This window comes from Pinus tabuliformis, chromosome 8 (genome assembly GCF_031772625.1).
Source record: "Pinus tabuliformis cultivar Carrire ecotype Pingquan chromosome 8, CPIR1, whole genome shotgun sequence".
Classification (NCBI taxonomy): Eukaryota; Viridiplantae; Streptophyta; class Pinopsida; order Pinales; family Pinaceae; genus Pinus; species Pinus tabuliformis.
Genome location: NC_142294.1, coordinates 1,027,035,339 through 1,027,107,427, shown reverse-complemented (window position 1 = coordinate 1,027,107,427; position 72,089 = coordinate 1,027,035,339).

Here is a 72,089-nt window from a genome sequence, read left to right as displayed (position 1 = left end):
ACAATCTCCTATATCTCTTGAAGAAAATCCTGCAATATAACAAATACATGTTGAGAGTATAACTTCTAATACTAGCAGCGAAGAAAATATCCTAGAGATTCATAAAGCTCCTTATTCTTTAGGTTCTCCTTTTGTTGTAAATCCAAAGAAAACCTCAGCTCCTATCCATCATACTCCTTTAGTCCTATCAATCACTCCTCAACCCTCTTTCATTCAGACTTCTAGTAACCATATAGCCACCACAACTATGGTAGGACCACAAGCACCCACCAAAATGGAAAGAACCATAGCTGCTAGGTATGGACCTCTAATACTGCCCACTCCTTTGAATGCCATGCCTACTGAAGAATATTAGAAGTATATGCCTAAGTTCACTAGCACTAAAGGTGTTACAGCTAAAGAACATCTTGAATCATTCTATAGCTATGTTGATAACCTGGACATTAGTGAAGATGATGTTTGGATGAGAATCTTTGTTCAAAGCCTAGATGGAGAGACTAGAAAATGGTTCAGAGAATTGAGCCCAAGATCTATAGTTGATATTGAAGCTTTAGATGACGCATTCCTGAAGCATTGGGGGGATAATAAGGATCTCCTCTACTACCGCACTGAGTTTGGGAACTTATAGAAGGAAAATGGTGAGTCGTTGTCAGATTTTAATAAGAGATTTAACCACATGTACAACAAGATACCTACTGAAGTAAAACCCACCACTACCTTTGCTAGACTCATCTATGCTAGTGCCTTTGATTCTGAATTCTGTTTAATGTTGAGGGAGAGGCAATGTGCTACTTTGGCTGATATGTAGGATGCAACCTTGGAAGTAGAATCGAACATCATGGCTGCAGAAAACCTCAAAGGTAATGTTGATAGAAGGAGACAAAGGTATGAGTCTTCATCATCCTTTGATCCTAAGATAGATAAAATGACAAAAATGATCGAGTCATTAGCCTCTAAAGTTTCCAAATTAAAGGTTGAGCAACATTCTAGGAACGGAAGGGTTAATAATACCTTTGCTCCTCCAAATCCAAATCTATATAGAAGACCTGATGAGCACTTGCATATTTTGCAAAGAAGCAAAGAGGCCAATGAAGACCAAAGGTTGAAGGTCCCTTTTCGGAATGTAGTCATGAAAGAAGAGCAGCTTGAGGAGGATGATGAGATCCATGCTATGGAAGAAAAAGTAAGCGCCACCTTTTTAACCAAAGATTCCTATGAGAAATCATTATTCAATGACTAGATCAGCAAAGAGTGGGATGGTGAAATTTTTCTAAAAACTGAAAATCAACACCAATATAACCTGAGGTCTATGATGAATAATGTCAAAGAAACTCCTATTCATAAAGTTGCTTTCCCTGCAGAACAACAAGCTAATAAGCAGAAGAAATCAACAATTGATCCTATCATTCTCAAAGCTCCAACCATAGAGGTAAGAGGCCTTGACAAGTCCCCTTCTTCTTTCAGTTTTCAATCAGAAATATAGAAGCCAAGAATACCTATGCCCCTGATTGAACCAGTGAAGAATTAGTCCTTCAAGAAATCTATCCTTGAGGCTCTTGAGCCTAAAACCATCCAAGCTTCCAATGACTATGTAAATCTACAAGATGACCAACCAGCTATTATTCTCAGCCCAATGATCGAAAACTGTGAAGACAGCTCCCCATCATTCTATGTTTCTTTGTCTATTTATGATGAAATCCTTCACAATTTCCCTTTGGACACTGGAGCTAGCCATGATCAAATTCCCAAGGTTGTCATGGATAAGCTCGGTCTTAACATTACCAAGCCTTATTAATTGGACTCTACGTAGCTTAAAAAATTAGTTTTCCAGATCATAGAGAAAGAAGGCCCACAGATTTGGGACATGTTCTTTGATGGGGCTTGCTCTAAGGGAGATATAGGAACAGGTGAAGTCCTTATGTCCCCCACACAAGAATGCATTGATTCATCTTTCATATTAACTTTTTAGGTCACAAATGACACAGTAAAGTGCGAAGCAGACCTTATCATTCAACAGGTGTACAAAACCTCCCAATCAAAACATCCAAGGCTGAAATCATACAGAGAGGAGGCGAAATATAGACCATCTTTTCCTGATAGTGTCAAGTGTTCCAAACTTTTGAAGTAGAGGATCAAATCAATAGGCTTTTACAAGTCTTTGATGAATTGGCTGATATACATATTGACCAAGAGAAAGAAACCTTTCATGGAAAGGTAAAAAGGGTCAATTTTCAGTTTCGTGACTGTTTTCTCAAAAGGGATGCATCAAAGGAAGGATATGTTTTTGATGGTCCATTCAATGGGTTGTTCTTCAAACTTTATTTCAGTTAAGGCTTTCAAGCCTTGTCATTGCAAATATGTTTTTCCAGTTTTTATTTTCATTACAAAATAGGCTCCATGCCCAATGGAACACTAGAAGGAAGATTTAATTTTGTTTTACAAGAAAGGCATTGATTTGAGGTCCTTGAAACCTCATAGGGAGGATTTCATCTCAGAAGGAGCCAATGTTAGCTTCGCTGACAAAAGGCCCAAAATTGGATCCATATATGTCCTAAAGGTCTTCAAATTTGCTTAGAAGCATGCCAATGGATCCATTAATGCACTTGAAATTTTCAATTTTGGCTCAAAGATCATCTAATGATCAAAATCAGCGCAAGAAGAAAGCCCTTGGAAGGGCAGAAATGCACTATCGAGAGGATCGAAACACTCTAAAACCATGAAGAAGCATTACCACAAGCTTAAACTGGGCATTGCACAGTTGCCGTTAGATCTGGCCAATCAACGACCCAGATCTAAGTGACAAATTGAAAATTGGTAGTCTCAAGCACTGGCAATCAGAGTTAGACACTGCCGATCAGTGATCGCCGATGATCGTTATCGATGGGTCGCATCGGCAGAAGTATTGGTGGAGTATTAGTGGAGGTTATATGGAGGGTGTGACTGCGATCAATTATTAAATGTGGACTGTCGATCACGCATGTGGATCGATGGCCCATGTTATATTGCTGGATCACTATCGGCAGAAACCATGGGGCAGGTGTTATGGGAAAATTTAGTGTCTTTTCGAATGGCTAACCCCTAGACCTAGTAGCAAGTCTAGAACAATAGTTAAATTAATTCCATTGCTTTTCCTATAGCTAACAGATAAAAGAAAGAGGAGCAAAAGTACCAACCTGTATCTCTCGCTCGATCCCTCTTCCCTTTGACCACTTTTGCCACTCCCTTCCGTACTTAACTCGCTTGAAAGGTACCTGCACACAAGTTGAGATAGAAAACCATCAAAGCATACATATCGATCTGTTAACTAAACATATTATAGAATCGAAAGTACAATATAAATCACATAACACATGAATGGTAAAAAGCATAGAACTCTTTATTCATAGAAGGCAAGATTACAACCCATGTAGACGCATGTCTGATTCAGTGTCATCCTTCCAGCTTCAACCCCTTCTCTCCTCATGAATCAACAATTTGACATGATAACATTCCTCTCTCTACTAATCTCATTCCAACAACATCTCCTTAGCTTATGAAGTTTCAACCTTAGCCCAGCCAATGAGAGCTTGGTCCTTTTATAGCTGAATAGAGGAGGTTAGGCCATTAATGGCCCTCATGAATGCTTTGCCATATTTGGGAAGTGGTTCCATGGAGGAAGGGATAATGGATTAAGGTTCATTCATCTCCTTCCTCATCCAAAAGCGAGCCCAATCCTTCTAGAAACCTCTAGAAGCATCCATTGGATGAGGAATCCAATGGATTCATTTAAAAAATTCAATTGATCTCGCTCATCGTAAGTGATACAAAGGCCAGGTGTTATGCATAAGACAGAGACAGTGTAGTGCCTGCCATTCATTGCAACCAGATAGAAGGCCACCTGCGATGATCTTCTTAGGGACATTGTTTGGATGAATGGTGTCATGAAACTCTTGGGAGGTAAGCATGATGTAGGTTAACTTCATTAGGGAATGAAAACAACTGAATTAGGGGTTGATGGACCCTAATATCATTGATCTGGAAGTTGGGGTTGATGTGCCCAAATTTTCCTGTAACAGTTGTCCTCTAAAGCAGGAAGTCGAAAATAACCATGTCAAGTGATATTCTTTACCACTTGGAGAGAAGGTTTCGAACTGGAAGGTGACCTGCATCAGTTACAATACAAATATCATTATACTTTGATTTTTCTCACAATTTTGCTGAGGGAAGGCATACCCATGCTTAGCTTTATAAACTTTCAGTACATGTACAAATATAGTCGTCTCCAGATGTAGACCCATGAATGGATGACCATGAATGTAAGGCCATTGTACATTTGATATAGTACTCCTGAATATATCGTAGCTCGGATGGATGAAACTAGATCCGGAGTCTTCAATATCATCCAATCTTCACTCAATGTACAAGTCTAACCATGTGAATAGATGATCTAAGGTCGAACATGGAGAGACATCGTCTGATTACCAGCCAATGATGTAAGCTATTAATAGACGCAAGAGGAATCATCGATGTCAACCTATCACCGTAAGCGAGAAACCTACCATTGATGTATGCGAGCCTCAAGGTACTGAAAGGATGTTTCTAAGTCAACTTCTTGAATGATGTGCTGATGTCGACAAGAAGTGACTCATTGCAGGAGGGCCTTGATGTATCCCACATCAATGACACGAAACGAGGTAAATGATTTTGGAGATTAAACATCGACTGACGACAAAAGGTTCAGGAATGGCGGGCATGAAAATGAAGCTTTACTGTATTGTAAAGGATGAACTTTTGAACTAAATGACGTCTCTTGAACATATCGGTGACACTGAAGTGAATTGGTAACATTGACCCAAAACAAAGTGATGGATGGTATGATAGATCAACGGTGTGATAACCATCAAGCTAAATGACCCAACCCACATAGTCATGGTGATGAGGTGAAAGTGTCATGTTCAAGAGCAACCTACTACCATAAAGTGTTCCCAGCTTTTTCCCATTTTCCCGAGTCATTTCTGACCAGTACCTCTTTATTTTTATCAAGCTTGAGGAGGATAACATATGCTTGTTGTATAGTTCCACCCTTTGGGTGAATCTGTCGCTATTTGTTGTTTTAATGAGTCTAGCAAAGGTGAAACTCGATCTTGTCTAGATGGACAAGTTTGTCGCTATTTAATATTTTTAACGAGTTTGACGACAAAGATAACTCGGTCCTTTTCACATTTAGAGAGTCTAAAAAGGGACCAAAAGGAAACTTCACAAGTTCTTTTTCGTAAATTTATCTCTCAAGCCCAAAAAAGCATAAAACAATACAAGAGAGAACCTATTGATCATGTTTGACCAATGAGTACCTTTTTCGTAATTAATCTATCTCAGCTCGAAGAAAGGGGTAAAACCATACTGAGTAGATATCAATTCTAATCCATTAACGAGCTAGAAATGACAAGTGCTCGGCAATCTTTTCATGTTTAGAGAGTCTGAAAAGAGCTTAAAGAGGACTCCATTTTAAGGAACGAGTGGTGTCTAGGATAGAAACTAGTTCCGGTGATGTTGGAACTTCTCAAAACATGTTGATTTATTAGAAGAGGCTGGCTAATAAGACCACTCATTGCAGCTATCCCTCAAAAAGGGATAAATAACCAAGTGAAAGTGTATGATCAGCCAATGGGATGGTGGCGATGGGATGAAAACAACCAAGGCTCATCTGATGAAAGAAGCTAATAGAATCACAATCACAAGGGTTAAAAATTGAAAATGGGTTCTTTTTTAGACAAGCTTGAACCATCGGGAACTATGCTTAGATCCGGTTTCATGTTTACACAAGCTTGAAACGAACAAACTATGCTTGGATTCAGTTTCATTTTTACACAAGCTTAAAACAAAAAAATATGCTTGAATTGGGTTACATGCCCCCAACACAATTAAAAGGAAAGTCTCTTGTAACCAGATGGAAGACATTGCGGTGAAGCAGGATGGTTATCCAACACCTTTTCGGCTTCGTCTAGATAGAAAAGGGTGAATGGGTTGATTCCCTTCACATAACCTACAGGGAAACTTAACTTTAGCACTAGGTGCATGCCCCCCAAGCTTCATTACATTCACCTAAGTAGACTACTCGTGGCTATCAGGTGCATGGAATGAAGGTTCGCTTACAAGATCAAGTGAAAGACTCGACTTGGAACTTTTCTCCATGGGACCTTGTTTCATTTTTTAATGAGCTTGACACAAGACAAGGAACTATGCTCATACCCTTTTCTTTCATTTTTTAACGAGGTTGACACAAGAGAAGGAACTATCCCCATATCCTTAGTTTCATTTTTTTAATGAGGTTGACACAAGACCAGGAACCATCTGCATACTCCTTGTTTCATTTTTTAACGAGGTTGACACAAGACCAGGAATTATCCTCATACTCCTTGTTTCATTTTTTAATGAGGTTGACACAAGACCAGGAATTATCCTCGTGGACCTGTTTCATTTTTTAATGAGGTTGACACCGTAAAATAACTATCCTCGAACTCTTGTTTCATTTTTTAATGAGGTTGACACAAGACAATGAACTATCCTCGGAGACCCTTGTTTCATTTTTTAACGAGGTTGACACAAGACAAAGAACTATCCTCAGACCCTTGGGTTCATTTTTTAACAAGGTTGACACAAGACAAAGAACTTTCCTCGAAAGTTGTCTCATTTTTTAATGAGGTTGACATAGTAAAAGAACTATCCTCAGAGTCCTTGTTTCATTTTTTAACAAGGTCGACATAGTAAAAGACCTATCCTCGAACCCTTGTTTCATTTTTTAATGAGGTTGACACAAGACAATGAACTATCCTCGGACCCTTGTTTCATTTTTTAACGAGGTTTACACAAGACAACAAAGTATCCTCGGAGACCTATTTCATTTTTTAACGAGGTTGACAATATTAACGCTCAGATTTTCCTAGAAGTTGTCAGAAGGAGGAATGGGATCCTAGGTAACCACAAACCAAATTTTAAGTACAGAATCTAGTCAATCTATACTCAGAGAGGGCTCTCACTTTATGATTTAGCTTTGTTTAGTAAGGTATTAGGTTAGGTATGAAAGCTTGGGGTTTTGATTTTGATTGGTGGTGGAATTCAAGAACAGATGGGTAAGACAAAGTACTTCAAGCCATTGGGCTATGGAGTCAACTAAGGATGGCTTAATTGGATTGGTTGATTCAGCAAAGGAAGGCTTCAAAGGGAAAGATAGTAAAGCAAGAGGGAAATGGTAACTTGAAAAGGTGGAATGGTCTCAAAATGGATGAAGGGCAGTTAAGAATCCTTCAACAAGTTTCGAGGGGAGGGAAAGTGGGTGATCACTAATAAAAAGATGTTAGGAATTCTTTACTAAATGATCACAATGAAAAAAACTAAGAAACAAGAAGCAACTAAGAATTTCTTGTCTATAATAGTTTTGAAGAAAACATTAATAAAGATAAACCTTTTAAAACAGATTGCACTAAAGCACTTTCTAAGATATCATTATTTCATTTATCATTCAGATTTCATGGAAACAAATATGATTATTAATGAATAGAGGAAAAACAATACTAAACAAGAGATATAAAATACTTATTGACCATTGTTTTGCATGAGAATCCTTGTGAAAGTCTTTTGCTTTATTCAATGCTTCCAGCTAGCCATACAAGAGTTGTTCCAATAACACTTCTTTTTCAAAATAACTTAGTTTACAGAAATGTCAAAGAATCCACCCTCAGTACTCCAAATGAGGAAGTACTTATACAAAAATTTACAGCAAAATATCTGTTAACTGAGAGAGATATATTCTAGGAAAGATAAATTCATTTTACATCAAAGTAGAGACAAATGGTCTCGAGAATAGAAACTGAAAGTGAGTTGATGCCTTGTTGTCCCTGTTCTTATGAATGAGTTGGAGGCAGGCCCTATGATTGAGCATCTTGTTGTCTAGCTTGTAATTCTATGTTGGCTACCTACTTTTGACTTTCGACTGATACTCTTTCACCTATTCTGATACACTTTACCTATTTTATCTTCCTTCACCTTCTTTTACCAGAATTGACCACAGTAAATACTTGGTTTTACCAAGGTAAATTACAAAATTTCTGTCATATCAGCCCACCAATCATCCCTTAGTATTCAGGTCCCTTGGAGCTTCCTGAAGATTTCATCAACCTCTGTATATTTTACAAAATTAGGCTGAACCGAGAACAAGTGTTTTAGTTCACGCTCCACATAGAAAAGGTTCTCCAAGCTGTCATAGAGAACTCTGCATGTAGGTAGTGCCTCGGGTGCAAATGCACTAGCAGAGGACCTGGCTTGGTTGTTTGAATACTGGTATAGTTTTTCAACATAATATTCATGCCTCATCAGCTTGTCATTAATTACTAAAGGACTGGGAAGGCCTTTGCTCTGTAAAATGCCAAATTTTTCCATAAATTCATTTATATCATCCTGCATGTTTTGGCATTTTCTTTCTAGATTCTGCATTAAAAATCTTTTGTTCAAGACCTTCTTTATTTCCAGGATGGTTGCAATTCTCTCTTGAATATTCAACTGCTCTAATTTCCATCTAGACCTGCTGTTCAAAAATTTTATTAGCCTGACAGCTTCCTCAGGCTTGCCTCCTAGCTCAACCTTGGTTTTGGCAATTTCTTCAAGAGCCAATTTCACCAGGTCAATTTGTTCAAAAATAATTTGTATGGATGACCAAACATCATTTATTGACTAAGTGATGTTGGTCCATAGAATCTTTCTTATATCCGTTAAAGGTTTTTCAAATGTTAGGTCCTTCTCCAATGTTTTGACTTGTTGAGCCAAACCTTTATTCTTCCTTACTTCTTCAGCAAAAATAATTTTTGAAATATCGTATTTCTGCTCCAAGGTGACAAATTTCTCTTTTACCTTTTGGAGTTCAAAAACTTGGAGTTTCATCTCCTCCATTGACTTGATTAACTCTTCTGTACTCAAACTTGAAGTTCCTGCTTATGTTGTTCATGTGCTTGTACCTGTAATTGTCTCTGCTGTGACCAAGGGGACATTCGATGCCAAAGTTTTTGCTATTGTTGAAGGGACTGCAGTGGAGACCATTGGTATCACATTTTGAGGTTGAGAGGTCGACTCTCCGTGCCTGATTTTCAATGATTTTTCCAATTCTTGAGCAGTCTCCAACTGTTCATTAAGCTTGACGGCTAGGTCCATAAGCTCTTCTTCAAATTTCTTTTGAATCACTTCAGCAGTTTGTGGATGTCTTGATCATGGCAATTTTAAGTACTTTCTTAAGGCAGCTATGTCTTCATCTTTCTTTTTGATCAAGGCCTCTGAAACCTTTACATCCTTTGGGTTATGCCCCAGTCCAATAACCAATTATTCCAATGATTTGATCCTATTGTCCTTAGCCTATGAAGAGGCTCTTTCCAGCTGTAGTTGAGCAGTTGTGTTATTTAATGCGTTTTCTAGTCTTTAGGCCATCATAGCTTTAGTTTTCAATGTCGAATACACCATCTCCCCTGTTTTCTTATGTAATTCAATCTGGTCTAGGGGGTGGATGTCATTTGCCATGACCTCAAAATCAATCTTGAGGTAATTTACTATTGATTGAGGCTGCTGTACTCTAGGCTTAAGGAAGCTCATCTGTATTTTTCCCTCCTTGATGTCGTAGGCTGACATCAACCTAGTCTGACTGGTGGGAGCCATCTTCATGTATTGATTGTAGACTTGGGCCCTTAATGGTTCATTTCTGGCTTTTATTTCTTTGAATTTATGTTTAATGTCTAGGTTCTGATTTCCAGAAGGCCTAAAGGATGATACTTTAGCACTTTTTTGTCTCTCCAGCTCCTGTCTCTGTGAGCTAGAAGGTGTCCCACCTACTGGGAAAGTGTGCTGACTGTCTGCACCTTCTTTTCTCTGACCGTCTGTTGTTTCTTCAAAAAATTCCTCGTCTGAATGGGGATTTAGCCTGTGCCTCTTAGCACCAGGCTAATCTGATGGTCCACTGGCAGGGTTAGCTACTTCCCTGTCTCTCTTTTTGTTCTTTTACTCATTTAGAGGAGTCTGTAAAATTGGGGGCTCTCCTATGTTGACTTGAGTTGGGGGGGCCTATGTTTGAACTTGTTCCTGAGGAGTTTCAGACAATTTTGACATGGTTGATTGCTCAGTTGCTTGAGTACTGGTCTCTTTTCCTTGTCCCTGTGATGTCTCTGTAAGTGGTGTACTAGTCTCCTGTGAATGCTTCTAAAAGGTATCAACTGTTGAGGCACTAGTTCCTAATGCTGACTTGTGACAAGTCTCAAATTGCACTTGTCCAAAAGAATCCAGGTCAAGGGTCTTTTCTAGATCTTTCATTACATTCTCTACATTCACCTGATCACTATCCATTTCTACAAGGGTCCCTTCTCTCCATTCATCCATGTTAGCATATTTTTCAATCTCTTCTGTGATGGAAATAGGGTGAAAATCTATTTTTCATTCTTCCATCACAAATGAAATTGTGGGAATCATATGGAGTCCAACTAAAACTTTTGTTTAATTTTAGGTGGTCTTCTAGAACTTGTTCTTCAACTCTCCATGCTTCCCTACTATTGCAGATAAATGGGCCTAGATGATCTTTGATTCTGAGTTGTACTTTCTTCTTGGCCTTAGTAAAATGTATCAAATCTGAGTGTATTATTTGCCTATAATATTCCAAAGCAAAAAGTCTCATTGGAACATATTTAAGTAGCTTGAATGGGGGAAGCTCACAGCCATACACCTTGATTTCTATGTGATTTTGGTATAAATACCAGTCACCTACTCTGTACTTCTTTGATAATTGAAGGATACTTTTAATTTCCTCACTAATCCTAGGAGGAGAATTTCTAGTTAGCAAGGTGGTTGCTGGGTGGACAAACAGGTCAATGAACTCATTATATGTATAAGGGAAAGCAAAATATTCATGGAAGACATAAGTCCAAAATATGACTGACCTTGGGCTCCCCTTTGTATCAAGTTTCTTGACAGAAAATGGGAACTTGTCAGACTGTTGGGAGAGGATGAGGTGGTATATGAATGTGAAATATTTGAAGACCACCTCAGTCTCCAGTCTCATGAACTAGTCATGGATTTTGTCAGCTATAAATGAGGCATAATCATACTTGACAACAGGGGGCTGACCAGGGGTAAAAATGGATATGAATACCAGGGTCAACTCATCTACATACTCACTGGAGTTGAATCCCATGAGTCCAGCTATCATCTCAACTATAAGGTTGCCTATGTCTGTGAAGAAAACTAACATATAAGGGGGGGATCTTTGGGTTGATGGTTTTTATCCACAAAAGTTTGACACATGAAAGTGAGTTCAGCTTGGGATAATTTAGTTGATTTCTCAAGTAAATCTCCAAGAGAAATGGGGCTTAGGGCTTGACTGGGATGAAATTGCAGCATCTCATTGATTGAGTCTGCAATTAATGTGAAGAGGATTGTTTGATTGGGAGACATCACTTCTCTGAGGTTGGGGTTATAATTTGCATGGCACAGATGGATTATTTCTAGGAAAACGTGTACAAAGGGGAGAAAGTACATTGGGAGATTGGATTCCCACAGTCCTATGGCATCATTGCCATTCAAGTGATTATCTCGGCATTGGCAGAAAACTTTCAGATGATCTTTATCAGTGACTAGGTCCTTTATTTGAAAATCCCTATCTGCCAGAGGCAGATAGTCTAAATCACAGTGAGGGGTGGTAATGGGTGCAACATTTAGGGCTATCGGAGTTTCCATACTGGTTCTTGTGGATTCAGAAAGGAAACTAAGATTTATTAGGTGAAAACGATGAAATGGTAGGTCTGGGAACTTGAATTCCGAGTATGGTAACTAAATTATGCCGAATTTTGGATTTTTTTAATCAATTTGCAGGGAAAAACAAATATTTGCAGGGTTTTCTTGATAGGAAATTGGTAAATACTTGCTTTTGGGGATGGAAAACGGAATGCAGGTACTGGGTGTGATTAGATGGCTCTGGGCGATGTTGGTTGCAAAGGTTGAAGCTAGTTGACAGCTGGAAGTACAAGCTAGTTGACTTCATCGTTTAAGTTTGCATGGATGTACAAGTTCACAGAATAAACGATGAAAACGATTTATTTTGTTTTATATACAAAGTCAAGAATTGGCAAGTTTCGGGATTTGGATGAGTGACATTAGCGAGTAAACGACATGATCTTTTTTCGTTTAGTGGGAGGTGGTAAGCAGTTTATATCGCACCTCTTATGGAGGGGAGGCAATATTTGGGCTTGACCCAATGATTCCATAGAATGATTGACACGTGGTGGAGGCACTGTACATAAAAATGCTTTGTGATTCCGTGCTATCGTGCGGTCGTAAAAGGGGTCATGCGATATGCACGACATCCATTGGATCTAGGAGGTGTGATCAGACGACTATCGGGGATGCGAAGTGACGGGGGTGTAATGAAGGTGGGCCTGATATAATTAAGGATTATTTCATCGTATAGGGGGTGACAGGATTGGTCGTGATGGCTATTAATTAACCGTGAGGGTTAATTAATCCCTTTTTAATGTGTCAGGGGGTCAGGGCTATTAATTAGTTATTGATTAACCAATTAATCTCTATTTAAAACGTATTATAGTTATATTTTAACCAAAGGGGCAGGATATATAATATTTCGGTGTTTTCATATAGCTATAGTAATACAGGAATGGGTAGATTTTCATAGGGGATTTATATATTAATAAGTTAATGGTTAATATGACATTGAAATGGAAAAGCGCCAAGTATAAAACATTTGGTGTGTGTATTTAAACTTAGGCTAAAGTGAAAAAAGGGTTTTTATGGAAAATATTGTGATTTTCCTAAGTAAAATCCTATTTTACTTAGGAAAACTTATCAAGGGAATGAATGATTATGAATGGGTGTGATGATCAATGAATAAGCTTAAGTACTTAGGCATTATAAATTATTGGGCCGAGGGTCCGGTCCCTCCAGAAGTCAGAGAAATGCTCCGAGCCCCTCTAATTTGATAAATACCTTGGTACTTAGGGGAAATAAGTGAATTTTTAGGGGAAATGAGTAGGGAAGTTAATTATTTTAACTTTGCTTGCTTGATTTGTCTTCTATGTGATGTATGCCTTTGCCTTGTGATGAAAGTAAAAATATTTGCACATTTAGACATGTTATTTACCACATATCATTCTGCAACCACCATCTACTTACACTACCTACTTTAACCTAGCATTTTTACTTCTTTATTTGGGTGCACTTAGACTAGCAAAACCTTATAAAACTCTTTTTCCTTTACATGGTAATGCCTATTTAAATCTACACTTATTACATCCAAGGGATCAGATTAAACTGTTGGGCTCCTTTTTTCACTATACCTATCTACTCATCTGCCAAGATTACATTGTTTGGTCAGACCTTTATTCTCTATCTCTAAAACATGAAATTGAAACATGAACTAGCCAAGTTTAAACTGTTTGGCTATTCATCAATTGTTGCATAAGTGACAAGTTGCACACAATTTTTATTCTGCATAAAGTAAGTAGTAGTGGCATTTAGACTTGCACACTTTCCTGGTCTTTCTTTTTGTTGGGGTTCATTTTCTTTCATTTTTTTGACTATATTTTATTCTTTTTCACCCTTTGATTTTTCTTTTAGGGTATACCCTCTTTACATTTTTTAAATTTTTTTATTTTCTTTATAAATATGGAAAACCTTTGCAAAAAGTAAAGGTAGGAACATATTACATAGTTCATCAAGTCAATCATGATATATGACACCTATTGGTATAGGGGCATAATAGTGGCTCCACTTGGGGATGGCTTTCCCTAGTGGAAATTCAAGAACAGTAGATCAAAGGCCTTTGAATGAATTTGACTGTACTCTGCAATCTTCTTTGCTTGCTGCTTTATTGTATGTATGACAGTAAAGCTTCTGAAGCTTAAGGCCTACTCTTCAGGCTTCAACTTCAAAAAATTACTGTCCAGTAACAGTACCAAGGATATAGTATGTACATGTTAAAATATTATTGCATTAGTAAGTAGGATCAAAGTAATGCTTTAACATACGACCGTTGACTAGTCCTTCTTCAACTTCTGTACCATCTACGTTTTTGAGAAAATATGCATTGTTTCCTGTGAAAGCATAGATGATGTATGGTCCTTTCCATAGGAAGTCAAAATTCCCATGCTTCCCCTTGTCCTCTCTTCTGGAATCCCATCTTAACACTTTCTCCAAGGTAGAAATCATCTACCTTGGTTCTTTTGTAAAAGATCTTCTTAAGCTTCTCCTGTAACACTTGGGATCTTTGGTACACCTCCTCTATGGACTGCTGTAGATTGATGGTTTGATTTATCCTCCTTTGAATATCATTAGGTTCCACTTGAGCTTCTTGGAGTATTTTCATAATAGGAACTCCTAGTGATGAGGGAAAAACAACCTCCATGCCATATACTAACTCATAAGGACTGGTTCCAATGGATTTTTTGGTTGTAAGCCTGTCTGCCCACAATGCATTTATCAGTTTCCTATGCCAAGTTTTCTTGTTTTCTTCCAACAGTTATTTGATGATATTAATGAGACTCTTGTTGGAAGATTTATCCTGTCCATTCCGTTGAGGGTAATAGGCTGTGGAATGGCCCAGTGTGATATGATACTTGTTATAGAAATTGATCATTTTCTTTGATTTGAAAGTTGCAACATTATCAGTAATGATCTTTGTAGGGCAACCAAACCTAGACAATATATTGGTCTCTCAGTAACCTATGATTACTATGTCATTGGCCTGTCTGGAGGGGATGGCCCCTATCCATTTCATAAAAGAGTTAGTGACAAGTGAGTATCCATTTGTGTTGTCTTGAAGAGGGTGGATGGATTTCTCTAATGAAGTCAAGACCCCATTGTTGAAAAGGTTTCTCGGTGGAAATGGGTTTTAGGGGTAAAGGTAATAGTTTTCTTTTGCCTTCCAAAATTTGGCATTTATGGAAATAAGTTACAAATTTCTTCACATCTGCAAACAAGGTTGGCCAATAGAATCCAACCCTTAGGATATTATTTGTAGTTAACTTCCAATAGATATGTCCACCACAGTCTCTTGCATGAAATTCTTGGAGAGCCTTGTCAGCTTCATTTTTTAACAAACAATTCAATAAAATTCCTTCATGATTTTAAAAAAAAGAGTATTATCTAAAATACAAAACTTTGAAGCTTTCATTTTTAAAAACATATTCTTTGTTCTCGATAACCCTGGAGGAGACTGCAGGTTTTGTAAAACATAAATTATATCAGCATACCAAGGTGAGTCTGAAAAGGCTTGGCTGATTTGTCGAGTCACCATCTCCTGCTCATCATCTAGTTCATTTATATCTAGGGCTTGACAATTAGTTTCTGCCATGAGTTTGGCCAATCCCTGTCCTTTTATCAGTTTTGTAGTTTTTATATCTATATCATATTCTAAGATGGTAGCAATCCATTTAACTCTTTTTCCCTCAATTCCATCCTGAGTCAGGATGTCTTTGACAACTGCATTAGGCACATAGGCTATCACATGAGAGTATAATATATAGACTCTGAGGTCCTTAATGGCTTTTACCAGTGCAAAAGCTTGTTTTTCCATTATTTTGTATTTTAGTGATGCATCTCTGAGTGCTTTACTAAAAAAGGCTATAGGTTTCTCACATCCCTGATCATCCTTTTTTAATAAAACTGCTACTATGGTGTGTTCTTATGCAAAAGAAAAAATGATAAAGTCCCTATCAAATTGAGGAATGGTGAGGACCGGTGTTCTGGTTAAGGCCAATTTGATTTCTTCAAATGATTACTTGGCCTCTACTGTCCATTTTATACTTGAATCCTTTTTAAGCATGCTATTTAGTAATCTAATGAGTTCTGCTAAGTTGGAAATGAAACTTCTTAAAAAATGTATCTTTCGTAGGAAAGAATGAAGTTCTTTGATACTTCTTGGATGAGGTATCTGTAGAATAGCTTCTATTCTGGAAGGGTCAATTCGAATGCCATCCTTGGATATGATGTGACCTAAGAGATTACCCTCCTCTAGACCGAACAAGGACTTCTTTGGATTCAAAGAAATAGCATATTTCCTGCATTTTAAGAAAACCTGTCTGAGATGGTCCAAGTGTTGTTGATCTGATTTAGAAAAAACAGTTACATCATCTAGATATATAACAATAAAATCATGAATATCTTTGGCAAAAGTAATGTCCATTGCCCTTTGGAAGGTTTCTCCTGCGTTTTTAAGTCCAAATGGCATTTTGATATACATAAAAGTGCCCCATGCTGTTGTAAAAGAAATTTTCTCCTGGTTATCAGGACGAACCATAATCTGGTTATATCCTAAAAACTCATCTAAAAGTGAAATTCTAGAAGAACCAACTACCCTTTCCAAAATATGATCCATCTTGGGTAAAGGGTAGTTATCTTTAAGAGAAACCTTATTCACATTTCTCAGATCAACACATAAACTTATTTCCCCAGTTTTCTTCCTAGTAGGTACCAAGTTAGACACCCACTCTGAAAACCTGATAGGGGCAATAATCCCTACTTCATACAAACGTTTAATTTTTTTTCAATCAGTGGTAATAGTACAGGGTTGATTCTAGTATGTTGTATTATGGAGCTATCATATGATTCCAAATCCTCATAACTCCAGGCAAAGACATCCTGGAATTCTCTCATAAGTTCAACATATTTTAATTTCTGATAAGGAGGTAAGGACTTTGATAGTTTTACCATCTTTGAATTGTCCTCTGTTCGTAAATTATATTCTTCAATATCTGCTTTTAGTGGTTCCATTTTAGGTTTCTTTGGAATGTCATTGGAATCAGATAAATCTTCTAGAGGAGTTAATCCTTTAGGCAGATGATTGTGTTTTAAGTTAATAACCTCTGTTTCTTCTTCAATTATCACATCAAGGTCCATTTGTTTAAGGTCTTGAACTTCTTTTTGTGCGAATTTTGTGGGATGAAACATCTTTACTGAACTTTCTTCCGAAATGTTTGTTTCTACCTCATCTATCTGATTTGAATTAACAAATGTATTGACATCTATGTGATTGTTAGAAAACTCTTCATCTAAAGTTAAAAAGTTATTAATCTGCTCATCACTATCGAAAACCTGCCAGCTCTTTAGATTATCAGGTATGGCTAGTCTGTGCCTAATTTCAGTAGTAAAATGATGGTTAGGTTCGAAAGGTAATTTGCAGGTGCTAACAAACATTGCTAGACTATGGGCTTGCATGTTGTGTTTTCTAGGAATAGTTGCAAGCTGAGTTTCCAAAAAAGTATTAAGAATCTCTATAACTGTTCCTCTATAATGCCCTAGTCTAGGATCCCTAGTTGAATATTTCCCTTTGATTTGTTTAATGATTAATTCAAAATCTCCTATGACAGATACTCTAATTGCCCCTAATATTTTAACAAATTTGAGGCCCAGCAAGAGAGCTTCATACTCTGCCATATTATTGGTGCACTTAAAATTTAATCTGTAGGCATGGCCTTCAGCATGATCATTTTCTAAATTGTACACCCAAACTCTAGCTCCTGCCCCTAATTTATTAACTAAGCCATCAAATTCTAAATGCCAAAGAATCTCATGCTTATAATTGGTGTCTGGGGTATGAGGAATTTGTTTAACAGTGGCATCTGGTTTTTTATTCTCCTCTAGTTTTTCTTTAGTATCTGATATTTCTTGGAGCTGAACATTTGATGTTTCTTCTTTAATTTCTTTTGGTTCTGCTGCTAAAACTTCTAAATTATTAGAAGGATTGGTTTCAGGATTGTAAAGGATAAACAAGTCCATATCAGAGTGTACTGAGCAGATGGGGAAATTTTGTGGTTTTTCCTGACTACTTACTACATATTTCATCAATGTTTCTCTATATAATTTCTTTGGTTGGCCGAAAATCAAGATAGTAGCATATGACATATCTAATTGAAGAGATCCCTGAAGCTTAGCACCCCAAGATCTGGACAATAACATGCCATATTTTGGTGGTATATCTGCTACCACTATATCCATTAAAATTGTTTTTGCAGGGTATTGAACCAATGAGACACATAAGTCTTTTATCAATCCTAAACATCTTACCTGGCTAGAATCAAAAGAAAGGAAATCTTTGTATGGTCTAGTGATATCTAGGTCCAGTTTTTCCATTACAGACTTTGCCATAAGGTTATGAAATGCCCCAAAATCAAAATGGCATTGTGAAGAATCTTATCATGTATGTTTAAACTCACATAGAAGGGATGAATTCCTCCTAATGGTTTTCCATTCACTTCAGGGCCAAAGATTAATTTTGACTGGTCATCAAAAACATTAACTAAATCTTCAGTTCCAGTAATTTTGAGTGATCTATTGATTTGACTTCCGTAGGCGTCATGTTTAGCTAATTCGGATAATGGAACAACGATTTTTAGCTTACCTACTTCAGTTTCTAGATTAGACGGTTTTTCAGTTTGGGATTTTGGATTTCAAATAGTAGTATTTTCTCTGTTTTCTGGATTTTTCTCCTTTTCAGGAGTGGAATTGTAATTAGCAGGTTCTCCTGAATCAACTTCTGGAGGTTCTTCCACGTTTCCTTTGGAAGGAAAAGAAGTGGAGGGTTGTTTACTGTTTGGTTGATTATCAGAGACATCTTCAATTATTGGGTTAAAAGGATTAGGGTCTGATCTAGAAAGAATATGTGCAGGTGTAATGGTTGTCTTACCTTTTATAGGATGTTTTGGAGCCTTTTGCTTGTTTTCTTCAGGAACATCAATTCTCCTACTCCTTAGGTTGTATTGCTTATGCACCTCAGAGATGGTTGTGTCATATCATTCCCTAAAGTTGAATGATTCACCTGACTGATTTTGAAATTGTTTAAGGATGTGGGCCTCTTGATCATCTTCTGTCGAGAAAACTTCTCTTTCATTAGTAAGTCACATTAGATTTATTTGAGTGTCCTATTCAAGTTCTTCAGAGTTTGAGCCTTCTGCATAATTCTCCTGGAAAGGGGGTCTAATGTTTTGGTCTGGACCAATCTTCCCAGTGTTCTGGTTTTGATTTTTTCTAAAATTAGGATTTCTCCCTGTGTTGGTTGGCTGACCATCCCAAGGAGCTTTCCTTTCAATTGTTTCCACTCTATCTCCTAACCTATCAAACCCTTTAATTATGGCATCTAGTTTCTATTCAAAGGGTGAGGATTCTTCCCTTAATGGTATTCTTCTTTCACTCCTAACCTTGGCTCTTTTAGACATCAGGTTGGCTTCAAAACTAAACAGCTATGCTTTGCATATCTTCTAAAGTACGAGGAGCTCGTTCTCTTAGCTAGAATGCCATGTCAGAATCAAATCCATCAGGCGATTTGATTAAGGCTAAATCAAGTGGGGGTCTAAGGTTTTGAGGGATGGCATTATAGACATTGTTGAATCTAGTGCAGTGGTCCTGCATAGTTTCTTGTATTCCTCTTTTTAGGTTTTCATACTTAGATAGAATCTAAAGGGGATCTTTATTTTTCTCCCATTAGTTTAGGAATTGTCTATAGAGAGTTTCTAGGCTGTCTATACTATTTGTTGCTAGAGCTCTAAATCAGGTTCTGACTTCCCCAGTTAAACTCCGAACAAATATTCTCATTCGCACATCATCAACATCTATTTCATAAATTTCAAAATAATCAGTCATCCTTTTAGTGTGTTGTTGGGCTATATAGGTACCAATACCATCTAATTGAGTGATCTTACTTTGGTAATCCTAGGGCATAACACCCAGGTTTGATGGTAGTACCAGGGGGTAAATATGTTTGCCATGGCTGTAGGTAACGGTGAAACAACAACTGGGTTTGGGATAAAAATGGGTGTTTGAGTTGTGGATGGAGGACTGGAGGTGATGGGTTGATTTGGAGTGGTTTAAGGTTGAGATATATGAGGAAATGGTGATGAGATTGCAGAGGCAGTAGTGATTACAGAGGGATTAAGTGTTCCTTCAGTGGTAAGATTAGATTGTGGGCAGTTCTGCAAATACCTATCAATTGACAAATTGGCAGATTGGAGCTCTAATTCTTTGAGGAACTCTAGGTCTAGGATTAGGTCAATTAACTCAGAATCAAATGAAGTCCTAAACAAAGAGGTCTCAAATTATTCGTCAAAGGGTTGGTCTTCAAGGTAGATCCACCCAACAGGACAGGATGATGATCTGAAGGTGGGTCAAGGACTAACAGAACTTTTTTGTCTCCTAAGAATTCTGGGGATCAGATTGGGATTCTCAAACACTTGTGGTGGATTGGGATTAGGATTAGCTCTGGTGTAACAAGTCCTTTCTGAAGCTAGATTTTTGGATTATGTTTTTGATTTTCTTAAACGATATCAAACAAACAACTTCTGTGATTCTTTAAGATGCTATAGATTTGAGTTTAAACTGTCTTAAGGATTTATTATGATTGAGGAATTGTCTTCCCCAGTGGAGTCACCACTATGTTAACGCTCATATTTTCCTAGAAGTTGTCAGAAGGAGGAAAGGGGTTTGAGGTAACCACAAACCAACTTTTAAGTATAGAATCTAGCCAATTTGTACTCAGAGAGGGCTCTCTCTTTATGATTTAGCTTTGTATTAAGGTATTAGGCTAGATATGAAAGCTTGGGGTTTTGATTTTGATTGGTGGTGGAATTGAGGAACAGATGGGTAAGAAAAAGTACTTCAAGCCATTGGGCTATGGAGTCAACTAAGGATGGCTTAACTGGATTGGTTGATTCAGCAAAGGAGGGCTTCAAAGGGCAAGATAGTAAAGCAAGAGGCAAATGGTAACTTGAAAAGGTGGAATGGTCTCAAAAGGGATGAAGGGCAGTTAAGAATCCTTTAACAAGTTTTGAGGGGAGGGAAAGTGGGTGATCACTAATAAAAAGTAGTTAATAATTCTTTACTAAATGATCACAATGAAAAAAACTAAGAAACAAGGAGGAACTAAGAATTTGTTGCCTATAATAGTTTTGAAGAAAACATTAAGAAAGATAAACCTTTTAAAACAGAATGCACTAAAGAACTTTTTGAGATATCAATATTTTGTTTATCATTCAGATTTCATAGAAACAAATATGATCATTAATGAAGAGGAAAAAAATACTAAACAAGAGATATAAAATACTTATTGACCATTGTTTTTCACGAGAATCCTTGTGAAAATACTTTGCTTTATTCAATGCTTCCAGTTAGCCATACAAGAGTTGTTCCAATAGCACTTCCTTTTCAAAATAACTTAGTTTACAGAAATGTCAAAGAATCCACCCTCAGTACTCCAAATGAGGAAGTACTTATACAAAACTTTACAGCAAAATATCTCTTAACCAAGAGAGATATATTCTAGGAAAGATAAATGCATTTTACATCAAAGTAGAGACAAATGGTCTCGAGAATAGAAACTGAAAGTGAGCTGTTGCCTTGTTGTCCTTGTTTTTGTGAATGAGCTAGAGTCAGGCCCTATGATTGTGCATCCTGCTGTCTAGCTTGTAATTCTATGCTAGCTTCCTGCTTTTGACTTTTGACTGGTACTCTTTCACCTGTTCTGATACACTTTACCTGTTTTATCTTCCTTCACCTTCTTTTACCAGAATTAACCATAGTAAATACTTGGTTTTACGAAGGTAAATTACAAATTTTTTGTCATATCGGCCCACCAATCATCCCTTGGTATTCTGGTCCTTTGAAGCTTCCTGAAGATTTCATCAGCCTCTGTATATTTTACAAAAATAGGTTGAACCGAGAACAAGTGTTTTAGTTCATGCTCCACATAGAAAAGGTTCTCCAAGCTATCATTGAGAACTCTGCCTGTAGGTAGTGCCTTGGGTGCAAATGCACTAGCAGAGGAACTGGCTTGGTTGTTTGCATACTAGTATAGTTTGTCAACATAATCTTCATGCCTCATCAGCTTTTCATTATTTACTAAAGGACTGGGAAGCCCTTTGCTCTGTAAAATGCCAATTTTTCCATAAATTCATTTATATCATCCTGCATGTTTTGGCATTTTCTTTCTAGATTCTGCATTAAAAATATTTTGTTCAAGACCTTCTTTATTTCCAGGATGGTTGCAATTCTCTCTTGAATATTCAACTGCTCTAATTTCCATCTAGACCTGTTGTTCAAAATTTTTATTAGCCTGACAGCTTCCTCAGGCTTGCCTCCTAGCTCAACCTTGGTTTTGGCAATTTCTTCAAGAGCCAATTTCACCAGGTCAATTTGTTCAAAAATAATTTGTATGGATGACCAAACATCATTTATTGACTAAGTGATGTTGGTCCATAGAATCTTTCTTATATCCGTTAAAGGTTTTTCAAATGTTAGGTCCTTCTCCAATGTTTTGACTTGTTGAGCCAAACCTTTATTCTTCCTTACTTCTTCAGCAAAAATAATTTTTGAAATATCGTATTTCTGCTCCAAGGTGACAAATTTCTCTTTTACCTTTTGGAGTTCAAAAACTTGGAGTTTCATCTCCTCCATTGACTTGATTAACTCTTCTGTACTCAAACTTGAAGTTCCTGCTTGTGCTGTTCCTGTGCTTGTACCTGTAATTGTCTCTGCTGTGACCAAGGGGACATTCGATGCCAAAGTTTTTGCTATTGTTGAAGGGACTGCAGTGGAGATCACTGGTATCACATTTTGAGGTTGAGAGGTCGACTCTCCCTACCTGTTTTTCAATGATTTTTCCAATTCTTTCTCAGTCTCCTTCAACTGTTCATTAAGCTTGAGAACCAGGTCCATAAGCTCTTCTTCAGATTTCTTTTGAATCACTTCAGTAGTTTGTGGATGTCTTGATGGTGGTAATTTTAACTGCCTCTACGGCCTTTACATCCTTTGGGTTATGCCCCAGTCCAATAACCAATTATTCCAATGATTTGATCCTATTGTCCTTATTCTCTGAAGAGGCTCTTTCTAGCTGTAGTTGAGCAGTTGTGTTATTTAATGAGTTTTCCAGTCTTTGGGCCATTATAGCTTTAGTTGTCAATGTCGAATAAACCATCTCCCCTGTTTTCTTATGTAATTCAATCTAGTCTAGGGGGTGGATGTCCTTGGCCATGACCTCAAAATCAGTCTTGAGGTAATCTGCTATTGATTGAGGCTGTTGTGCTCTGGGCTTAAGGAAGCTCATCTACATTTTGCCCTCCTTGATGTCATAGGCTGACATTAACCTAGTCTGATTGGTGGGAGCCATATTCATGTATTGATTGTAGACTTGGGCCCTTAATGGTTCATTTTTGGCTTTTATTTCTTTGAATTTATGTTTAATGTCTAGGTTCTAATTTCCAGAAGTCCTAAAGGATGATACCTCAACACTTTTTTGTCTCTCCAGCTCCTATCTCTGTGAGCTAGAATTTGTCCCACCTACTATGAAATGTGCTGACTGTCTGCACCTTCTTTTCTCTGATTGTCTGTTGTTTCTTCAAAAAATTCCTCCTCTGAATAGGGATTTAGCCTGTGCCTCTTAGCACCAGGCTTATCTGATGGTCCACTGGTAGGGATAGATACTTCCCTATCTCTCTTTTTGTTCTTTTCCTCATTCAGAGGAGTTTGTATAATTGGGGGCCATCCTATGTTGACTTGAGTTGGGGGGGCATATGTTTGAACCTGTTCCTGAGGAGTTTCAGGTTGTTTTGACATGGTTGATTGCTCAGTTGCTTGAGTGATGGTCTCTTTTCCTTTTCCATGTGATATCTCTGTAAGTGGTGTACTAGTCTCCTGTGAATGCTTCTGAGAGGTATCAGCTGTTGAGGCATTAGTTCCTGATGCTGACTTGTGAGAAGTCTCAAATTGCAACTATCCAAAAGAATCCAGGTCAAGGGTCTTTTCCAGATCTTTCATTACATTCTCTACATTCACCTGATCACTATCCATTTCTACAAGGGTCCCTTCTCTCCATTCATCCATGTTAGCATATTTTTCAATCTCTGGAATTCTGTGATGGATATAGGGTGATAATCTATTTTTCATTCTTCCATCACAGATGAAACTGTGGGGATCATATGGAGTCCAACTAAAACTTTTGTTTAATTTCAGGTGGTCTTCTAGAAGTTGTTCTGCTGCTCTCCATACTTCCATACTGTTGCAAATAAATGGGCCTAGATGATCTTTGGTTCTAAGTTGTGCTTTCTTCTTGGCCTTAGTAAAATAATCTGAGTGTATTATTTGCCTATAATATTCGAAAGAAAAAATTCTCATTGGAACATATTTAGGTAGCTTGAATGGGGGAATCTCACAGCCATACACCTTGATTTCTATGTGATTCTGGTATAAACACCAGTCACCTACTCTGTATTGCTTTGATAACTAAAGGATCCTTTTAATTTCCTCACTAATCCTAGGAGGAGAATTTCCAGTTACCAAGGTGGTTGCTAGGTGGACAAACAAGTCAATGAACTCATTATATGTATAAGGGCAAGCAAAAGATTCATGAAAGACAGAAGTCCAAAATATGACTCACCTTGGGTTCCCCTTTGTATCAAGTTTCTTGACAGAAAATGGGAACTTGTCAAACTAATGGTAGAGGATGAGGTGGTATATGAATGTGGAATATTTGAAGACCATCTCATTCTCCTGTCTCATGAACTGGTCATGGATTTTGTCAGCTATAAATGAGGCATAATCATACTTGACAGTAGGGGGCTGACCAGGGGTAAAAATGGACATGAATAGTAGAGTCAACTCATCTACATACTCACTGGTGTTGAATCCCATGAGTCCAGCTATCATCTCAACTATAAGTCTGCCTATGTCTATGAAGAAAACTAACATATAATGGGGGGGATCTTTGGGTTGATGGTTTTTATCCACAAAAGTTTGACACAGGCGAGTGAGTTCAGCTTGGGATAATTTAGTTGATTTCTCAAGTAAATATCCAAGGGAAATAGGGGTTAGGGCTTGACTAGGATGAAATTGCAGCATCTCATTAATTGAGTCTATAGTTATTGTGAAGAGGACTATTTGATTGGGAGACATCATTGCTTTGTGGTTGGGTCATAATTTGCATGGCACAGATGGATTATTTCTGGGAAAGTGTGTACAGAGGGGAGAAAGTACATTGGGATATTGGATTCCCACAGTCGTATGGCATCATTTTCATTCAAGTGATTATCTTGGCATTGGCAGAAAAATTTCAGATGATCTTTATCAATGAATAGGTCCTTTATTTGAAAATCCCTATCTGCCAGAGGCAGATAGTTTAAATCACAGTGAGGGGTGGTAATGGGTGCAACATTTAGGGCTACCAGAGTTTCCATACTGGTTCTTGTGGATTCAGAAAGGAAACTGAGGTTTCTTAGGTGAAAACGATGAAATGGTAGGTATGGGAACTTGAATTCCGAGTATGGTAACTGAATTATGGTGAATTTTGGCTTTTTTAATCAATTTGTAGGGAAAAATAGATATTTGCAGGGTTTTCTTGATAGGAAATTGGTAAATACCTGCTTTTGTGGATGGACATCAGAATGTAGGTACTGGGTGTGACTGGATGGCTCTGGGCGATGTCGGCTGCAAAGGTTGAAGCTGGTTGGAAGCTGGAAGTATAAGCTGGTTGACTTTGTCGTTCAAGTTTGCATGGATGTACAGGTTTGTAGAATAAACGACGAAAATGATTTATTTTGTTTTATATACAAAGTCAAGAATTTGCGGGTTTTGGGATTTGGACGAGTGATGTTAGCGAGCAAACGACATGATGTTTTGTAATTTAATGGGAGGCGGTAAGCGGTTTATATCACACCGGTTATGGAGGGGAGGCGGTATTTGGGCTTGAGCCAACGATTCCATAGAATGATTGATGCGTGGCGGAAGCATTGTACATAAAACCGCTTTGTGATCGCGCGCTATCGTGTGGTTACAAAAAGGGTCATGTGATATGCACGACAACCATTGGATCTGGGGGTTGTGATCAGACGACTATTGGGGATGCAAAGTGATGGGGGTTTAATGAAGGCTGGCCCGATATAATTAAGGATTATTTAATCGTACCGGGGGTGACAAGATTGGTCAAGATGGCTATTAATTAACCGTGAGGGTTAATTAATCCCTTTTTAATGTGGTGGGGAGTCAGGGCTATTAATTAGTTACTGATTAACCAATTAATCCCTATTTAAAATGTATTATGGTTATATTTTAACTAAAGGGGTGGGATATTTAATTTTTCAGGGTTTTCATATAGCTATAGTAATACGGGAATGGGTAGATTTCATAGGGGATTTATATATTAATAAGTTAATGGTTAATATGAAACTAAAGTGGAAAAGTGCCAAGTATAAAACATTTGGTGTGTGTATTTAAACTTAGGCTAAAGTTAAAAAAGGGTTTTTATTGAAAATATTGTGATTTTCCTGAGTAAAATAGGATTTTAATTAGGAAAACTTATCAAGGGAATGAATGATTTATGAATGGGTGTGATGATCAATGAATACGCTTAAGTACTTAGGCATTATAAATTATTGGGCTGAGGGTCAGGTCCCTCAAGAAGTCTGAGAAATGCTCTGAGCCCCTCTAATTTGATAAATACCTTGGTACTTAGGGGAAATCAGTGAATTTTTAGGGGAAATGAGTAGGGAAGTTAATTATTTTAACTTTGCTTGCTTGGTTTGTCTTCCATGTGATGTATGCCTTTGTCTTGTGATGAAAGTAAAAATATTTGCACATTTAGACATGTTATTTACCACATATCATTCTGCAACCACCATCTACTTAGCCTACCTACTTTAGCCTAGCATTTTTACTTCTTTATTTGGGTGCACTTAGACTAGAAAACCCTTATCAAACTCTTTTTCTTTTACATGGTAATCCCTATCTAAATCTACACTTATTACATCCAAGGGCTCAGATTAAACTGTTAAGCTCCTTTTTTCACTCTACCTATCTACTCATCTGCCAAGATTACATTGTTTGGTCAGATCCTTATTCTCTATCTCTAAAACATGAAATTGAAACATGAACTAGCCAAGTTTAAACTATTTGGCTATTCATGAATTGTGGCATAAGTGACAAGTTGCACACAATTTTTATTCTGCATAAAGTAAGTACTAGTGGCATTTAGACTTGCACACTTTCCTAGTCTTTCTTTTTGTTGGGGTTCATTTTCTTTCGTTTTTTTGACCATCTTTTATTCTTTTTCACCCTTTGATTTTTCTTTTAGGGTATACCCCCTTTACATTTTTTAAATTTTTTGATTTTTTTTACAAATATGGAAAGCCTTTGCAACAAGTAAAAGTAGGAACATATTACATAGCTCATCAAGTCAATCATGATATATGACACCTATTGGTATAGGGGCATAACAGACACAGTAAAAGAACTATCCTTGGGCTCCTTGGTTTCATTTTTTAACGAGGTTAACACAAGACAACGAACTATCCTTGAACAATTTCATTTTTTAACAAGGTTGACACAGTAAAAGAACTATCCTTGTATACCCTTGTTTCATTTTTTAACGAGGTTGACACAAGACAACAAACTATCCTCGGATCTTTCGATCACAACTCATAAGTGGTCATGAAGGAGAGATCTGGTTCTAATGCCCCCAGTACATGATGTTCAACATCATTGAATTGATCGTCAGTTGATGTAGGTATGGAACAGGTGGCCACATAATTAATCCATGGTGGAGATGATACCATTGATACAAAAGGACCACTTAGGGAAGATGGTTAACTAGGAGATATATTTGGACCAGGAAATGAAAGTTGGTCAACGATGACAATCCTGCCTTCATGCAGGAAACAAATCCCTCAAAAGAGTGTTGAAACAATAGCTCCCATGCCATAAGCATAGTCGCGCCCAAGAAGTAAATTATAATCTAAAGGTCCTGGGACTACCATCACATTCAGATAAATGGTTTTTCCTCCCAAAGTAATAGGTAACTGAGGGAGGATCCCTAATGGTTGACTCGTTCCTCTGTTAAAACCCAATAGATTCTGTGTAACAGGCACAAGCGATGGCGAACCAAGCGCTTGCTAGGAATTTGAGGAAAGGATACTCACTGATGCACCTTCGTCTATAATAGTGCAAGATATAATCATATTACAAACCTGTACTATGGTCTAGAAAGCCACATAGGAAGGAATGCAGAATCCTGCCAGTCGATTCCAGTCAAAGGAAGTGACTAGACTACTTGGAGGGGGTGTCATAGAAAGGGGGGGATTATCCCCTTGAGTTACGAGAACTGGAGGATTTTCCTCGCATCTTGATGGAACAGGCGGATTGCCCCCCAACTCATTAGAATCTAAAGAAACAAAAAGAACTTGAGTGGTATCATGCTCACTCTCTTTGGGAAGCGTACGATTTACTGAAGGTGAAATCGGGTCAACTGTTACCTTGACCTGTTGATTTGGGTCGGGTATAGACTCAGAGAATTCACTTTCAGAGAGAGCGGGTTTGAACGACGATTTATTTTAGTTAGTCAATTCATCAATTAGCAAAGGATTTAGGGATAGTTTCTTGTAACCAAATGGAAGTTGTTGCGGTGAAGCAGGACGGTTATCCAACACCTTCTTAGCTTCATCCAAATAGGGACAAAGGTGAATGGGTGATTCCCTTCACATAACCTACATGGAAATTTTACTTTTCCCTTCTTTCCATGATATTTACTGCCACTAGTTGATGGTGTGTTACCAACATGATATCCAGAGGTTGATGACATGGGATGATGTGAATGAGAAGACCATTCTTCTAAGATCTGAGGAATATCAGGACAATTTCGAAGAAGATGGTCTCCCGCACAAAGTTTGCTTGGATATCGAACTTTGTGAGGCTTAATGGATGGTTTCTCATCAGATTTTGCATTCAAAGCAATGATTGCTTGGTTGCCCCTCTGGTGAATTTGCTTCTTCTTCCTCTTCTTCCCTTTCTTCTTCTTCTTAGCCACCTAGTTACTAGTACCAATACTTTCACTGGGTGAAGAGGAAGAAGGTGAGGAAGAAACAACAGAGGAAGAAGACAAAGGGTCAACTTTAGGATCAATTGGAGGTTGATTTTGTCCAGTTGGAGGAGTACTCGATTGCAGAGAAAACACAACATTTTGAACCAAAGAGGTTGAAAAAAACCATACTAGAAAGCCAATGGTAAATCCTAGAAGGGACAATGTAGCCATATATGGAGCACAAATATTTCCAAACGGAGGAAAAGGACTAGAATTTCCATCAAAAGGAATTCCTTTCTTGGTGCACTCCGGATTTGTTGCCATATGTTTCAACCTAAGATCAACTATGAAACCAGCGTGGAGGATGTTATCCTCGGTGAATTAACTTTTACGACACAAGAATGTAACTTTGCTTTTTCATTTTTTAAGAGTTGAGAAAAAGAAAAAGATGACTCTAGTCGCTTTCGTTGTTTAATGAGCTTAAAAGGACAAGCACTCAGATGAACCTTTTCTTTTAAGCAGTCGAAAAGGAGCAAAAGTAACTGCTCTAGAGATACTAAGCAAGAGGGTTTACCAAACTAATCACAAAACTACAATATACACCTTGGTGGTAAATTAAAGAGAAATTACCAAGGATTTGCCATACGGCAGTCAGTCTTCCCGAATGTTGTGTTCGGTGCATTGTGATCAGTAAGGTGGCAAACTCGGTTTCGTAGGGATAAAGTATTTAAGCCTACTGGGGTCTCCCACTATATACACGACGGTACAAGGAGCACAAGTCCATATTAGTACTTACTAGTTCAGAGAGGAGGAATCACCCAACCTCAATGAAACGACATCCACTAGGTTTTAAGATACCGGAACACGTCTCTAGCCTAGACACCTCTAGATGTTTGCATTAAATTCCAATGTGTTATTAGTTTAATTCAGGTTAATTTTAGGTTGATCTTTCTTAAAATTTTCCTTTGGGTTTCACAACGTGATGTTTTCCAAAATTCCTAAGAATGCAATTAAAATGAGAAGCACTCTTTCCATTTTGACAATGAAAATCCTAGCTACAAGGGAAAGAGCAAACAAGTACTTTTTGGATCAAGCAACAAAGAGCACTCACTAATGCATTTCCCTAATCATTCCTTTTAAGCACACACATTCAATCTCCTAAAATTCTTTACATGTATTTCTTTCTCTTTTCAGTTCTCCTTAATGTGAATTATACACTAAACAGAACAAATGCGCAATGATTTAAAAGCTTTTTTTCAAAAAAAATTTGATTTATGACAATTTCACTTAAAGATAAAGGAAGACTAAATGAAACTTTTAACTTTAAGGAAACAAAGATTTTCAACACTTAAATGAAAATATGAATCAAATGCACAAGTAGACCAATCGATTCTTTTAATGAAGGAAGATTTTATGACACTTCGTATTTGACAAAACAATCGACTGAAACTACTTTCAACAATGGACTGCAAATGATAAAAAAAATACATAAACAAACATTTAACAATCCAGTCTAAAATGGGTCGAAACAAGGAAATGAATACTGTTTTCAGAGACAAGAAATCATCTAAATCCAACTAACAATTCAAAAAATTCAAAATTGACTTAAGGCTTCAACTCCTAGATGGGAAAACTGATCCAAAAGGAATAAACGCAGGCCAAAGTGAGGGATAGTGTGATGCATAACATTTTCTCTGTGTAATGTGTGCAATGCATAGCACCCTGTCAGTTACAGAGCTGCGATGATTACAGAATGACAATTTTATGCTCAAAATTGACACAAATTTTAGTAAATTGAACTTGAATTCGATGAGAAAAAGAGCGTAAAGTTTGTCAAAGTGTTCTAAGAGATTGATTAGCTACTATAAGGGATAAAATCGATCCCCAGCGGAGTCGCCATTTTTCTATGGGAAAATTTAGTGTCTTTTCGAACGACTAACCCCTAGACCTAGTAGCAAGTCTAGAACAACAATTTAAGTAATTCCATTACTTTTCCTATAGCTAACAGATAAAAGAAAGAGGAGCAAAAGTACCAACCTGTATCTCTCGCTCGATCCCTCTTCCCTTTGACCTCTTTCGCCACTCCCTTCCATACTTAATTCACTCGAAAGGTACCTGCGCACAAGCCGAGATAGAAAACCATCAAAGCATACATATCGATATGTTAACTAAACATATTATAGAATCGAAAGTACAATATACATCACATAACACATGAATGGGAGAATTCATAGAACTCTTTATTCATAGAAGGAAAGATTACAACCCATGTAGATGCATGTCCGATTCAATGTCATCCTTCCAGCTTCAAACCCTTCTCTCCTCATGAATCAACAATTTGACATGGTAACATTACTCTCTCTACTAATCTCATTCCAACAGCTTAGCCTTAGCTTATGAAGTTTCAACCCTAGACCAACCAATGAGAGCTTGGTCCTTTTATAGTTGAATAGAGGAGGTTAGGCCATTAATGGCCCTCATGAATGCTTTGCCATATTTGGGAAGTGGTTCCATGGAGGAAGGGATAATATATTAAGGTTCATTCATCTCCTTCCTCATCCAAAAGCGAGCCCAATCCTTCTAGAAACCTCTAGAAGCATCCATTGGATGAGGAATCCAATGGATTCATTTGAAAATATCAATGGATCTCACTCATCGCAGGCGATACAAAGGCCAAGTGCTATGCATAACACCCAGATAGTGTAGTACCTGCCATTCATTGCAGCCAAATAGAAGTCCTACTGCGATGATCTCCTTAGGGACCTTTTTTGGATGAATGGTGTCATGAAACTCTTGGGAGGCAAGCATGATGTAGGTTAACTTAATTAGGGAATGAAGAAAACTAAATTAGGGGTTGATGGACCCTAATATCATTGATTTGGAAGTCGAGGTTGATGTGCCCAAATTTTCCTGTAACAACAGGGCCTTTGCATATATATAAGGGCGATGCGATAACGCTGATGAGACCCATAAATGGGTAATTATATGGGATCATTTTGCCTCCTAACATAGTTTAATCAACCATTCTCTTAGCTTATTACATGTTTTTTTATTATATTTATGCTTATGGAGTGAGTTGGGTTGCTCATTATGCCATGGAGTTTAATATGTGTCTAATGCAGATTTTTGTTCAATTTTGGAGATAAAGGCAAAGATTTGATGGACAATTGGAAGCAATAATTTGAAGTAGACAAAGGAGAGGATTTATAGGAGGGTATCCCCCTCATTTATGACTCCCCACTTCTAATTCTCCATCATGCAGCTCGGAACACAAACATCCACATCAATGCACCAGGAGGCAGCCGAGCAAGTGGAGGATAACTTCTGTTTATCTCAAGTTTTGGGAGCCAAGCCTCCTTGATTTTAAGGAAGCTGTTGAGACCTTCAGTTGTATAAGTAGAGAGGCCTAGGGCCTCATTAGGAAGTTAGTCAAATTTTCAAATTTTTGTTACAACATTTCTTTGCTCAACTTCGAGCTTACTTTTGTGGACGGTTTCATGTAATCCTATTATTATTTGATAATAAAGATGAAGTCCTTTTCAAGCTAGCATTGAGTTACCTCAGAGGGCTAAAGCTCTTGGGTTAGGGCCCAATCCAAGCAGCCAATATCCTCTTGTTTGTATTTATATGCTTTGTTTCAGTTTATGGATTAGTTGCTGGTAGATAAATCTCTTTCTTGGTTAAGAATAGGTTCCTTTTGGTGGTTTAGAAGGTTGTTTCCATTTAAGTTTTATATAGCAGGTTGAACAGTGATAGAAAGAAAATACAAAAAGGCCATGAATAGATCCTTGGCCTCCTTTCCTCCCTTTGGGACCATAAATTGAGGCCAAGACCCTCTTGCTGCCACAAAAAAACACAGATTTTCCTTCTCCATAAGATTTCTAGTGTTGCAGTTTGTTAGAAGGTTAATGCTTTGCTTTAGATCTCTTTCACCATGCTCATTTCTATCCTGCAATAAGTTTCCTTCCATGCTTTCTCTCATTGTAGCATTTCTCAACATTTACTTTCCTAGATCAGACTTTAGACTGATGCAAAATTTTGTTTTTTTATGTATCTAGTTTCCTTGCTTGCTTAATTTCATTGTTTGATTTTCAGTTCTCTTGTAGCAAACCTCTTCTCACAATAAGTTAGCCAATCTTCCATCACAATATCTCTTTGATCTATGCCTCACAGGTCGCCCATAGTTCATCTCAAATCTACCTCAGTTTTCTGCACATTTCCATAGACTTTCCTCTCTTTTCGTGAACAAATCCGACCATCTTTCTCTCTCCTAATCATTCTTGATGGACCCTAGACACCTTATCACATCATCATAGCCTTTAGCTACCCTTTCCACCCGCTTTCCTGCCTCTAAAACCCCCAAAACTGCTCTCGACATCCTCCTGTAGACCTCCTGTAGATTTTCTTGTAAGCTTCTTTTTGAAGTCAGATTATGGGAAAAGCCTCCAGAAGGCCACCTAAGCCCTCCTAGGACCCATCCACACCATCCTACACCTTTGAAAATCCCAAAGTCACCCTCCATTGCCACCTAATTGCTGCCACATTCACAATCAAATAAATTACATGCATGACAATTTCACATAAAAATTCAAAAAGATATTTTTTGCTCATTTACTTCTAGAAATAACTTGAGTAGATGTTGTTTACTTCCTAAGAAGGTAATGGCATTAATTTCATAGTTTTTCATCTCTCTTTCTGCAAAAGTAGGATTCGTTGGTGAAGTAGGGTTTGCTAGGTTTACTTTACATTTCAATCTTCTTTTTCTTTTTGCAAGTAGAGTAGCCTCTGTAGAGTAAGCTTTCCTTTCTTTCATCACATATAGAGTTATTTCTGGAATCCATAGAAGTTGGCTTGAGCTCCTAGTGATCTTGCACCAGCTGACCAAGTGACAACCTGCAGTAAGAACTAGTATTTGTGCATATAGCACCGTCGCTTCTAAGTTTGTTACGAACTACCAGGTTGATAAAAGTAAAGTAGGAAGCCCAGGAGTTGCAGCATTATTGCTGCAATACAGGTGCTCACCACTTTTTGGTACCGTTACTTGGGAAGCATCAAAGTATTATGTGATTACTACTTTCTTCTAGAGTAGTAGTGATTACTACCGTGTGTAGAGTAGTTGTTTCTTTCAGTTTCTGCATTTCCTTGCTTTCATTTTCAATTCTGCAATTTTCATTTCAGCAAAAGTAGATTAGTCATTTCCTTGCTTTCAGTTTTGCATTTCATTTTCTTTCATCTTCAATTCTGCAAATTTTATGTCAGCAACTTCATTTCAGCAAAAGTAGATTAGTCATTTCCTTGCTTTTAGTTCTGCATTTCAGTTTCTTTCCTTTTCAGTTCTGTAATTTCATTTCAGAAAGTTCATTTCAGTTAGTTGCAATTTGTTTATTCAATCAATTTCAGTTTTGCAGGTACAAGCAGTGAAAAAAACAAAAAACCAACCAAAAATATTTCCTTTCATGCCTCGTAGGAATAGAGATAATTCATGAAAATTCTTGCCCAACACCCCCACTACATCACATAGCCACACTTCTCTTTTCTTTGGTGGCAGTGATCAAGAAGAACCTTTAGGTGAACAACCATAAATATTTGAAGAACCTATAGGGGAAGAAGAAGAAGAAGACATCCCTCCTAAGACAATGGCTGAAAACAGAAATGTTAGGTGGAATAGAGAAAGAGTAGAGGGTACCTTTCCCATCCAGGAGACCAATGGGGACACCAAAATGAAGAATATAAGTCCCTTAGCCCTACCTCACTTCCATGGTTTGACCACAGAAGATCCTGACACCTTGTTTGAGTTTACTGTCATCTGTCGAACCTATGACTATGCAGAAGATGAGCAAAAGTTGAAACTATTTTCTTCTACTCTCAAGGATGCAGCATTGCGCTGGTTCATGGGGTTACCTAGCAATAGCATTACAACTTGGGCTCACATGCAGTAGGCCTTTAACAACAAATACCGAGACTACTGTAGATCAAAAGATACCAAGGAAGAAATCTTCTGAATGACCATGGGAAGTGATGAATCCTTGGAAGATTATGAAGAGAGGTTCCATCTCAATTACAAAAGGGCCAGGTGCACACTTGACCTTGAATCTTTGAAGTTGGTCTTGCTCAGGGGAATTCTGGAAGACCTTCTAGACACCCTCCATTTACTGGCTGGGGGAGACATCTACCAACTACCTTATGAGGACATAAAGACTATCTTTAGAAATCATTCTAGAGCAGAAAGAAAGAGAGGTAGGGGGAGTCAACCCATAGCCAATACCTCCTCATCCAACTCATCCATCAAAGGTGAACTTGGAAACATGCTGGAAGACTTTAAGAGTGATATGTTGCAGACTCTTGCCATGCAAATGGATACCTTACATACCAAAAGGAAACAAGAGGAAGCAGAGAGGGCTTTGGCCATTTTTTGTGCTAGGTGCACTAGGAGGAATCCTAGGAACGAATGCCCATTGAACTCTATAGAGGTTTGTTCAATTTTTGAAGAAGATCATTCTACAGACAAGTGCCCTTCCTTGCCCAGACTTAAAGCTGGATACTAGAGGGCCGAAGGAGCCACTAAACCACTGTATTTCATGAACTAGAGGAGACCACATGGACCTAGACCATACCATCAGGGGATGTAAGGTACATCCCATGCATACTACAACCCAAACCAAGTCACTCTCGTACCTTCTTGGGGCCCTCTTTCTCATCCTTCCTGGTCCACACATTCTCCTTGGTCCTATCCATCTCAGTGTCATGCCCAACCGGCAGCTCATCCATTTCAATCCTATGCTTAGCCACAACCTTAGTGGAGTGCAACTCATCAGGGGTGGAGGCCCCAGTACAACTCTCCTCCCACTCTTTTGCCTCCACCACCTACTCAACCACAACCATTGCCTCCTTCTCCACTAAGGAAACCCCAATTACCTGCCCAGCTGAACCCGAACCTGAACAACAGACAGGCTCAACAAGTATATAGTGGGGAACCATCATGCCCAACTTATGCTGTGGAGATTCAGGAGATTAACCTGCGATCTGGGAAGGTTCTCCCAAATAGCCATCCTCCCCCTAAGGAGGTTGAGGAAGATAAAGAGGAAAGTGGACCTAAAGCAATTCCATCCTTTCCTGAGAGACTATCCGTGACAACACAACCCACCCCAGAAGAAACTGAACTTCTGGGAGAATTAAAACAGTTATTTGTAAAGATACCACTTCTCCAAGCCATAAAAGATGTGCCTATATACAATAGGATGATCAAAGAGAAGTGCTTTAGGCATCCAGGTAGGTGCAAGAGAGATGCCCCAACCATCAATATCATAGGAAAACTATCTGACCTGATGTTGGGGCAGGTAATCTGTACGAAATATCTGGACCCTGGAAGCCCATTAGTTCATGTCCACATCAATGGCACCATGATCCCACACACCTTGATTGATCTAGGAGCTACCATTAATGTGATGACAAAGGACACCTTGCTTAAACTTAACCTCCAGGGCTCCTTGAGGAAGACCATGATATTATTGAAGCTAGCAGACCGCTCCACCATGAACCCTGAAGGGATTGTGGAAGATGTGATGGTCTCCATTGATTCTTGGGAGTACCTTACTGATTTCCTGGTTCTCCAGCCGAAGGCAAAGCTCACTGGGTATCCTCTCATCTTGGGGAGACCCTAGTTGGCTACTATCGATGCCTACATCAGCTACCGAGCTGGGAACATGACCATCAAGAATGGGCATATGTCCAAGCAGTTAATCCTATACCCTCCTGCCCAACCCTTGCTAGAACATTATCTACCCCTTTAGTTAGAGGATGAGAATGAGGATGAAGTTTATTCTGTACCACTTTGTGCATTAGAAACTGTCATGGGGGGGAACCGCAAAATGAGGATGATATCATTGAAAATTTAATTTAGAATCCACCCCCAAATACCTTTCCATTAGAAGATACAGTGAAAGAAACCCAAAACAATCTCTTAACTGATATCTGTGTGGTTGAGCCAACCTCTCTCCGTGTTAATAATATAGAGTTCGGCCCAAAAAGAACCTTGAAAATCAATTCATCCCTATCCACTTCCTAGGAGAAGGATTTGTGCAGCTTATTGAGAAAACATTTAGATGCCTTTTCTTGGAGTTATAATGAGATGAAGGGAGTGCACCTTTCAGTATGTACTCATCTTATATACATTAAGGAAGATTGCAAACCAGTCAGGAAGCCTCAAAGGAGGATGAATCTTGCCCTCAAAGACATTGTTAAGGAAGAATTGCAAAAATTACTGGATGTAGGATTCATCTACCCCATCTCTGACAGTGAATGGGTCTCTCCTTTGGTGCTAGTGCCAAAGAAAAATGGTAAGTGGCGAATCTGTGTCGATTATCGAGAACTGAACAAAGCCACTAAAAAGAACCATTTCCCTTTGCCTTTCATAGATCAAGTGTTAGATGGTCTCGCAGGGAAAAAGTTTTTCTCCTTCCTAGATCGGTTTAGCGGGTACAATCAGATTCAAATCAGTCCGGAGGACCAAGATAAGACCACTTTCACTTTTCCTTGGGGTACCTTTGCATATCGGGTCCTTCCTTTTAGTTTGTGTAATGCTCCAGCCACTTTCCATTGAGAAGTATTGAGTTCATTTTCTGACTTGGTTCATGATGCAGTGGAAATATATATGATGATTTTACTGCTTATGGTTCTAACTTTTAGGAAGCTTTACCTAACTTCTTAGAGCCTATATTTGCCTCAAGCTAAAAAGACAAGGTTCTAGGTCCACATCGAACCATGCTCAGCCTCGTAGCTAGCCCTACGAGGACATGAGAGGACTCTCTTCGGGTCAATCTCAGTGAAAGATGATCTATGGGGCTTGAGATGATTAAAATATAATCTAATATTAGGCTAGGTATGAAGTGCAAGGATTTGTTTTAAGTTTTTGATGGTTTTGTGTTGGAAAAAAGGGACAGGCAAATTTTGGGTCTGGGGATGAGGCCTAGTTTTTGCAGAGTTCTGATTGGGGCAAGGAAGGAAATCGTTTTGATTCTTTGAATTGAATGAATGGGTGGATCAGACTAGTGAGGAGCCAAGGAGGAAAATAGGGTCTCAAGGGTCCTCCTCAAACAGATGAAAAAATGAAGAATTAAACAAAATATCCAGGCAGAGCATAGCAGTCCAATGAATTCTACCTTAATCTCTCATTTGTTTAATTGCAGAAGATAAGAGAAGAGAAAATGATACAAAATAAAATCAGTGAACTTACAAATACATAGTGAAACACATCATCAAAACATAGCCACATGGATCCCAACAAGTGCTGCAAAACCATGGTCTTTCCTTTGCCAAAATTGCAGAAATGAAATGTACAATAGAGTGCCAAGCAATCCCAAGTGTCCAACCCTGAAAATGACTTAGAAATTACATAATATAGACAAGCCAAACCTATTCCCTTGCCTCTAGGGGTTGAGCTCATCATTCTAGGAATAGTTTGAACTAATTCTAAACAAGGAATTGAAATCTAGGTAGTCAAACAACTTACCCCTATATGCTAGGAAACTGATTCATTCATTAAATTTTCACTTTTTAGTGAATGAATCTTCTAGAACAAGTAAATATGTGCCAAAATTACATCATAGTCATCAAGTTACATCAATATAGATCAATAATTACATCAAAAAGTGAAACTAGTCAAAACTAGGCGAATTTTTGAGCTGCCGAGTGAAAACAAGCCAAAATTCTCTATGCGCCGCGCCAAAATCTGTATGTGTCGCGCCAATTTGGAGCTGATTTTGAGGCACTTCCTGAAGTCCAAATTGTACCCAAGTGTGCTTTTTGGAAAGACCTGCCTGTCTACTTTTCAACCCAAGTGGAGTTTCTGGATTTGGATGTCATTTGCCCCTCCAAAACTACAATCGCCCAAGACTACTTCCTGTGTGTCAAAATAGGGGCAGTGAGGTCATTTTCAGGGTGTTTTTGACCCTTTAGGCAACCCAGAACTTGATGAAATCCTTATGTAATCCATGAGCATACATAAATTTTGAAGAAAAATCCAAAAATGTAAATCTTTCCTCCTGGAGATCTCCCAATTATAAGTGCGCGCTAAGTGGCGCTACACGTTGGGCAGAAAAACCTGTTTTAAAGCCAAAAAATTCAAAATTGACAAAAATTTCTCCAAATTTCTTGAAATTTGGGCTGTAGGTCCCAATCAAGTACCATTTTCAGCCAAGGAAGCTTCAACCAAAATTTCGAGTCCATCATGCTCCTTTTGCCTCTTTTTCTTCTTTGTTGCCTTCTTCAATTTTGCCTTTAGATTCCTTATTCGTGCCTTGGAACTCATATGTTGCGCCCTGTAATGGAAAACCATGTGTCTCAACAATGCTTTATCTCTATCGGCCTTGTCTAGCAGTCTCTCCAAGTGGATGTTGATTCTTTCGAGCCGAGACTCCCAATCCTCATTAATCTCTTGCTCCAATGAAGTGAGTTCAATCCCCCTCGTTTGCGCAGCTTGGCGATTCTCGCAGATGTTTTGTAACACCATGATTGCTTGCTAATCTTCAAGCTATTTGTTCCTCTCCTCCAAGTATTTCATAGTCAACTTAGCCCTCTCCAAGTCAAGGGATAAGGCTTTGATCAATGTTTGCTGCTCCTGGATGATCTCTCTAAGTTTGGCACTTTCCGGGCCCATATCTGTATCATCTTCATGAATGAGAATGAAGTCAGTATCTCGTTCACCTGAAGGCCCCTCATCCTACATTGGCCTCTTGCCTTTGTCTTGTAGCTATGGTGCTGATGGAGGAAGCGAGGCCCCTTCCACCCCGGGTGGAGATAACACTCGCTTTGCTACTGCAAACAAATGTCTAGTGCCCCTCTGATATGTGATGAAGACCGGCACACTAACGGTCTCATGGCACTCATACTGATAAGAAGGTCGACCTATCTCATGCCCAACTTCAAAAATCCCCTGTGAAGTTCTGAAAAAATCACGAGAGATGAAATCATCCTAAGTGATGCCCTGTAATCCAAGCTGATGCACAACAATGATCTTGATGAGCGCATAGTGGTAAATGTTGTTGTACTGTTGTTTTGGAGTCTTCTTCTGCACAAGAGTGGTCATCCTCTTGATGTTTTGGCACATGAAATATGGAATGTTCATGAACCTCACTCTCATGAAATGCATCAATAACCTGATATTGTATGCATAGAGGCGTGAGAAGCGACCTTCACAACTGAAGTATCTGATAATGAGTCTCATCAATGGTGCATAAGATTCCTTTAGAAACTGAAATGGGAATACTCTCCTGAGCTGTCTCAAATAGCTAGTCCTGATGTAAGGTTCATAATATGATCTATCTAGCTGTTGTCTCTTGTTCCACTATTCCCCTATATTTGGTATCCCGGTGGCCTGAGAGATGGTTTCTGGTGTCAAGGTAAACTTTACTCCAGCAAGAGTAACATGAATATCATGCAAATGTAAAAAAAACAACCGAACTAACTCCTGATGATGCTGGATCTGAGAAATCATATCACAATACTGAAAGCATGACATTTGTTGAAAGCATGTCATTGCAAGCGGTCAGGCCTGTAATTGAGTTAAGGAAGTAGGCTCTTCTCTGACATTTCTGCCACCTTTTCGAGGCCTTCTCAGCACATTAAGCTCAGTGGTTGAGTCGCTGTTTTGCTCATATTCTTGCTCATATGTTGAATCTTTCTCTGTCATGGTGCTACAATGTGTATATCAAGTAGGTGTTTGGTTTGAAAATCAAATGTTTTGTTTTCAATGCCAATGTGCCACAGAAAAATGAGGGATTGTGAGGAATATGGGACAGGGGGGAAAGCTGATGATGGAGTTTTTCAAGTGAAGAAATGTGCAAACAGTCACTTGACTGTGTTTAGGGAGTGGGGATTTAGGGATTTTGTGAATGATATAGTGATAAATGATATAGGAGGGGGAGAATGATGGGGAATGATAGGAGTTTAGTATAGGAAAAATGGGAAGTTGGGATATGAGTGTTTTGGGAGTTTAATAATGATAGGATTATGAAAGGGAAGGGATAACAAGTGAGAGAGGAGACTTGGCACCAAAATCATCATTTAAAAACACCAATTACAAAACCCTATGGAGTAGATTTTGATATAAATGTAGGTTTATATTTTCAAACTTCAAACATTTGAATTCTCCCTCCAAGCAACACCCAACCAAACTAAATTCAATAGCAAGAGTGCTCAGACTTACTTGGAGCAAAAGACATGGTGCTATTTGAGTTTTGATGACTGCCGGGATAAAAAACTGGCCTGTCGGCTCTGTGCGCCGCGCACAAACCCAGTGCGCCATGCCTCCTAGATGCGCCGCGACAGTGTAATTTAACACTACAGAATTTCGCCCAATGCGCCACATGGCCTGTGTGCACCGCGACCTCCTCCAATGCACCGCACGACCCTTAAATGCACAGTCAAACACAAAATTTCTTCCTTTAACCCTCAAATAAATATCCTTTGACCTCTTGGCATAGCAATGAAAGTTTCAAGCAATGAACATGTCTAATGGAATGATGAGTTTGATTTTTATTGAGCCCATAATGATTTTTTGAGTTGGAGGTTCTATGCACCGTGCGCAAGCCCAGTGCGCCGCACAGCCTTTGTGCGTCACGCCAGTGGAGAATAGCACTGTGGATTTGCACCCAATGTGTCGCGCAGCCTATGTGCACCGCGCTCTAACCCAATGCGCCATGTGCACTTCGAAACACAGTCTCGGCTTCAGAATTACTAGTTTTTCCCTGTCTCCTCTAAACTTCGACTTCAATCAACCTCTTGAATGCAAATGGCGTTGAGAAACATTGAGATCTCTTCAAAAGACATGGCTTTGATTTTCTCTTTGTAAAGACCCACTTTGTAATGTTTCAAAAATGACATTTCTTCACCTTTAATACAACTTTGTTCTTTCAAATTTCCTTTTTGATTTTTGGCTTGAAATAATGTTTTCTTGGTGATTTTTGCAGGGATAATGGCATGTCTTGGCAAAGGAAGACCAAGGCTACACCTGGAGATTTCAACAACTGAAAATTTTTAATAAATTACATGGCAATTTATTACAAAACGAAATGACGAATTTTCTTCAAAACAAAGTTTTGAAGAAAAGTCATTATCCATCCATATGACGATAAGATTTTGTGAAATAAAACCTCCCTGTGGCCTACTGGCATTATTGGACACTTTGGCGACACAATTTGCGAAACCCTAGACCTAGTGACTGAAATGACTTTGCTGATCAAAAGACTAAAACAGGACTGTAAGTGACTTTAAAAGCTTGATTAAAAGACCTGAGCCAGCAGGTATAAGGCATGAGGGGTAATGAATAACAAGACCCTCACATCAGATTATGGCATGCCCCCAGCAGAATGCAAATAAAAGAACTGAATGAGACACCTAACAACGAAATGCAATAAGAGAACTGATCTCTGACGGAGGGATGTAAAGACCGACTCTAACATTGGCTCCAATGGGGATGGTAGCTCCTTGGAGGTGCCAAGAATGTCAGATCTCTAGGGGAGCTAGACAGTGCCTTCGTCCATTTGGCTATGGAGTCATTATTTCGACAAACAACACAAGACTTTGACTCATTTATTAACTGAAACCTGACTCAAAATGACTCGATGATGAAACTAAAATCACTGAAAAACTAACTCAATAATCTGAACTCAAAACTGAAATATTTCTTCAGAATTATAGCCTTCACTTCGGGCCCCAGACTAAATAAAAGATCACAGCACACACTTGCAATGATACTGAAATAAAATGGTATTTACAGTGACAATGTAGACATCAGAAATACCTTAGAAATGATACCGCTTGAGCAGCCGACCATTGACCGGCCCTCTTGGAAAATCTTCCCCGTTCATCTCTTTCAGAAGAAAGGCATTCTGACCGCGATATGCTGCAATCTTAAAAGGACCTTTCCATAGATTTTCAAACTTACCGTGCTTGCCCTTTTCCTCATTCCTTGCATCCCACTTTAGCACCACATCATCCAACTGAAATTTGTCCGCCTTTTCTTTTCTGTCATAAATCTTCTTAATTCTCTCTTGCAACTTGAACGTGTTTTGAAAAACTTCTTCCCATGTTTGCTGCAAATGGATCATTTGATTTAGTCTTCTCTGCATTGGATCATCTTCACTACCAGCCTCCTGAAGAATTTTGACTACCGGAGCTACGAGAGAGGTAGGAAACACTGTATCAACTCCATAAACTAGCTCAAAGGGGGACATACCAATGGATTTCTTCTAACTCACTCGATCTGCCCAAAGTGCATGGACCAACTTCTTATGCCAAATTTTCTTATTTATTTCCAACAACTTTTTAATGATATTTTCCAAAGATTTATTGGAAGACTCCACCAATCCATTGCCTTGCGGATGATAGGTGGTTGATTTCCCCAAAGTAATGTGATATTTATTACAAAACTCAACCATCCTTTTTGACTTGAAAGCTGTTGCATTATCAGTGATTAGCTTATTCGGGCAACCAAAACGAGACAAAATATTATTCTCAAGGAATGAAATTATTACTGCATCCATATCTTGCCTAGTGGGAATTGCTTCAATCCACTTCGTGAAATAATCTGTCACCGTGAGGATCCATCTATGCTGACCTGAAGAAGCAGGATGAATTTCACCAACGAAATCCAACCCCAACTACTGAAAAGGGGCACTCACCTCAATGGGTTTAAGAGGCAAAGGCTGTAATTTCTGCTTTCCTTCAAAAATCTGACAGTTATGACAGCTTTTGACAGTCTTATATAGATCAGCAAACAATGTCGGCCAATAGTATCCAGCTCTCAGAATTTTATTTTTTGTTGTTTTCCAAAAAAGGTGACTGCCACAATCTCCTTTATGGAAATCCTTCATGACCTGCTTCGCTTCTTCTTCCACCAAACAATTCAACAAAACACCACCGGGATCTTTCCAATAAAGTGCAGAATTCAAAATACAAAACTTAACAGCCTTTAACTTAAGATTTCTAGCTTTGTTTCTAGCCATACCAGGTGGAAAGGAAAATTTTGAAGCACATATATGACATCTGAATACCACGGAGAAAGAACAAAGATTTCAGCTACCTGAATTGACAGACCTTGCTCATTTTCATCGGACATAACAGCAATCAGATTTATGTCTAAGACGTGCAGATTTGATTCAGCCATTAACTTTGCCAATCCTTGTCCTTTAACAAGCTTTGTGGGCTTTATCTCCACATCATACTCCAGCAAAGCTGCAATCCACTTGCCACGTCTTCCTTCTGGATCTGTTTGGACCAAAATGTCTTTGACAGCAGCGTTAGGAACATAAGCCAAAATATGGGAATGCAGAATATATACGTGAAAATATTTCAATGCTTTTACAAGTGCAAGGGCTTGCTTCTCAATAATGTTTTATTTCAAAGCAGCATCTCTTATAGTTCGGCTGAAGAAAGCAATTGGTCTTTCATGCTCATCTTTTTTCTGCATTAATACAGCTACCATAGTATGCTCCGAAGCAAATGAAAACAATATAAAATCCTGATTGTAATCCAAGCTTATTAGAACTGGAGCTGAAGAAAGAGCCAATTTTACTAGATTGAAACATTTTATAGCGTCTTCGGTCCACTGCACTTGGCTTTCCTTCTTAAGCATGTTTGTAATTTCTCTTAGGTGTTCAACAAGATTAGGTACAAAGCGACGTAAAAAATTCATCTTACCATTAAAAGATTGAATCTCCTTCTTGTTCTGGGGAAGATCAATTTGCTGAATCGCTTCTACACGTGCTGGATCAATACGAATGCCATCTTTTGATATGATGTGTCCAAGTAGTTTGCCTTCATCCATGGCGAACAAGCTCTTCTTCGGATTCAGCGACACACCATATTTTCTGCACTTTTGAAAGACAATTTTCAAATGATACATGTGTTCTTCATCTGAATTAAAAGACACCATCAAATCATCAAGGTACACCACCAAAAAGACATCCTTCTCATTTGTGAAAGCCATATCCATTTCCCGCTGAAATGTGGGACCTGCGTTCCTCAAACCGAAAGGAATTTTAGCGTAATGAAAAGTCCCCCACGGAGTGGTGAACACTGTTTTGTCTAGATCATCTTCATGGACCAAAATTTGGTTATATCCAGAATAACCATCGAGTAGTGACATACGAAATGCTCCAACTACTCGCTGAAGTATGTGATTCATTTTTGGAAGTGGATAATTATCCTTCAATGAAACTTTGTTGAGATTCCTAAAATCAATGCACAAACGAATCTCACCTGTCTTCTTTCGTACGGGCACCAAATTAGATATCCAATCGGAAAATCTGATGGGAACGATGATTCCTGATTTGTACAACCTGTTTACCTCCTTCTCAATTGATGGCAGCAATTTTGGATTAACCCTTCTTAACTTCTGTCTGAAAGGTTTCTGATTTGGCTTAATAGGAATTGTGTACTGAATTATATTGGTATCATATGTCTTCAAATCAGAATAGTCCCAAGCAAAAACATCAGCAAAGGATGACAACAAACTGATATATTTGGCCTTTACCTTTTGTGGCAATGTTTTGGACAGTTTTACCATCTTCGGATGTTCAGCTATTCCAATATTCACCTCTTCGACTCCTTTCTCTGTTGGCTGCAATGTTGGTTTTCTGGCTACATCATCATGATCAAAGAGTTCTTATAAAGGTATCAAGCCCTTAGGAATCACATTATCCTTGAGCTGCAACACTTCCATTTGATTGATCTGCACGTCATCTTTACCATCATCATGTTCTACATCAATTGAGGTGTCTTTGAACTTACCTTTGTTTTGCAGAAAATCATCAATCTCCTCATCATCTTGGAAAACCTGCCAATATCTTTGATTGTCTGGGACAGTCGGCCGATGTTTCACATGGATTTCAAATTTATTACTTGAGTTCATAGGAATCTTCAAATTACTTGCTGCCTTAGCAAGTGTATCTGCGATACTATTTTGAATACGAGGCACACACGTCAAGGTATAATCTGAAAACGGCTTCAAAATGTCTATAACAACATTCCGGTATGCCCGCATCTGAGGATGCTTTGCTTGATATTTGCCTTTAACTTGCTTAATCATCAATTCGAAGTCGCCATATACAACAATCCTCTTAGTATTCAACTTTCTTAGAATTTTTATGCCAGCAATCAAAGCTTCGTACTCAGCCTCATTGTTTGAGCAATCAAAAGCAAGCTTGTAAGAACATACTCGCACATTACTAGGCACTTTGTTCGGAGCAGAAAAAGGACTGCGTACCCAAATACCAATTCTAGCACCATCATTTCCCACTGCTCCATCGAAATCCATGGTCCACATGCCATGTTCCTCTTCTTCCAAATGCTGAAACTCTGTTTGTTGTATTTTTTATACTACTTGTCCATTATCTTTTCCTGATCACTGAATGGTATTGTCATGTTCTTGACTTTCTTTCTTCAAAACTTCTCTGAAATTCTCTACTATTTCTGGAATATCATATGTTGCAACTAACTGACTATCAATCTCATTGAAACTATCTGCATACAAAACGAAAGACTCTAAATATGTATGTACATAATTAATCGGATGATTAATTGGTTTCTCCTTGCTTGTCATCATGTATTTCATTTTTTGCTCCCGATAAAGTTTTCTCATTTGGCCAAACACAGGAATCGTTAGATAGGAGAAATCAAGTTGCATTGTTCCTTTAATCTTTTCTCCCCAAGATCTGGAAAGAAGCATTCCAAATCTAGGAGGTATACCCGCCACCACCACATCCATCAAAACGTTTTTTGTTGGAATCTGATCCAAACTGACCACCAAGTCTTTAATGAGCCAAATACATCTCACCCTGCTAGAATCAAATGAATAAATATCATGGTATTTCCTAGTGATGTCCAAACCCAACTTCTCCATGATAGCCTTCGGCATAAGATTGTGGGAGGCACACTGGAATCAAACATAGCATTATGCAACACAAACTCATGCACTCTCAAACTGATATAAAAAGGAGGCACATCATTGTTTGGAGACTCACCATTCAATGTTGGTCCAAAAATCAGTTCAGGTTGATCATCTTCCACACTTACCATATCAGACATTGGATCAAAATTCAAAATTTTGGAAACCTGACCTCTATAATTGTTGTTCCTCATTAACTCAGTCAAAGGAATGGATACCTTCAATTTAGAAATTTTATTTTCTAAACTAAAAGTAGAAGTCTTTTCTACTTCTTTGGCTGGAACATCTTTCTTTTCAGCTTTATCTTTTGATACAATTGGCTAATTGACTCTTTCATTTACTGGTGGAGATTTGCTAGGAGTAGAATCAGAAACTTCTTTTCCTTTATTTGGTACAACAGGTGGCTCATTTTTAGATGATGGAACTTCCTTTCTCTTCTGGATTGGATTGATGGGGACATTTCTATTTCTTAGTGAATATTGATGCTGCTGGGCGAACAAAGCATGCATATAACCTCTCTGATACTCATCTGACTCCTCTTCAAGAGCTGTGTCATTTGCCAAGATAAAATCTGCATCCTGCTGTACAGGTGAACTTTCTGCATACTCATCATCTTCAGTGATAAAGGTGGGCATATCATCAGGAGTAAAGAAATGATTTTCTTCCCCTATTACATTGTCTTCATCATGAGATTCAAGACCAACAAAATTCTGCTGAAGAGGTGTCTTTACTTGCTGCTGTTGTGATGCCGGTTCTTGTGCTCGTTGCTCACGATGTTTGATCCTGAATTGAGGTTGCTGCTGTCCATGAAAATTAGGATTTCAGATCTGCTGTTCGGGATTATCAAGTGTTAACCTTTCAACCATCTTTTCCACCTTGCAGAGCACCTGATCTGAGGTAGAAGTTTCTTCCTTTATTGAGACTCTCTTCTCAACTTTCAATCTAGCTCTCTTGTCATTCAAATTTGCCTCAGCACTAACGACAATTTTCTGCATTTCTTCTAAGGTAGTTGGATCTCTCTCTCTTAATTGATAAGCCATGTTCGGATCAAAACCATCTGGGAACTTAAGCAAAGCTAACTTTCTAGATGGCCTTAAATCATCAGGAATTGCATTATAAACCACATTAAATCTAATACAATAGTCTTGCATGAACTCACCAGCATTCCGCTTGATCTTGGTATATTCAGAAGTGATTTGAAGAGGATCTTTCTTAACTTCCCAGTGATCCAAGAACTGCCTTTGAAGCTCTTCTAATGTGGGAATACTTCTAGCTATCAAAGCTCTGAACCATTTTCTTACCTCACCTGCGAAATTCTGCATGAATAATCTCATAGTCACATTTTCTACATCAATCTCATGAAGCTCGAAGAAATTAGTCATTTTGTCCACATGTTGCTAAGCTATAGTACCTTGAGGAGTGTCATCAAACAAAGGAATTTTACTTTGATAATCTATAGGCATGTCACCCAAAACTTGAGGCAGGGTGAGAGGTGCAAACCGAGCAGCCATTTCTCTTGGTGGCGGTCATGGTGAAGTTGGAGGAGTGGGTGCAGCTGATGTGTGAAGTATGTGAGGAGGTGAAGCAATTTTGGATGTAGAAGGAGTATATGGAGGTGAATTTACAACACATGTTTGATCAGAAATAGTAGGCTGCGGGGGAAGGGTGGGAATGAAGGAAGGTTTTGTAGGAATTTTTGAGGTGGATGCCATTACGGAAGATCCGAGGGATTCAGATGCAGCTTCTAGGAAATCAGCGATATTTGAAGCGTGAATTTCACTCTGAAGGTGCTTCAAGATAAAATTCTCAATTGATTTATTGTTTCTTTCAACTTCAAGAGCTACAACAAAGTCAGGATTTGGGACTATAGAACCAAGAGCACTTTCGGATTTGGTTTCAAACAATGACAATTCAAACTTTTCATCAAAATCAAGCTCTTCAAGATACTTAAAAATTGCAGGACATGAACGAGATTTAAACACGGGAGTCATAGAGCTCTCTTGACGAAGGAGTCTTGGAATCAAATTGGGATTTTCATAGATAGGGGGAGGATTTGGATCTAGATTAGCTCTGGTATATCTCTTTGAAGCTAGCTTGTTATTTTCAAGAAATCAAAGGGACATAAACAACTTGTTAAACCTTTCAAATTCTAAACTTATCATCCAAAATATTAGAATTCTCAAATGTACTGGGGTGATTTACAGGTCAAGTGTCACGATTACAAGCTAGATCAGAGATTGACTGAAGGAGTGTTTATCTACTTGCGCTAATGCAAAGCAAAAGCGTTTCGAAGGCTACCTTGCATAACTTCAGGCTCCGTCTGTAGCTTATAAAATAAATGACATCAACAAGCAAACCATTTTCCTCCCCAGTATGATCGCCACTATGTTAGATCCTACATTTGCCTCAGGCTGAAAAGACAAGGTTCTAGGTCCACATCAAATCACGCTCAGCCTCGTAGCTAGCCCTACGAGGATAGGATAGGGCTCTCTCCGGTCAATCTCAGTGAAAGATGATCTATGGGGCTTGAGATGACTGAAATATAAACTAATCTTAGGCTAGGTATGAAGTGCAAGGATTTGTTTTAAGTTTTTGAGGGTTTTGTGTTGGAAAAAAGGGACAGGAAAATTTTGGGTCTGGGGATGAGGCCTAGTTTTTGCAGAGTTCTGATTGGGGCAAGGAAGGCAATCATTTTGATGCTTTGAATTGAATGAATGGGTGGATCAGACTAGTGAGGAGCCAAGGAGGGCAATAGGGTCTCAAGAGTCCTCCTCAAATAGATGAAAACATGAAGAAATAAACAAAATATCCAGGCAGAGCATAGCAGTCCAATGAATTCTACCTTAATCTCTCATTTGTTTAATTGCAGAAGATAAGAGAAGAGAAAATGATACACAATAACATCAGTGAACTTACAAATACATAGAGAAACACACCATCAAAACATAGAGCCACATGGATCTCAACAAGTGCTACAAAACCCTGGTCTTTCCTTTGCCAAAATTGCAGAAATGAAATGTACAATAGAGTGCAAAGCAATCCCAAGTGTCCAACCCTGAAAATGACTTAGAAATTACATAATATAGACAAGCCAAACCTATTCCCTTGCCTCTATGGGTCGAGCTCATCATTCTAGGAGCTGTTTGAACTAATTCTAAACAAGGAATTGAAATCTACATAGTCAAACAACTTACCCCTATATGCTAGGAAACTAATTCATTCATTAAATTTTCACTTTTTAGTGAATGAATCTTCTAGAAAAAGTAAATATGTGCCAAAATTACATCATATTCATCAAGTTACATCAAGATAGATCAATAATTACATCAAAAAGTGAAACTAGTCAAAACTGGGCGAATTTCTGAGCTGCTGTGTGAAAAACAGGCCAAAATTCTCTATGCGCCGCGCCAAAATCTGTATGCGTCGTGCCACTTTGGAGCTAATTTTGAGGCACTTCCTGAAGTCTAAATTGAGCCCAAGTGTTCTTGTTGGAAAGACCTACCTGTCTACTTTCCAACCCAAGTGGAATTTATGGATTGGGATGTCATTTGCCCCTCCGAAACTTCAATCTCCCAAGACTGCTTCCTATGTGTCAAAATAGGGGCAGTGAGGTCATTTTCAGGGTGTTTTTGACCCTTTAGGAAACCCAGAACTTGATGAAATCCTTAGGTAATCCATGAGCATACATAAATTTTGATGAAAATCCAAAAATGTAAATTTTTCCTCCTGGAGATTTCCCAATTATAAGCGCGCACCAAGTGGCGCTACGCATTGGGCAGAAAAACCTATTTTAAAGCCAAAAAATTCAAAATTGACAAAAAATTCTCCAAATTTCTTGAAATTTGGGCTGTAGGTCCCCAATCAAGTACCATGTTCAGCCAAATAATCTTTGGCCAAAATTTGGAGTCGATCATGCTCCTTTTGCCCCGTTTGCTTCTTTGTCGCCTTCTTCAATTTTGCCTTTAGATTCCTTATTCATGCCTTGGAACTCATATTTCATGCCCTGTAATGGAAAACCATGTGTCTCAACAATGCTTTATCTCTATCAGCCTTGTCCAGCAGTCTCTCCAAGTGGATGTTGATTCTTTCGAGCCAAGACTCCCGATCCTCATTAATCTCTTGCTCCAATGAAGTGAGGTCAATCCTCCTCCTTTGTGCAGCTTGGGATTCTCGTGGATGTTTTGTAACTCCATGATTGCTTGCTGATCTTCAAGCTATTTGTTCCTTTGCTACAAGTATTTCAAAGTCCACTTAGCCCTCTCCAAGTCAAGGGATAAGGCTTTGATCTCTGTTTGCTGCTCTTGGATGATCTCTCTAAGTTTGGCACTTTCTGGGCCCATATCTGTATCATCATCATGAATGAGAATGAAGTCGGTCTCTCGTTCACTGGAAGGCTCCTCATCCTGCATTCGCCTCTTGCCTTTTTCATGTACCTGTGGTGCTGATGGAGTAAGTGAGGCCCCTTCCACCCCGGGTGGAGATAACACTCGCTTTGCTGCTGCAAACAAATGTCTAGTGCCCCTCTGATATGTGATGAATACCGGCACAATGATGGTCTCATGGCACTCATACTGATGAGAAGGTCCACCTATCTCATGCCCAACTTCAAAAATCCCCTGTGAAGCTCTAAAAAAATCACGAGAGATGAAATCATCCTAAGTGATGCCCTGTAATCCAAGCTGATGCACAACAATGATCTTGATGAGAACATAGTGGTAAATGCTATTGTACTGCTGTTCTGGAGTCTTCTTCTGCACAAGAGTGGTCATCCTCTTGATTTTTTGGCACATGAAATATGGAATGTTCATGAACCTCACTCTCGTGAAATGCATCAATAACCTGATATAGTATGCATAAAGGCGTGAGAAGCAACCTTCACAACTGAAGTATCTGATAATGAGTCTCATCAATGGCGCATAAGATTCCTTCAGAAACTGAAATGGGAATACTCTCCTGAGCTGTCTCAAATAGCTAGTCCTGATGTAAGGTTCACAATATGATCTATCCAGCTACTGCCTCTTGTTCCACTCTTCCCCTATATTCGGTATCCTAGTGGCCTGAGAGATGGTTTCTGGTGTCAAGGTAATGTTTACTCCAACAAGAGTAACATGACTATCATGCAAATGTAAAATAAACAACCGAACTAACTCCTAATGATGCTGGATTTGAGCAATCATCTCACAATACTGAAACCATGACATTCGCTGAAAGCATGTCATTGCAAGCGGGAAGTCCTGCAATTGAGTTAAGGAAGTAGGCTCTTCTCTGACATGTCTGCCACATTTTCGAGGCCTTCTCAGCACATTAAGCTCAATGATTGAGTCACTGTTTTTCTCATATTCTTGCTCATATGATGAATCTGTCTCTGTCATGGTGCTGCAATGTGTATATAAAGTAGGTGTTTTGTTTGAAAATCAAATGTTTTGTTTTCAATGCCAATGTGCCATAGAAAAATGAGGGATTGTGAGGAATATGGGACAGGGGGAAAAGCTGATGATGGAGTTTTTCAAGTGAAGAAATGTGCAAACAGTCACTTGACTGTGTTTAGGGAGTGGGGATTTAGGGATTTTGTGAATGATATAGTGATAAATGATATAGGAGGGGGAGAATGATGGGAAATGATAGGAGTTTAGTATAGGAAAAATGGGAAGCAGGGATATGAGTGTTTTGGGAGTTTAATAATGATAGGATTATGAAAGGGAAGGGATCACAAGTGAGAGAGGAGACTTGGCACCAAAATCATCATTTAAAAACACCAATTACAAAACCCTATGGAGCAGATTTTGATATAAATGTAGGGTTTATATTTTCAAACTTCAAACCTTTGAATTCTCCCTCCAAGCAACACCCAACCAAACTAAATTCAATAGAAAGAGTGCTCAAACTTACTTGGAGCAAAAGACATGGCGCTATTTGAGTTTTAATGACTGCCGGGATAAAAAACTGGCCTGTCGGCTCTGTGCGCCGCGCACAAACCCAATGCGTCACGCCTCCTGGTTGTGTCATGACAATGTAATTTAATACTGCGGAATTTTGCCCAATGCGCCGTGCAGCCTGTGTGCACCGCGACCTCCTCCAGTGCGCCGCGCGGGCCTTCAATGCATAGTCAAACACAAAATTTCTTCCTTTAACCCTCAAATCAATATCCTTTGACCTCTTGGCATAGCAATGAAAGTTTCAAGCAATGAACATGTCTAATGGAATGATGAGTTTGATTTTTATTGAGGCCACAATGAATTTTTGAGTTGGAGGTTCTGTGCACCGCACGCAAGCCCAGTGCACCGCACAGCCTGTGTGCGTCGCGCTAGTGGAGAAAAGCACTGTGGATTTGCACCCAATGCATCACGCAGCCTATGTGCGCCACGCTATAACCCAATGCACCGCACGCACTTCTAAACACAGTCTCGGCTTCAAAATTACAAGTTTTTCCCTCTCTCCTCTAAACTTCGACTTCAATCGACCTCTTGAATGCAAATGGCATTGAGAAACATTGAGATCTCTTCAAAAGACATGGCTTTGATTTTCTCTTTGTAAAGACCCACTTTGTAATGTTTCAAAATTGACATTTCTTAACCTTTAATACAACTCTGTTCTTTCAAATTTCCTTTTTGATTTTTGGCTTGAAATAATGTTTTCTTGGCGATTTTTGCAGGGATAATGGCATGTCTTGACAAAGGAAGACCAGGGCTGCACCTGGAGATTTCAACAACTGAAAAATTTTAATAAATTACATGGCAATTTATTACAAAACGAAATGACGAATTTTCTTCAAAATAGAGTTTTGAAGAAATGTCATAATCCATCCATATGACGATAAAATTTTGTGAAATAAAACCTCCCTCTGGCCTGCTGGCGTTATTGGACACTTTGACGGCACAATTTGCGAAACCCTAGACCTAGTGACTGAAATGACTCTCCTGATCAAAAGACTAAAACAGGACTGTAAGTGACGTTAAAAGCTTGATTAAAAGACTTGAGCCAGCAGGTATAAGGCATGAGGAGTAATGAATAACAAGACCCTCCCGTTAGATTATGGCATGCCCCTAGTGGAATGCAAAAAAAAGAACTGAATGAGACACCTAAAAATGAAATGCAATAAGAGAATTGATCTCTGATGGAGGGATGTAAAGACTGACTCTAACATAACCTTAGAAAAGTCTTGGACAATTGTATTGAAATGAACCTGTCCCTTAGTCCAAGAAAATGTGAATTTTTTATGACTGAAGGGACCGTGCTAGGTCATGCAATATCCCAACAAGGATTGCAGGTGGACCCCAACAAAATTGCCATCATCCAAAGGGTCCCACCTCCTCAAAAGGTGAGAGATGTTTGAAGTTTCCTAGGCTTAGTTGGATATTATAGAAGATTCATTAAAGATTTCAGTAAGTTAGCCTCTCTGTTGTTTGGTCTTTTAGGAAAAGATGTCGAGTTCATATGGACTGAAAACTGTCAAGAAGCCCTAGATAGCTTGAAAAGCAAACTTGTGATTGGCCCAATTTTGAGAGGCCCAAACTAGGCCCTGCCTTTACACATTCACATAGATGCCTTGAACAAAGTAATAGGACCAGCCTTAGGACAAATTGATGAAAGGTTACCTTATGCCATATACTTTATAAGTGAAAATTTTTCAAGGGTAGTGTTAAACTACACGATAACCGAGAAGTAACTCCTAGTTGTAGTGCATTCCTTAAACAAATTCAGACATTACATCACAGGCTATCAAACCTTTCTACACATTGATCATGCAGCAATTAGATATTTAATGAACAAACTAGATGTAAATGCTCGCATTATTAGATGGCTGCTTTAACTGCAGTAGTTTGATTTGACCATTGTTGATAAGCCTGGTAAAGAAAATGTTGTTGCCGACTTTTTGTCTAGAGTAAATTTGCCCACAGGTGAAGAAGGAATGGCGGATGATCAAATTCCAGATGAACACCTGTTTGCTATCTTAGTACTCTCTCCATAGTTTGATTATATAGAAAACTACTTGGTTTCAACACAGTTCCCACCACACCTGTCCTCAAAGGATAAGAGCAAGACCATGAGGAAAAGCACCCCTTTCACCTAGATTGGGGGCAATATCTTCAAACTTGGCCTAGATCAGATCTTGAGAAGATGTGTCAAAGAGGAGGAAGTTTTTGACATTCTCCTGACCTGTCATGATGGGCCTTGTGGAGGCCATTTTGCAGTAAAGAGGACTGCCTTCAAAATATTCCAAGCAGGATGCTATTGGCCCACTCTTCATCAAAATGTGAGGAGGTATACCAGCCAATATGATTGGTGTCAAAGGATGGGGAAAAATACTCCAAAGGATGAGATGCCCATGCAACCTCAAGTGACCTTTGAGCAATTTGAGAAGTGGGGCATGGACTTTGTGGGTCCTATCAACCTTCATTCAAAACAGAAGCAATACATCATTGTGTGCACTGATTATTTGACAAAATGGGCATAAACAAAAGCAATCAAAGTAGCAACAGAGGAAAAAGTAGTTGAGTTTTTGAGAGAAAACATATTCTATAAGTTCGGGTATCCAAGAGAAATGGTCATAGACCAAGGCAGTCAGTTCACTTCCAAGTTGATCGAAGACCTTCTCACACATCATAAAATCAAGCACAAGACTTCCACCCCTTACCAGCCACAAGCTGATGGGTAGGTGGAAGTCACTAACAGAGCTTTGGAGGGAATTCTATCCAAGGTAGTGAGCAACAGCAGAAAACATTGGGTGGATAGACTAGTTGAGGCCACCTGGGCCTACAACACAACATGGAAGACCACCACATGGTTCACACCCTATGAACTTGTCTATGGGAAGAAGGCTTTGTTGTTAATAGAATTTTTATACAATACACTAAGAATGGCAGCTCAGCTGGACCTAGGCCTCAACCATGCACAAAGGGAAAGACTACTCCAACTCAATGGATTGGATGAATAAAGATTGCAGGCCCTTCTCCACACAGAGGTAGTTTAGCTTTAGAGGAAGATATGGCATGACAAAAATATCAAGGAGAAGCAATTCCAAGAGGGATATTGGGCACTACTCTATAACTTAAGGTTTAAATATTTCAAAGGAAAGCTAAGGACAAGATGGCTGGGACCCTACACTGTGGAAAAATGCAGTGACAATGGTTCAGTCCTGATCAAAACCATTGATGAGGAAGCCATCCCCATGCTTGTCAATGGACATAGGATGAAAATTTACAAGAATGCCCTCTCCAAGTGAGAGTTCATTGAAGATCTGAATAGGACAATGATGGTAGTGGAGCAGGTCTTAGACTCCACTTCACCCACTCACTGAAGAAGCAGAAAATAATAATAATAAGGACTCAAGTGAAAACCTCCATGAGGCACTTTAGTCCCATCATTGGGTTGAAAACCTCTTTTGAGGCGTCATAGTGATGAAAAGAACAAAAAAAAGAGAGATAATAAGATCCCTGGGTGAAAACTTCCCTTGGAGGTGCTCAGGGCAGGCAAATAGGGTGAAAACCTCCTTGAGCTGCCCTAGTTATCTTTCAAGAAAAAAAAGAGAAAAGAAGAAAAAGAAAATTGACTTTTAATGTGCATTGCAGGTTATAGGAGGACCACAGGGAGCAAGAGAATATTACACAGAGCCTATTTTATCTCCCCCACACTCTTCTCCATCATTTCTGACCTTTCTTCCATCCCACTATGTTTTTTTTTTTCCGGAAACTATGTGTTCTACAGGAGGCCTTGTGTGTTTTACAGGAGGCTCCTGTAGAAATCACAGAGAGCCAATAATGGTTCCAAAAAGCAGTTTGAGAGGCTGGGAGGTTCCATGAAGAGAATGTAGACCTTCCTATAGCTATCCACCCTCCTTGCCATCCATCCCACGCCTCCACCACCTCATCATCATCATTTTTTTCCTTCTTATCGAAAAACACAGAAACCAGCTTTTTAGAAAAAAACAAAAAATAAAGGGAGAAGCACCTCCAAATCTCACCTGTAACTTGCTAAGTACCTCTCCATATTCATCAGCATCTCTAGCATCATCCTCACAAGTCCCAGTACAAAAATCAGCTAAAAATGTTAAAGGGAGAAGCAGCTACAGGAGCTCCTGTAGGAATTCCTGTAGCAGCTGATCCCATTAAAATCAAGCCACAACAACAAACGAAGTGTAGCCATGGGATTGAAGGGGACATCTAAAACTAGATCTAGCCAGAGGATACATGTACAAAGAAAACAAGCCACACATTAGGAAGTAGAAAGCATGCAGAAGAGGAGATACAAGCATGCAACAACTGAAATATGAGCATGCAACATCAAAAGGAACCAAAATGCCTCACAGCACGTACATTCAACTCATATGTAAGTGACTAACCCTCTCCTCTGTTGCATCTGTGTAATTGGAAAATATACATAAGCAAATGAGATGGTTAGGATTGAATGAGAAAAGGTGGTCGAGTTGACTGCGCTCATTCGGAGATGCCACCACAAGTGTGCCTAGTCAACTTAGAGAAAAATCTAAAGGACAGGTAGTGGAGGACCTGAAAACTCCGATGCAACTATGGGAAGTGATTTCGAGAAAGAGCCATGATGACAGGGTAGTGGGGACCAATGATCCAAATATGGCAACGTACATTTTTTACAGCTCACGCCATCACTGGAAATATCTTAAAGAAGAAATAAGTACTCCTCCTCAAAACTCCTTCACCACCTTTTCTTCCATTTCATCCTCATCCACTTAGCTATATCAAGCTCTTTACCACCCCCATATCCTCGAAACCATCATTCTCCATTGCTTTCATCCATCCACCTACTATCGGAGTTCCACAGGAGCACTTACAGGTTCTACAAGAGCACCTACAAGCAGTTCTACGGGAGGGGAAGTACGTTGTTTTTAAGGAGAAAACACAGGGTTTTTGCTCAATTTCTGGCTTGAGGAGGTAGGTTCTGTGCATACACACCTTGATTATCAATATGTGCAAGGAAAAATATAATTTTAAGGAGAAATTGAGTCCATAGAAGGAGAGGAATTACATAAGAATTTTCTGCCTATTTTCTTGAAAAACACAGTTTTTCCTCTGTTTTCCTGTTTCTTCAAAATTATTGTCTCCATCTCTACCTTGGGTGTTCAAAAGGGGTATAAGCACAATGACAGGAGGATTCATGAGTAAGGAGCCCAAAAATTCAGCCAGGCTCCATGAACATCCCGAATTAGTAGCCATTTTTACTAGAGCAAATTGGATGCCATTGTTTTAGAAATACTGAGGGTTTGATGAAGAAGTGGCTCAGGAGTTTGCCCTTTCTTTAGTCCCTAACTCGAGGACCCATGAAATTTTTACTTTTAGAGGTATCTCCATGGAAATCACCCCAGAATTTATCAGTAGGGTTACCACCCTTCCTCTTGGATTACCTTGGAGCAAATATGAAAAGCCAGTTGGACAGTCTGCTAAGAAAAGCTTCTTCCAAAACAATGAACATCCTGTAGAAGACAAAAATGGCTTTAGAAGGACAAGCATACCTTACCCTTGGGATGAGGTCAGTTACCATATTATCAAATATATTTCTTGTGAAGGGAGGTATAGCATAGTTTATGGCTACGATTTCAGACTTCTCCATGAGTTAAGATATGGCATGGACACTCCAGCACCCCAGAAACTCAACATCCCCTATTTTCTCCTACAGTCCCTCAAAGACTTCAGCATTAAGTTGAAGACAGGAGGTCCAGATCAGTTGGCTCACCATGGGTTAATTAAACTATTAGTGGAAGATGCCCTCCGTACCTTCACAATCCCCATAGCATGGGAAATCTTCCGAAACATGACAGCAGAAGATGATATAAAGGCCCTCACATATGATCTCAGTGCTTCTGATAGTGAGGGGGAAGAGTAGCAAGGGGGAGAAGGGGAGGAAACTAAGGAACAAATAGAGAAGGAGGAAACCAAAACAAAGAAGGAGGAAACTAAGACAGAGGAGGAAGATGACAAAACAGAGAAGGAGGAAACCAAAATAGAGGAGGAAGAAACCAAAACAGAAAAAAAAAAGGAAACAAAACCAGCAGAGACAGAAAAATACAAAAGGAGGGGAAAAAGGGGTAGAAAAGATAGAAGTGTCTCCTGAGACCCTAGAAAGGGAGGTAGCAGTTACTCTCGCTGCCCTCAGTGCCCCAATCAAACCCAAACAAAAGAGGAAGAGGCAGACTTCAATGTATTTCAGGGCTCGGAAGAGCACAAGGATCAAACAAGGGAAGCCCCAGCCTCCTTCTAAAGTTCCAATTGTAATTGAAGATTCACCCATTGTCAAAGGGGAAGAATCTCCCTATAAATCCCCTATCACATATGAAAGAGGGACTCCCAGATCTTCCACCTAGAAGGAAAGAGTGCAACTACAGGACTCAAAAACGGTTCTATAGGAGGCACAGGCTGTTCTACAGGAGACCCTGTCAAGACTACAGAGACCCAGTCAAGACTACAAGAGACCAAAAAACTTGAAGAAAGACTAGAAGGATAGTCACAGGGGAAGGAGGAAGCAATAGAGACTCAAGAACCTGATCCCCAACCTAGTTTGGGCTCTTACTACAATCTTCTTGAGGGGGGGAAATCATTCCACAGAAATTTGCAATCCCACTTTTCTTTGAGTTGGAGAAAGAGAGAATAAGGAGCCATAGGTGGATGCAAATCACCAAATCCAAGGGAGTAGAGGATATTGGCCACATGGAGAACAAGCTTATAGAAATGGGCAAGGAGTTAAGTTATGTAAGAACACACTTGGAAACAGAAAATGCATTACTTAGAAGACAACTGCAAGAGAGGGAGACATAACTAGCATGCATGGCTAACTGGTCTATGGAGGCACTGCAGTGCAAAACACCAACAAAATCATATGGATTATACCTCAAGGACCAATGGCTGTAGTTTTAGATCAAGACTTTGGCACAGAGAGGCACAATGCCTTTCCAAAATTATAGACAGCTTATGAACCTATGTGACCAAGGTTCAGTAGAAGATAAGGCAAAAATAACAGAATTCTATTTGCATAACATGGCCCTCACTTCTATGAACGTGTGGGACCCCAATGCTAGGCTAGGTGACCTACAACTAATGGCCATGGCATCATGGATAAATCATGAGGAATTAAGGGCAGCGGAGATAAGGAAGTTGATGATAAAGGAGCAAAATGAGCCCTTGATGATCAGAGTTGAGCCATCAAACCTCATGGCTCTCATCAGCACACACCAGCTGCTTGCAAATAATCCCCAAATTGCCCCTAAGTATATCAATGATCAGGCTTAGGCCATTGCACATTTTGAGGACATGGAAAGGTTACTTGGGGATTACTGTATTCATGCTTGTATGAGGAGGTGGAACACCCTACCACATAGTCTATAGATCAGGGAGTATCACTCCCCAACAAGGATGAAAGAAGCATTAAGGAGAGTGCCACTATACAAGCACTTTATGCAGAATTTGAAGGTCAATTGGATTGGCCTCAAATTGAGTCCCCCACTGCTGCTAGGCATGCTAGAAGGTAGAAAAGAGGAAGAAGAACAATAGCAGTGGGAAGAGGTGGACAAAATGGTAGGATTCCATGACAAAGAAGAGGACCTCATATTAGAAGCATGGGATGTTAGGGAAGCCATCAAGGCCATCAAAGATGAGGAGATGGATTGAGTTGCTCAGAGGATGAGCAACACCTTCAGTAGGGAGTGATGATGAGCCCCATAAGTTGGTAATTATATGGGATCATTTTGCCTCCTAAAATAGTTTAATCAACCATTCTCTTAGCTTATTTCATGTTTTTTAATTATATTTATGCTTATGGAGTGAGTTGGGTTGGTCATTATGCCATGGAGTATAATATGTGTTTAATGAAGATTTTTGTTCAATTTTGAAGATAAAGTCAAAGATTTAATGGACAATTGGCAGCAATAATGTGAAGTAGACAAGGGAGAGGATTTATAGGAGGGTATCCCACTCATTTATGACTCCCCACTTCAAATTCTCCATCATGCATCTCGAAGCACAAACAACCAGATCAATGCATTAGGAGGCAACCGATCAAGTGGAGGATAATTTTTTTTTATCTCAAGTTTTGGGAGCCAAGCCTCCCTGATTTTAAGGAAGTTGTTGGGAGCTTCAGTTGTATAAGTAGAGAGGCCTAGGAACTCATTAGGAAGTTAGTCAAATTTTCAAATTTTTTTTGCAGCTTTGCTCTGCTCAACTTCGAGCTTACTTTTGTGGACAGTTTCATGTAATCCTATTATTATTTTGATAATAAAGATGAAGTCCTTTTCGAGCTAGCACTGAGTTACCTCAGAGGGCTGAAGCTCTTGGGTTAGGGCCCAATCCAAGTAGCCAATCTCCTCTTGTTTGTATTTATATGCTTTGTTTTAGTTTATGGATTAGTTGTTGGTAGATAAATCTCTTTCTTGGTTAAGAATAGGTTCCTTTTGGTGATTTAGAATGTTGTTTCCATTTAATTTTTCTATATCAGGTTGAACAGTGATAGAAAGAATATAAAAAAAGGCCATCAACAGAGCCTTGGCCTCCTTTCCTCCCTTTGGGACCATGAACTGAGGCCAAGACCCTCTTGTTGCCACAAAAAAACACAGATTTTCCTTCTCCATAGGATTTCTAGTGTTGCAGTTTTTTAGAAGGTTAATGCTTTGCTTTAGATATCTTTCACCATGATCATTTATATCTTGCAATAAGTTTCCTTTCATTGTAGCATTTCTCATCATTTACTTTCCTAGATCAGAGTTTAGACTAGCTTGATGAAAAATTCTGTTTTTTTGATGTATCTAGTTTCCTTGCTTGCTTAATCTCATTGTTTCATTTTCAGTTCTCTTGCAACAAACCTCTTCTCACAACAATTTAGCCAATCTGCCATCACAATCTCTCTTTGATCTATGCCTCACAGGTTGCCCATAGCTCATCTCAATTCTGCCTCAGTTTTCTGCACATTTCCATAGACTTTCCTCTCTTTCTGTGAACAAATCGGACCATCTTTCTCTCTCCTAATCATTCTTGATGGACCCTAGACACCTTAGCACATCATCCTAGCCTTTATATACCCTTTCCACCCACTTTCCAGCCCTCAAAACCTCCAAAAATTCTCTTGGCATCCTCCTGTAGACCTCTTGTAAATCCCTTGCAGCCTCCTGTAGATTTTCCTGTAGGTTTTTTTTTGAATTCTAATTGTTGGAAAAGCCTCTAGAAGGCCACCTAAGCCCTCCTAGGACCCGTCCACACCATCCTACACCTCTACAAATCCCAAAGTCACCCTTCATCGCCACCTAATCACTGCCACATTCACAATCAAATAAATTACATGCATGGCAATTTCACATAAAAATCCAAAAATATGTTTTTTGCTCATTTACTTCTAGAAATAGCTTGAGTAGATGTTGTTTACTTCCTGAGTAGGTAATGGCATTCATTTCATGGTTTTCCATGTGTCTTTGTACAATAATAGGATTAGTTGGTTAATTAGGGTTTGCTAGGTTTACTTTACATTTCAGTCTTCTTTTCCTTTTTGCAAGTAGAGTAGCCTTTGTAGAGTAAGCTTTCCTTTCTTTCATCACATATAGAGCTTCTTTTGGAATCCATAGAAGTTGGCTTGAGCTCCTACTGATCTTGCACTAGCTGACCAAGTGACAGCCTGCAGTAAAAACTACTACTTGTGCATACAACACCGTCGCTTCCAAGTTTGTTACAAACTACCGGGTTGATAAAAGTAAAGTAGGAAGCTTAGGATTTGTAGCAGTATTGCTGCAATACTGGTGCTCACCAAACACCGAACCCAATGGCATTATTAGTGATATTCTATAAGATTTCAAGTCCGCGCCCAACCAATTTTAATTCATTTTTCATATATTTCGTTATATAATGAAAATACAAAGGTAGCCTTGGCAGCGCCGATAGCGATAAAGCTCGGACCCAAAAGGGTTTGGGAATGATATTATATAATGTTTCAGGTCCGGGGAAAGCCACATTTTAATTTTTTTTATGTATTTTTGTTATTTCGATGAAATACAAAGGAAACTTGGAGGCCTTGCAATTGCGATGAAGCCCAGACCCGAAAGGGTCCGAGAAGTGATATATATTATATTTGAGGTCCGCCATCGGTAATTTTCCCCCATTTTAGTGTTTTAGGCATATTTTAAAATACAAAGGAAAAGTCAAAACAGGCAAGAGTTTGGGTAGGCCATGGGTGGTATGTGGTTTAGGCTGAGTTCCGCTTGATACTATACAGCTGCTGCTACGTGTCCAAGACAAGGAGAGAGAAAACCACCCTGATCGGGCGGTTAACTCCAGTATAAAAGAGGCACCTCAAATGGATCACCACCGTTGGATCTATGACTCCCAGATCAACAGTGGAGATGTGTTATCACTGCAATGGCAGACCCAAGCAGAAAACAGTCAATCTAAATATCTAAAGGGAAAATAGAGGCCCGATAACCCTTCCATAGTAGAATAACCCGCCCTAAACAGAAAACAGTCATGGAGCACATGTAACTAGCTCGAAACAGCATCAATTAGGGAGCATAGGCAGCATGACACAGCCAGAACAAACAGAATGATCGTGGACCATCTCTGGCATGAGAGAGCTCCCAGACAACGCAACAACTTCCAAAAATATCTAAATGTGGTTATTCCTCTATCAAAAGAGGAAAACCTTCGAACCATGCTTGCTTATTGAGGGCATCAAATTAGTTAACAATGCATATCATGCATATTTAGACTCTGAGCCTTCTAGAGAGCTGAGGAGCATTATAATTAGGCTATAAATAGCTGAAAGCTAGATGTAATAGTGGTTCAACTCCTAGAGATTATTCCTCCTCTGTTCCTTCAAGATTCGCATCTCCATTCTAGAAATGCAAGCTTCTTTTGCCATTACATGTTCAACATCCATTCTCTTTTCCATTCTATGCTTACACTTGAACAGTTTTGTTCATGTTTCCTTTGTGTCTAAGGCCAGATAACTATCATCTTCTATCTACTTTGATAACTTAGAATTGCAAACTTCTTTGTTTCCTGTAGCTAAACATTCATATGTGGTCATATATGCATCTTCTAGTAAATTTATTATTCTCTTTTTTTGCCTATAGCTAGTCATCCATTTATGTTTATATATGCAATCTGCTAATATAGTCAGTGTTCTCCATCTATCCATTAAATCTACAAATTATTGAGCATTAGTGGTTTAAATCCTTGTGTTGTTGAGAGTGTTCATGCATGTCGTGAGTGAGAATAGAGCTGAAATGATTATCTGACTTGATCCAAACCATCATCCATTCCAATAGTTCTGAGAACAATATTGAATATTATATGTTACCGGGAATCTCCGAGCTGCAACCTATGAGAGTTTCCTGGAGTGATAACAATAACAACATCAGTATCCAATCTAGAAGGTGTGGCCTCAATCCATTTGGTAAAGTAATCAATAGCTGTGAGGATCCATTTATGTTGGGAAGAGGATGGTGGATGGATCTCTCCAATGAAATCCAATCCCCATTTTTGGAAAGGGCTTTCAACAGATGTGGGTTTCAAATGCAGAGGCAATAGTTTTATTTTTCCCTCAAATATTTGAAATTGATGGGAAGAGGTTACCTTCTTATGAAAAATAGGGAAAAGAGTAGGCCACTAAAAACCACATCTAAGGATCTTATTAGCATTGGTTTTCCAGTATATATGTCCACCACAATCACCTTCATGGAATTCCCGCATTGTTCTTTCTGCATCATCTTTCAATAGACACTTTAATAAAATACTACCAACATATTTCCAATATAAAACATTACCTATGATGTAAAATTTCACTGCTTTTAACTTTAGAAATATAGCCTTTGTCTTAGTTAAACCAGGAGGAGCATTTAAATTGAATAAAAAAAAATGAGGTTTGCATACCAAGGTAAGGTCATAAAAGCCTCATCTAATTATGGAGTCGCTTGTTCCTCTTGATCATCTAATGCAACTACAAAGTTGATATCCAATGCATTAAAGTTAGATTCAGCCATCAATTTGGCCAAGCCTTGTTCTTTGATAAGCTTAGTGGGCTTGATTTCCATATCATACTCAAGAATGATGGCAATCCATTTGCCTCTTTTACCATCTGGTCCATTTTGGGTTAAAATAGTATTAACCACAACATTTGGTACATAAGTAATTATGTGAGAATGAAGGATATACACCCTGAAATCTTTGATTCCTTTTATTAGTTCAAATGCTTGTTTTTCCATTATATTATATTTTATTGCAACATACCTTAAAGCCTTGCTAAAAAAAGCAATGGGTTGTTCAAATCCATCATTGTTTTTCTGTAAAAGGATAGTTGCAGAAGTTTGTTCAGATGCAAATGAAAAGATTATAAAATCCTTAGTGAAATCTGGACTGATTAGGACTAGTGCTTTTTTCAATTCATGTTTAACATGATCAAATGATTGCCTAGCCTTAATTTTCCATCTTATTTCTGAGTCTCTTTTCATCATATTTGTTATGTTTCTGAGGAATTCTACAAGGTTGGGGATGAATCTCCTTAGGAAGTTTATTCTGCCAATAAATGATTGAAGTTCCTTAATGTTTCTAGGGTGGTTGATTTTCAAAATGGCTTCAATTCTTTTGGGATCAATTTTAATACCTTCCTTAGAGATGATATGACCGATAATTTTTCCCTCTTCAAGGATAAACAATGTTTTCTTAGGATTTAGTGAAATCCAAAACCTTCTGAATTTCTCAAATACTCTTCTCAGATGTAACAAATGTTCTTAATTAGTTTTAGAATAAACAGTAATGTCATCTAGATAGATCACAATAAACCTGCCAATTTCATCAGCAAAATACATATCCATTGCTCTTTGAAATGTGGCTCCAACATTCATTAACCCAAAAGGCATCTTCACATACATGAAGGTACCCCATGGAGTAGTAAAGGTTGTTTTATCTTAATCATCAGGGTGAACTAAAACTTGATTATAGTCCAAGAAACTGTCTAACAAAGAAATCCTAGAAGACCCAACTACCTTCTGTAGAATATGATCCATTTTTTGTAAAGGGTAGTTGTCCTTTAAGGAAAGGTTATTAAGGTTTCTAGAATCTATACATAATTTGATTTCACTAGGTTTCTTCCTAGTTGGAACTATGTTGGAAACCTATTTAGAGTACCTAAGAGGGACTATGATTTTAGAGTCATACATTCTTTTAATTTCTTTCTCAATTAAAGGCATCAGTACTGGATTTATCCTTCAAATTTTTTGTTTAAATCGTTTGTGATCCTCTTTAATTGGAATTTTATGTTGTATAATATTTGTATCATAAGTTTTTAGATCTTCATGGCTCCAAGTAGAAACATCACTGAATTCCTTGAATAAAGCAATGTATTTTTGTTTTTCAGTAGCTGGCAGTGATTTGGAGAGTTTTATAATTTTAGGATCTTTTTCACTACCTATGTTGTAGTCTTCCACTGCTACCCTTGTGGGCTCAATATTAGGCTTTTTAGCCACATCATTGAAATCAAATAATTCTTCCAGTGGAACGAGACCTCTAGGTAAAACGTTATCCTTTAACTGAAGCGTTTCAAACTCTTGTTTTTCTGGATCTATCTCAAGAAATTACAATTTATTTACAACTTAATTTGTGTGCATATTTACATCTAATTTTTCTAACTACCTTTCTAGATAAGAATGTAAAACTATTTGATTTTCTAATTCAAATTCCAAGTATATACTATCATCTTCAAATTCATCTATAGATTGCAAAAAACTTTCAATTTGTTTATCACTACCAAACACCTGCCAATACTTCATGTTATCTGGTACAGCTAGTTGATGTTTCACTTCCACTGTATATTGTCGATTAGGACAAGGAATTTTATAGGTACTGGCTGAAAAAGACAGACTATTTGGAATGATATTTTTTTTCTAGGAATTACAAAAAGGTCACATTCCACAAAACTCTCTAGAAAATCAAGAACAACATTTCTGTATGCTCTCATTCTAGGGTGTTTAGCTGAATACTCTCCTTTATTTTTTTTATAATTAACTCAGCATCCCCTTGAATGGATATTCTCTTGGCACCTATTTTTTTAACCAACTGCAATCCTAATATAAGGTATTCATACTCGTCTATGTTATTTGTGCATTGAGAGCTTGTATGAATGACCTTCATCATGATTATTTCCTATGTTTTCCACCCATACTCCTTGTTAGGGCCTAGATTTACCTCAAGGTGAAAAGACAGGATCCAGGACCAACATCAAACCACGCTCAGCCTCAAAGCTAGCCCTACGAGGATAGGAGAGGGCTCTCTCTGAGTCAATCTCAACAAATAATGATCTATGAGGGCTTGAGATGACTGAAATATCTTCTGATATTAGGCTAGGTATGAAATGCAAGGATTTGATTTGATTTTTTGGGAGTTTTGTTGGAAACAAGGGAAAGGCAATTTTGGGTCCAGGGATGAAGGCTAGTTTTGCAGAGTTCCGGTTGGGGTAAGGTAGGCAGTAGTTTTAATGCTTTAGATTAAATGAATGAATAGAAAAGACCGTTGAGGAGCTGAAGAGGGAAAGAGGCTGCAAGAATCCTCTCCAAACCAGATGAAAACATGTAAAACTAAACAAAGTTTAAGGCAGAGCACCACAAACTCATGAATTCTACCTTTGTCACTCAATTTGTTTAATTTCAGAAGCAAAGAGAAGGAAAATGGCATACACAAAACATCAATGAACTTACAATTACATGAAGAAAAACACAATCAAAACACATAGCCACAAGGATCCCAACAAGTGCTGCAAAACCCTGGTCTTTCCTTTGCCAAAAATGCAGAAATCAGATGTACAATGGAGTGCCAAGCAATCCCAAGTGTCCAACCCTAAAAATGATTTAGAGATTACATGATATAGACAAGCCTAACTCCTTCCCATGCCTCTAGGGGTCGAGCTCATCATTCTAGGAGCTGTTTCAACCACATCTAAACAAGGAACTGAAAAATAGGCAATGAAACAACTTGCCTCTATATGTTAGGAAACTGATTCATTCAGTTGTTTTTCACTTTTTAGTGAAGGAATCTACTAAAAAAAGTAAATATGTGCCAAAATTACATCATGTTCATGAAATTACATCAAGGTATATTAAGAGTTACATGAAAAAGTGAAACTAGTCAAGGCTGGGCGAAATTCTGAGCTGCTGAGTGAAAAATAGGCCAAAATTCTCTATGCGCCGCGCCTAAAACCTGTATGCGTAGCACAAATTTGGAGCTGATTTTGAGGCACTTCCAGAAGTCCAAATTGAGCCCAAGATAGCTCGTTGGAAAGCGTTACCTATCCACCTTCCAACCCAAGTGGAATTTCTATATTTGGATGTCATTTCTCCCCCCCCAAATTTCAATCTCCCAAGATAGCTTCATGTGGGTGCAAAAGGCGGTAGAGTGTCATTTTTAGGGTGTTTTTGACCCTTTAAGCAACCCAGATCTTGATGAAATCCTTAGGTAATCCATAGGCATGCATAAATTTTCATAAAAAATTCAGAAATGTAAAGTTTTCCTCCAGATGATCTCCCAATTATAAGCGCGCGCCAAGTGGTGCTACGCGTTGGGCAGGAAAATCTGTTTTGAAGCTAAAAAAAAATCAAAATTGACAAAATTTTCTCCAAATTTTCTAAAATTCGGACTAAAGGTCTATCATTGAGTATCATGCTCAGCCAAATAAGCTTCAGCCAAGATTCAGAGTCTATCCTCCCTTTTTCAATGTTTTAGTGTCTTCCTGGTGCATGCAGTTTCAGTGGTGGAAATCACTGTCTTGTTCATATGATATGTCAGTGTCCATCTCCATGGTGCTGAAAGGTGTATGTCAAGCGTATGTTTGGTTTGTTGAAAAATAGAAATGAGAACTTGGTGTCTTTATCTCCAATTTCTAACTATGTGCCAAATGTGTGCGAAAGGGAAAAGACTGTGGGAGAAATAGGACAGCGGGAACAAGGACTGTAACCAAGTGAAATTTGTCCTTTCAAAACTTTTGATTTGTCAAATGTGGAGACAATGGGACAATCACTTGATTGTTTGTGGTTTAGGGATTTTACAAATGAGATGAGGAAATAGGAATGATAGGGAATGATGTGACTTAGGGATAGGAAAAAGGGGCTTAGGAGTGAATGACCTTGAGGATGTAAAGGAAATGAACAACAGGTGGGGAATGATAATATAACACTGATATATCACTAATGGGAAAGGAACAATAGGTGGGGAATGGAATACTTGGCACCAAAGTTACTTTGAAACACCATTCCAAAAACCAAAGGAGCAGTTTTGACAAGAAGGTAAGGTTTATATTTTCAACCTCCAAACTTCCAAATTCTTCCCTCCAAACAACATGCAACACCAGCTAAAATCAATGACAAGAGCTCACAAACTACTTGGAGCAAAAGTAATTTAGTCGTTTTGAAAATTTGATGAAGAAATGGTGAGAATCTGCTTTGGAGGCTCTGTGCGCCGCGCACAAACCCAGTGCGCCACGCCTCCTAGATGCGCTGCGACAGTGCAATTGTACACAGTGAAAATTGGCCCAATGTGCCACGCAAGGTATGTGCGCCACGCCACTCAGCCAAAGCGCCGCGCAGCTGATTTCAACACACAATTCAGCCTTAAACAATGCCTTTGCTCCTCCACGACTTGTCTTTGGTTCTCTGATGTCTTTGGCGTGTGAATGGATTTTTTTAAACACCAAAAATGCCTTATATATCATGGACCTTGATTTTTGATGTGAAAAACCCACTGTTTGAAGACTTTGGCACTTTTAATATAAACTCTGATTTTCTTGTTTCCTCTGATTTTCGGCTGAATGATGAAACTTTTCCAATGTTTTTGCAGGGATGTTTGGCATTGGAACTCAGCAAAGGATGACCAGGGCTGCGCTTGAAACATTTCATGTTTGAAAACTTTAAAAATTACATATTCATTACAAAAAACAAATTTGACGATTTCTTCTTCAAAACAAAGTTTTGAAGAAGAATCATTCTTGAGCATTATTGATTATGAAAATTCTGAAATGAAAACTTATTGGAGACATCCTCATGGCCTACTGGCATTATTGGACACTTTGAAGACAAAATTTGCGAAACCCTAGACCTAATGACTGAAACGACTCTTGGCTGACCAAAAGACCATCCATAATGACTGTAAAATTGACTTTGATGAACTTTGATGATCATACACAAAACAGCAGGTACATGACATGGGGGAAGTGAGTGACAAGACCCTTCTGTCAGAAGATCGATGCTCCTAATGGAATGCAAATCACTGAACATGAATGAGACCCCTAAAATGAAATGCAACAAAAGCGATTTTGATCTCTGACGGCGGGCTGAAAAGACCGACTCTAACATTGGCTCCAATGGGGATGGTAGCTCCTTGGAGGTACCAAAGACTGCAGATCTTTGGGAGAGCAGACGGTGCCTTTAGCCATTCGGCAATGGAGTCAAAACACTAAAACTAACATTATGCAGACTGACTCTGACTTAAGACTAAAATTGAAAACCATAATAAAACCAAACATGACTAAATCATGACTAACAAACTGGAAATATGCTCATATTTGAGCTTATTCATCAAACCTACTCTAATTGTTCTTTTCACCACCCGATCAAGTGAAATGAAATAGCCAATGCAACCACGTAAGCATTCTGGCTAGTATTTGATTTCTTCCCAAACGCTTTCTGATGTGCAGGAAAAGGGAAGAATCGAAAGGCAACTCCCATGGAAACTTGGAATCAAGTTGAATGCTGATAAGCTTGCAAAGCGTGAATTGACTGGATGACTTCAAGAATACTACGAAAGGATATTCATAAGCATCGCTATTGATTTCCATTAACACATTATTGCTCTAGTCCAAGTAATCTTCATAGCTGGATATTAAATTTTCCTCACATCTGCATTGTCTTTCTCTGATGATTGCAGCAAGTTGTTAAAACGATCCTGAATTTCGTGAATAAACAAACTTTGTTGCTGATTCCAAATAGAACAAAAATATCCTTTATCAATCTTCTCATATGACTCCAAACTTTGATCTAAGCTTTGTAATGAAAAATCTGTTAAACAACACAATGAAGGTGACCTTTGAATTAGATTATTATCAACATTCTCTTATGGCACATGGTTAGCCAATGGAGAAGAACTGTTACAGCAAAAATAATCCAACACACGAGCAATAGGATCATCAAAAACTTGAGAAGACGGCTACGATGTATCAATTGAAACTATATGACATCCTACTGGCTGATCATCCTTTTCTTTAGAGATATTATGAAGATTCTGTTTTAAAAACTGAAATGCTTCGAAACAAAAGGGTACAGAATCCTCTGGCATCATTAAATCATGTATTTCGGCCGCCACACCTTCATCTATAATCTGACCTTCAATTGTGTTTGGTGGCTGCAAATCTGGTGTTAGGGAGGGTTTTGTATTCAAAATGATTACATCAGTCATTTCAGGGGAAGATTTCTCATTAACAACTTGCTCAAGAATTTCGCCATCTGTCTCATCCTCAACATTAAAACTGAGAAAATGTTAACTTCCTACAAGCTTTTCATTTAAAGATTTACTATGCAATTTACCCTTCAGAAACTAAAATAATTCAAAACCAAACGGTATGGAATCATCCTGTATCGTTCGATCACATGTGCCAGTTTCCATGCCTTCATTTGCAACTTGACAATCAATGGCTTTCAGGGACTACAAAGCTGAATATGAGAAGTCTGGAACAAAGTTTTCATAGCCCTCAAGAGGGTCCAAATCAAGACTTGTTGACAGTTGATTTCTGATTGCATGGATGTTGTCTCTGATGAACTGAAATGAAGCAAAACAAAAAGGCAAAGATCCTTCACTTATTTCAAAATTTGCTGCACTTTCCTCGTCACTATCATAGCTGATATGCATCGGTTGATCACTGTACTCGAGCTGCTGAAAGTGGACTTCTTCCTCCCACAAACTAGCTGTTGATTTGTCTGCAAGATTAGCTTCTGTTTGGAGAACATAATTGTCATCATACTGATCAAACTAAGGCAAATCATCAGTATAAAAGACATCATCAAGCATGCGTGTCCTATCAATAGATCTCTCTTCTCCAAGATGATCTATAAAACAATCATTATCAGATCTATGAAAACTCGGATAAGAAAGAAAAATTTTTGGAGCAGCCATTTGTTCTTCTTCGATCAGCGAGCGATGATCTTGAACATCATAATGATTCCTTGTGGTGATCGTTTGCATCATCTCTTCCACTGCACTTACCAAAATGTCAAGCTTTACCTCTAGAGATTCGATTCCTCCGGATCTATGTTTTTCATCTCTTCTT